At 36.0% G+C, this 69,049-nt stretch overlaps 8 protein-coding genes and 1 pseudogene across 33 annotated transcripts; 5 read left to right on the top strand and 4 right to left on the bottom strand.

Annotated features, from left to right (window-relative positions):
• The first annotated feature begins 415 nt into the window (after nt 1-415).
• On the top strand, nt 416-7,473 carry LOC121260600 (protein NRT1/ PTR FAMILY 5.10-like). The gene is given in 8 exon segments (XM_041162540.1): nt 416-938; nt 1,075-1,178; nt 1,181-1,657; nt 1,660-1,824; nt 3,909-4,034; nt 4,152-4,369; nt 5,657-6,201; nt 6,554-7,473. Coding segments are annotated over 8 exon segments (2,973 nt in total). The 5' UTR covers nt 416-417; the 3' UTR covers nt 7,371-7,473.
• A 1,250-nt stretch (nt 7,474-8,723) lies between these two features.
• On the top strand, nt 8,724-9,860 carry LOC121260599 (annotated as a pseudogene).
• Nucleotides 9,861-17,745: 7,885 nt separating this feature from the next.
• LOC121259700 (patellin-1-like) lies at nt 17,746-20,526 on the top strand. Its single transcript, XM_041161416.1, has 4 exons — nt 17,746-19,169; nt 19,281-19,405; nt 19,523-19,664; nt 19,760-20,526. The coding sequence occupies exons 1-4, from the start codon at nt 17,907-17,909 to the stop codon at nt 20,012-20,014; spliced, it is 1,785 nt and encodes a 594-aa protein (XP_041017350.1). The 5' UTR covers nt 17,746-17,906; the 3' UTR covers nt 20,015-20,526.
• A 10,615-nt stretch (nt 20,527-31,141) lies between these two features.
• Nucleotides 31,142-33,917, bottom strand: LOC121259598 (patellin-3-like). Its single transcript, XM_041161234.1, has 4 exons — nt 32,536-33,917; nt 32,284-32,408; nt 32,016-32,166; nt 31,142-31,826 (listed from the first exon to the last, which is right to left on the bottom strand). Exons 1-4 carry the CDS (start codon nt 33,754-33,756, stop codon nt 31,572-31,574), a joined length of 1,752 nt encoding a protein of 583 aa, XP_041017168.1. The 5' UTR covers nt 33,757-33,917; the 3' UTR covers nt 31,142-31,571.
• Nucleotides 33,918-34,643: 726 nt separating this feature from the next.
• On the top strand, nt 34,644-37,941 carry LOC121260695. Of its 2 annotated transcripts, none has more exons than XM_041162675.1 (3): nt 34,644-34,958; nt 36,858-37,048; nt 37,696-37,941. In XM_041162675.1, exons 1-3 carry the CDS (start codon nt 34,826-34,828, stop codon nt 37,714-37,716), a joined length of 345 nt encoding a protein of 114 aa, XP_041018609.1. In that variant the 5' UTR covers nt 34,644-34,825; the 3' UTR covers nt 37,717-37,941. The 2 variants fall into 2 exon arrangements, with proteins under 2 accessions (XP_041018609.1, XP_041018610.1); XM_041162676.1 differs by having other exon boundaries at nt 34,686-34,958; nt 36,885-37,048.
• Nucleotides 37,942-38,562: 621 nt separating this feature from the next.
• LOC121260690 (carboxymethylenebutenolidase homolog) lies at nt 38,563-40,841 on the bottom strand. 4 transcript variants are annotated; one of them, XM_041162654.1, is made up of 3 exons: nt 40,596-40,841; nt 39,245-39,600; nt 38,563-39,123 (listed from the first exon to the last, which is right to left on the bottom strand). In XM_041162654.1, exons 1-3 carry the CDS (start codon nt 40,734-40,736, stop codon nt 38,592-38,594), a joined length of 1,029 nt encoding a protein of 342 aa, XP_041018588.1. In that variant the 5' UTR covers nt 40,737-40,841; the 3' UTR covers nt 38,563-38,591. The 4 variants fall into 4 exon arrangements, with proteins under 4 accessions (XP_041018588.1, XP_041018589.1, XP_041018590.1 ...); XM_041162655.1 differs by having other exon boundaries at nt 39,245-39,570; nt 40,596-40,840; XM_041162656.1 differs by having other exon boundaries at nt 39,245-39,567; nt 40,596-40,840.
• Nucleotides 40,842-41,878: 1,037 nt separating this feature from the next.
• LOC121260691 lies at nt 41,879-45,184 on the bottom strand. 6 transcript variants are annotated; one of them, XM_041162658.1, is made up of 7 exons: nt 44,873-45,184; nt 44,655-44,723; nt 44,456-44,575; nt 44,301-44,375; nt 43,951-44,085; nt 42,772-42,916; nt 41,879-42,272 (listed from the first exon to the last, which is right to left on the bottom strand). In XM_041162658.1, the coding sequence occupies exons 1-7, from the start codon at nt 45,122-45,124 to the stop codon at nt 42,112-42,114; spliced, it is 957 nt and encodes a 318-aa protein (XP_041018592.1). In that variant the 5' UTR covers nt 45,125-45,184; the 3' UTR covers nt 41,879-42,111. The 6 variants fall into 6 exon arrangements, with proteins under 6 accessions (XP_041018592.1, XP_041018593.1, XP_041018594.1 ...); XM_041162659.1 differs by having other exon boundaries at nt 42,772-42,913; XM_041162660.1 differs by having other exon boundaries at nt 43,951-44,046.
• A 1,188-nt stretch (nt 45,185-46,372) lies between these two features.
• LOC121260693 (thymidylate kinase-like) lies at nt 46,373-50,798 on the bottom strand. Of its 10 annotated transcripts, none has more exons than XM_041162674.1 (7): nt 50,627-50,798; nt 49,766-49,827; nt 49,055-49,336; nt 47,926-48,037; nt 47,786-47,845; nt 46,873-47,028; nt 46,373-46,697 (listed from the first exon to the last, which is right to left on the bottom strand). In XM_041162674.1, the coding sequence occupies exons 3-7, from the start codon at nt 49,324-49,326 to the stop codon at nt 46,581-46,583; spliced, it is 717 nt and encodes a 238-aa protein (XP_041018608.1). In that variant the 5' UTR covers nt 49,327-49,336; nt 49,766-49,827; nt 50,627-50,798; the 3' UTR covers nt 46,373-46,580. The 10 variants fall into 10 exon arrangements, with proteins under 10 accessions (XP_041018608.1, XP_041018598.1, XP_041018599.1 ...); XM_041162664.1 differs by having other exon boundaries at nt 49,055-49,429; nt 49,770-49,827; XM_041162665.1 differs by having other exon boundaries at nt 49,055-49,408; nt 49,770-49,827.
• Nucleotides 50,799-53,533: 2,735 nt separating this feature from the next.
• Nucleotides 53,534-67,583, top strand: LOC121260688 (DNA mismatch repair protein MLH1-like). 8 transcript variants are annotated; one of them, XM_041162653.1, is made up of 18 exons: nt 53,538-53,733; nt 55,050-55,249; nt 55,418-55,519; nt 58,011-58,183; nt 58,464-58,536; nt 58,854-58,988; nt 59,564-59,774; nt 60,065-60,213; nt 61,916-62,014; nt 62,476-62,545; nt 62,688-62,823; nt 63,769-63,863; nt 63,957-64,065; nt 64,292-64,457; nt 65,242-65,403; nt 65,954-66,128; nt 66,627-66,790; nt 67,166-67,583. In XM_041162653.1, the coding sequence occupies exons 1-18, from the start codon at nt 53,643-53,645 to the stop codon at nt 67,208-67,210; spliced, it is 2,355 nt and encodes a 784-aa protein (XP_041018587.1). In that variant the 5' UTR covers nt 53,538-53,642; the 3' UTR covers nt 67,211-67,583. The 8 variants fall into 8 exon arrangements, with proteins under 8 accessions (XP_041018583.1, XP_041018587.1, XP_041018585.1 ...); XM_041162647.1 differs by lacking the exons at nt 53,538-53,733; nt 55,050-55,249; nt 55,418-55,519 and adding an exon at nt 56,442-57,311; XM_041162645.1 differs by lacking the exons at nt 53,538-53,733; nt 55,050-55,249; nt 55,418-55,519 and adding an exon at nt 56,442-57,311 and having other exon boundaries at nt 58,011-58,210.
• The last annotated feature ends 1,466 nt before the right edge of the window (nt 67,584-69,049 follow it).

The following is a 69,049-nucleotide window of genomic DNA, read 5'->3' as shown; positions in this document are numbered from 1 at the left end:
CCTTTTAGGACCCGGAGTCAATTTTGCCTTTATCTCTGACTAAATTCTTGGATTTCTCTCTGAGCTAGATTATTGAACTTATATCTTCCCTAACTATTAGCAAGAAATTTTCAATGTACTGAATCCAGTTAACTTTATCCATAACGTTTATGTTTCATGGTTCCTTCTGCTTTCGGCTCTGGTGATATATATTGTATGGTACCTAGGACTTCAAAAAAAAAAAAAGTGTTGAGAATGTTGTGGCCAGAAATGAAAAATTAGTTTCAAACTTGATTTGAAATGACCATGATGTATCGGTCGGGTTTCAAACTTCTGCTATGGTTTTTTTTTTTTTTTCTAAATGAATCGCAGGGCCTAGGCTTGTTGACTCTGTCAGCTGGGTTGGTTAGTACAGAAAGTCATGGAAGAGGCAGGTCTATGCTTCCTTCTCTCAGCAATTCAGATTACACAGACCCAACCAAAAGAATGTCATCTTCTTCTCAGTTTGTAGAGATCTTATTCTTGTTCTCTCTATATCTAGTAGCTGTTGGGCAAGGAGGACAGAAGCCCTGCGTTCAGGCATTTGGAGCTGATCAGTTCGATGGAGCAGATCCAAAGGAGTCCAAAGCCAAAAGCTCATTCTTTAATTGGTGGTTTTTCGCTGTATGTTCGGGTGCCGTTTTAACAGTTTTAGTCTCGAGTTACATACAAGACAACCCTAGCTGGAGTCTTGTATTCGGAGCCCTGTGCATTATCATGATCGTTGGACTATGCCTCTTCTTGTTTGGAACCAGGACTTATCGGTACAGTGTAAGAAGGGAAGAAAAAAGCCCATTTCTGAGAATTGGTGGGGTCTTTGTTACTGCACTTAGAAATTGGCGGAAGACCCCCCTGCCAATAGCTATTGATCAAGAGGAAGCTCACGGAACCTTGCAGCACCATAGCTCTAAAAACTTCAGGTAAGAGGAACCAACACGATTCACGCCACCATACTATGATTTACAACTGCCCCTTTAGGGACAAACGAACACGTCAAAAAAATTCCGATTACTTGGATCAAAACTTATGTAGTGATTGGTTCCTCTAACGTGGCAGGTTCCTCAACAAAGCCTTGCTGTTCCGAGTTGGTTCGGAAGGCGGTGGTGGCAAGGTTTATACCGTGCATGATGTTGAAGAAGCAAAGGCAGCTCTTAGTCTTGTTCTATATGGGGAACGAGCTTGGTGTATGCTATTGTATATGCGCAGTGCTCAACTTTCTTTACCAAGCAAGGGGCTACTATGGACAGAACAATATTTACTGGTTTTGAGATACCAGCGGCTTCACTACAATCCTTAATCGGCTTGGCCATTGTACTTACTATTCCCATATATGACCGCATTTTTGTTCCAATAGCAAGAGCTATAACCAGGAAACCCTCTGGCATAACGATGCTGCAGAGAATTGGAACTGGGATGCTTTTATCTGTCATTTGTATGGTAGTTGCTGCTCTGGTTGAAAAGAAAAGGCTTGAAACTGCTCAAGAGTATGGGCTGGTGGATATGCCAAACGTGACTATACCGATGGGTATATTGTGATTGGTTCCTCAGTATGTGTTGTCTGGAATTGCTGATGTATTCGCCTTGGTTGGTCTGCAAGAGTTCTTCTATGATCAGGTCCCAATTGAATTGAGGAGTGTCGGTGTGCCCTCTACCTCAGTATTCTTGGCGTGGGCAGCTTTTTAAGCAGCTTTCTTGTATCTGTCATTGAGGCAGCGACTGGCGGCATTGATGGCCAAGCTAGTTGGTTCGCTGATAATCTTAACAGGGCGCATCTCGATTACTTTTATTGGTTACTTGCTGGACTCAGTGCAGCTGCATTTACTGCCTTTTTGTTATTTTCAAAATCTTACATTTACAGTGGGTCGAGCAGCAGAATGTAAGTGCAATAATTATTATTATTATTATTATTATTTTGGGTGTAAGTGAGTAGGCAGACGGATATATAGGGTCGTAGAAGGAAAATAAATAAACAAATAAAAATGCAGTTTCTCTCCCATAAGACTGCAACACAAGACACTGAAACCGGTATGCAGAAGCTGCAACACATGGGAAATGAGGCTTAAGGGCAGGTTTTGGGGGGATGAGATGAGAATTTTATGTTTTGTTTGAGAATTTAAAATATTATGTTTTAATATTATTATTGTATTGGGATTTGAAAAAGGTGAATTGGGATTTGAAAAAGTTAAATTGTTTATTATATTTTATATGAGAATTTGAAAAATGTGTAATGATGAGATGAGATGAAATGAGAATTTTATATCTTATCCCATCTCCCAAACCTGCCCTAAGGTTGGCCAGTCTTTATGTTGATGATCTTTTTTTATTATTATTTAAAAAAATCTAAATTCTGAAAAATGTCACCTAGTGGGTAATATTGTGCATGCGTTAAAATAATTTGTGAAGTGATTGAATTCAGAAGAATTTCCTGTTAGGTTACGTTTATGGAAGGAATGGTAATTTGTCGAGATAAGAAATTATATTGTAATTTGTTATAGTAGTTACGTGTATTGTCTCCTAATCCTATTATAAGTGGAATGAAAGATAATTTACCAATTTAGAATCAATTTCACATATTTTCTTTCAAATAGTGCATAGTACTAGCAAATTAAGCCGAATCGGCCTCGTTTGGTTATACAGTTTAGATAAGATGTGATAAGATATTTTGTTAAAAGTTAAATAAAATATTGTTAAAATATAATTTTTTAATATAATTTTTATTTTGAGATTTGAAAATATTAAATTTTTTATTATATTTTATGTAAAAATTTAAAAAATTTATAATAATAAAATAAGAAGAGATAAAATGAGATGAGATGATTTTGTGCATTCATGTAAATCGCATCAAGCAAAAAAGAGGGAGGGCCAACTAATGGGCCTAGCTCAAATTTGGATCAACTTCATGGATCCCCGGTGTACGGATTGAGTCCAAACAGATTGGAGGAGTTGGTTAAAAAATTGTGGATTTGGATTGTAGAATACCAGCAATGCCGTATCACAAAAGAGGAAATACTTATATCAGTCGATGTAGCTGCAGCACACCAGGAAAAAAAAAAAAAAAAAGAAAACACTATATATAATATATGGAAAGTGATTGATGTATAGCCGTGTTCATCATAAAATGAGTTATAGATGGAGTTAGGACAAAAATGATATTATCTTTCAAATTAGATTATTATTTATTTATTAATTCCTGGTACGTACACAACGCGTGGCCAATATTCAATGAGCAGCACTGCACTTATCAAAAATATATTCCGAATATATGTTCCGAATGTATATTCCGAAAAGTATATTTTACTTTTTTATTTTTATTTTTTATGTATTTTTTTTATCATCATAAATATTTTTAAAAAAATAAAAAAATTTATAATATTATTAAAAAATAATTTCTTAATCACTAAATAAAAAAATAAAGTAATCTTTTTGGACACTTTTTGAATCTCGAATTTGAGACCCAAACATCTCTCACGTTCAATTATAACTGTAATTTGACTACTTGCATTGTCATTCGTGTGTGGTCACGTCTATAATAATTAATAAAAAAAAACGCCTGATTTTAATAGGAAAATATTACATTCTTATTTTATTTTATTTTATCTTACTATCTAAATGAATATTAAGTATATTTTATATTTAAAGATGTACTATTTATCTTTAAAAATAATATTTTATTCTAAAATATCATATCTAACTACTTTAATATTTTCCGCATTTTTCATATTTTTCACACTTTAATATTTTAGGATTTGAATGATTTTAAATTTATATGTACTTTTAACAAAATTTAAAAGATGATTTTATGAATGCAGGGCTAATGCTACGTTGGTAGCTGCGTTGCATGTGGACTATCGACTGTTGAGTATTGTTGGGGGATCCCGTTTGGTTTGTAGAAATGGCCATTTCTACAGTTGACACGCCACCGCTATTACACACCGTCGATGGTGCCGTTGACTTCAAAGGCCGTCCGGTCCTCCGATATGACTCCGGGCGCTGGAGAGCCGCATCTTTCATCATAGGTAAGTCTAGACTACTCTTATCCTCCGCGGAATCGACTTGACCAAATAAGAATTAGCTAGATCATGGATTTTAATAGATTTTTTTTTTTTTTTCCTGTCACCGTGGATTTGTCGTAGGTGTGGAGGTAGCGGAGAGGTTTGCATATTATGGGATAAGCTGCAACCTGATAACCTATTTGACGGGGCCGCTGGGGCAGTCCACGGCCACTGCCGCCGAGAACGTGAACGCCTGGTCCGGAACGTCGCAGCTGTTGCCTTTATTGGGCGCATTTGTGGCCGATTCTTTTCTGGGGCGCTACCGCACTATTGTCTTTGCTTCTCTCATCTACATCTTGGTATCTCTCTCTCTCCCCGGCTTGATTGCTTCGCAATTTCTTCGTAAAAAAATATAAATTCTGAAGTTTTTCTCGTTTAAAGCCAATGGGTTTTATTTGGGCTCAATGAACTTTAAGCTCATAATATCATGCCTATGGTTTTTCTTTTTAGCTTTTTCGCCCAAAACATGCACGTGTATCATCTCACAACTCCTGGGTGTATGCTAATCCACAGACCGCAATACACAACTTGAGGAAAAAAAGAAGCATCAAAAGGTGTACATTCAAATTTCTGTTCTTGTAAGAATATACACCCGTGCCTGTTTTGGATCGCCACCTGATCATGCATACACACACACACGAGCAACTACACCCCCCCCCCCCCCCCCCCCCCCCCCCCCCCCCCCCCCCCAAAAAAAAAAAAAAAAACTCGGATTTGCTCATCTTATTTACACCCTTAGTACACCTCAAACTATCAAAACCAATAACTCATCCCTCAAACTATTAATTTCTTTCCATTTGCACCCTCCATCTATTTGACCCGTCCACTCTGATGAAATATTAAAATTTTTGAGTGAATTTCCTAATATATCTTCTCTGATATTTAATTAAAAAAAAACAATAATGCCACCACGATAGATGGCCCTCGCTAACAACCCCTGGCTCCTTGATCGGTCACCCATGAGTGTTAAGGGATGGCCCTGATTTTTTTAATTATTATAATGGTTTTTTTAATTTTTATCTTAAATTAGGTCACTCAGGTAATATACAATTTATAATGAAATGATATTATGGTTCCGTTAAATTTAACCTTCAGATGGATGGTTGGAGTAAAAATTGGAAAAATAAAAATTATAGTTTGGAAAAACAAATTGTTGGTTTTGATAGTTTGGGGTGGAATTGAAAAAAATGTTATTGGAAGCGTAAAATGAAATTTCTCTTACAATAATAAGTCATTTTCTTGTTTATGGGAATTTCATTGCAGGTGAAACTCCAAAAGTTGCTTTTCTTATACTTGAAACTCAACACTTGCAAAGTATGTATTCTACTAACTGGTTCTAGTGAGATCATCTGTTGTTTCACATTTATGCACCGCCTTTAAGCCAACCATGGGTCATTGGCCGCATTGTTATGCGTGGAATCTGTTTTGCAAGCGGTTCACTTCAACATATAACACTATAAATGAATAACACACGAGCTCAAACTGGATATCTATCGAAGTTTTAGGAAGAATGTCTTGTTTCAGCATCCGTGTTTTGCATGTTTTTACTGCTTATCATCTTTGACATGGATTGAGATGAATAACAGGGACTAGGTTTGTTGTCTGTGTCGGCTATGCTTTCTTCTACAAGCACTTCTGACTATGTTCGCTTCAAAACTACATTAGATTCTTCGCATGAGCTCCAAACAATCCTTTTTTTCTTCTCTCTGTATCTAGTAGCAATTGGGCAAGGCGGGCACAAGCCTTGTGTTCAGGCTTTTGGAGCAGATCAGTTTGATGGACAAGAGCCAGAGGAGTGCAAAGCCAAAAGCTCATTCTTCAATTGGTGGTACTTTGGTGTATGTGGGGCTGCTGCTGTAACAGTTTTGGTCTTGAGCTATATACAAGACAATCTTAGTTGGAGCTTGGGTTTTGGAATCCCTTGTATTGTGATGGTGGTTGCACTGGGTATTTTCTTGATTGGTACCAGGACTTATCGGTATAGTGTTAAAGGGCATGGAAAAAGCCCATTTTTGAGGATTGGTCGTGTTTTTGTAAATGCAGTTAGAAATTGGCGGACTTCCCCTTCGGCAATAGCTATTGAAGAGGAAGCACTTGGAATTCTGCCTCATCATAGCTCTGGACAATGCAGGTAAGACCAATGCATTTCATCTTACGCTTGTATTTTATAAGGAATATCCAAAAGCTACAAGATAGCTCCAATGAAATAGTTACATACGTACAAGATCTCCAATAGTACTTTTATTTCAGTAGACTTGCCAGGTCCGTTACAGTTTCAAATTTTGAAAATAGTCTGTAAGTTATTTTCTTGTCCCATTAAAGCTGTTCCGTCTATTACGAACTTGTGTGTACTGAAAGATGTAACTTTTAGAAGCTGATCATCCCTCCCCAACCCCAACACCCCCCCCCCACCCCCCCCCCCCGCGGGGGGCGCTTATTTACAGTGCAAGTTACATAGCCATTTGGATCCTCCATTGTGGCAGGTTCCTCAACAAAGCCCTTCTGTCCCCACATGGTTCAAATGAAGAAGGCGAGGTTTGTACTTTCAGTGAGGTTGAAGAAGCAAAGGCAATTCTTAGGATCGCTCCAATATGGGTTACAAGCTTGGGATATGCCATTGTTTTTGCTCAGATCTCAACTTTCTTTACCAAGCAAGGGGCTACCATGGACAGAACAATTTTCCCTGGCTTTGAGATACCGGCTGCTTCACTACAGTGTTTTGTCGGGCTGTCCATTATTATTTTGATTCCCATATATGACCGCATCTTTGTTCCTATAGCAAGAGTGTTCACCAGGAAACCTGCCGGCATCACAATGTTACAGAGAATTGGAACTGGGATGATTTTCTCTATCATTTGCATGGTAGTTGCTGCTCTAGTTGAAAAGAAGAGGCTAAAAACTGCTCAAGAATACTGGCCGGTTAACATGCCTGATGCTACTGCTCTAATGAGTGTGTGGTGGTTGGTTCCTCAGTATGTATTGTCTGGAACAGCTGATGTTTTCACCATGGTAGGTCTGCAAGAGTTCTTCTACGACCAGGTCCCAATGGAATTAAGGAGTGTGGGTCTGGGCCTCTACCTCAGTATTTTCGGCGTGGGGAGCTTTTTGAGCAGCTTTCTTGTCTCTGTAATCGACGAAGCAACTGGTGGGGATGGCCAAGATAGTTGGTTCGCTGATAATCTTAATCGGGCACATCTTGATTACTTTTATTGGCTACTGGCAGGAATCAATGGAGCTGCACTGGCTGCCTTCTTGTATTTTGCAAGATCTTACATTTATAATAGGCGAGTAACGATTTAGATACCTTCATTATACTTTCATTTCAATTGGTTGCGAGTAGTAAGCAAATATGTAATGTAGGTGGGGGTAATATGCAGGGAAAAAAAATGCAGTGTTAGCGTATCATCTCATTATTGATGCAGCATATATATATATATATATATATATATATATGGGATGGGACAGGGAGACTTGTACTGAATCATTAGCCAAGTATGCGTATCTGTAAATGTAAATGAAGCCAACTGCATACTCATTATTCTTTTATATTAAAAATTGGGTAAAATATATATATATATATAAACTCACTCCTCTCAAATTACTATTCAAATATCTTCGATCCCCTAAAATATTACAGCCATCCGTTTATAACCATATAGATTAGTAGACTTTATTTCTAGTGAAATTTGTACAGCGATCGGAGGAGGGATTCAGTTGAGAATGTGTGTGCGCTGTAGGTGCGCAGACGCCCAATCTGTTAACGTATTTGACAGTGCCCCTGGGGCAGTCAACGGCCACTGAACGTCAACATCTGGTCGGGAATGGGGTGATCGTTGCTTCCGCTCTTGAGGTGCGTTTCTGGCGGGCCGACTCCTTTCTCTGTCTCTACCGCATCATTGTCTTTGCATCTCTCCTCTACATCCTGGTCCGTCTTTCTCTTTCACTCTCTTCTTCTTCTGCTCTTTTTATTTTTTATTTTTAATTAGCCATTGTCAGAAAATGAAGGAAAAAGTATTTTGAGCTAACTTACCATCAATTTGCAGAGAGTTAAAAGCCAAACTCTGATAAGATCCCAAATGGCAGCGTACGTAGATCAATAGATACGAGCTTGGTAGCATGCATGCTAGCTTGTCTAAAAGCTTTTGAGTTTATAACTTCGGAATTCGGATGCAATTATTTTATAGGAACCCTCGCCATTGCGATGACAATCTTCAGCCTTGCATTCAGGCATTTGGGGGCGATCAATTTGATGGACGAATTAAATCCCGATGGAAGAGCTCAAAGCCGAAAGGTCATTCTTGAATTGTTAGTATTTTGGTGGTTTATCTGTCAGCGGCTTGGTAACACTTGCCATCTTGAACTTTATACAAGACAGCCTTTAGTTGGGGTCTTGGTTTTGGAATCCCTTGTATCACGATGGTGGTTGCACTGGTTATTTTCTTGCTTGGAACTTGGACTTACCGGTACTGAATGACAAAAGCCCATTTCTGAGAGTTGGTCGGGTGTAACTGGGGAACCACCCCTACGGCAATAGCCATTCAAGTGGAAGCTTGCCGCACCAAAGTTCGGAAGAATTCAAGTAAGACAAATATGTTTCAGCAGATATTTATTGATTTGGGGGGGGGGGGGGGGGGGGGGGGGGGGGGGGGGGGGGGGGGGGGGTGAATATAAAAGCCTCAAGGAGCTTCAATTAGAATTTTGAAATATTTAACCGTGCAGGATTTTCTCTCGTAGGACTGGTGCACATTTGGATTACTCTTCTCGCTAGGAGGGCTTCATTTACCATTATAGAACAGAATTCTTGGTCGTGAAGCAGAGCAATCCATGCTCCATAAAGGAAGTCCAGTAAGATTACTTGCTAAAATAACTCAAGTCTCTGTCTCAACCCACCTTGCTAGATTCCCAAGTATTGGATAACTCTCTCTTCACGTGGCTAAAGGGACAAAATTAAATTAGTTGCTTGTCTAGTTCATCATAACAGTAACTCATCTCTAATAGCGACTTGTATTTCCTGATACGGTAGGTTCCTCAACAAACTTTTTCTTGCACCAGATGGTAATTCCAACGAAGGTGGGGAAGGTGTGTAGCGTCAGTGAGGTATGGATGACAAGCTTGGTGTATGCTATCGTGTTTGCACAGCACCCTACTTTCTTTACAAAGCAAGGAGCTACGATATTGGATAGAGCAATTGCGCCAGCCGCTTCTCTTCAATCCTTTAGCAGCCTTGCCCATTGTTCTCCTTGTCCCATATATGACTGCATTTTTGTGCGGCGCCTATAGCGAGAGCTTCCACCAGGAAACCCTGGCATCACAGCGCTTCAGAGAATTGGAACCGGGATGCTTTTATTTCGACGGCAATTGTAGCTCAAGTCGAGATGACAAGGGTAAAAACTACTCAAGAATATGGGGTGGTTGATTTTCCGGAGGTGACGGTCCCGATGATCAGCATATGGTGGCTGGTTCCTCAATATGTCTTGTTCGGGATTTCTGATGTTTACCCCGATGGTTGATCCGCAAGAATTTTCCATGATCAGGTCCCAAATGAATTGAGGAGTGTGGGGCATGACCTGTCCCCCAGTATCTTTGGGAGTGGGGGAGCTTTCTCATCGAAGCCACTGGTAGGAATAATTGAACCACGTAAACTTTGTTCTGCGATTGATTTCACTTTTAATTTTAATTTTTATCTTATCGTTCATAACACTCTCCGGAGTTAATGCAGTACAATTGACTCTCTTCCTATATTCTGTAAAATCATAAATTTAGCAAATGACTAATAAAACAAGTTTCGAAAGACTGAAAATGTCCAAGTTTGGAGCTGGCATCATGTATGTATATATACATCACACCTACGTACCTAATTAATTTAAATTCCAACCACTTTTTAAGGCCCCGACCCTGAGAACGGACTATGTACCTAGTAGTAGTTCTACTTGGATTAGTTGGATGTACATACAACGACTTGTGTACCCCCAAGCCCCCTTGATCAAAAGTTTCATGACATTACGTGCCTAGCTAGCTTGTTCCAACACTTTCAGCTGTAAGGCCCAGTCCAAGCCAAGCACGAGTTCTATAATTCTAATGACTTGGTATTTTGGGAGGTTGATTATATTGAGATGGTTGGTTTAAAACAATAATTTTTATATGACATTGAGAATTTGGAGTCTATATATGTACTTTGATATATGATTAAATGAAAGAAAGTAACTTTCCAATCCTTCCGAGACCAGAGCGTCATGCAGCCTCAGCAAAACAACTTTTTAAATATATTAAGATCATTGGTGCCAATGGTCTAGTCATTGCTAAAGCTAAAATTTGGCTAAAAGTAGAGATTTTGATTAAAGTCACTTTTATCGCAGAATTCCAATTTTTAATTTCATTATGAAATTCTCTCCTAGAGCTGCGGAACTAACGATTCCATTAGAAAGTAGAATTACTAACTTTTACATGAATTTGAAAGTGGATGAGATCGGTCGAGTGGTCTCAGTTGGAGATGGGATTGCACGTGTTTATGGATTGAACGAGATTCAAGCTGGGGAAATGGTTGAATTTGCCAGCAGTGTGAAAGGAATAGCCTTGAATCTTGAGAATGAGAATGTAGGGATTGTTGTCTTTGGTAGTGAAACCGCTATTAAAGAATGAGATCTTGTCAAGCACACTAGATCTATTGTGGATGTTCCAATGGAGAGAGAGAAGGTTGCAGAAGTGCTTCAAAGTAATAGCCTTATGTTAGGGCCGCCCCCCGACTTACGTCCTTTACGCTACTACTACTATGATGTGAGCGGTTCAAATTGGTTGGATCTTTCCCAATTATCCTGGCCGGAACTTGTACGCAGCACTTGTACGGAGGTGCACGCATAAAGGTTTGGAATTGTAAAACGAAGAGAAACTGAAAAGTAGTGAAGGGATGCAGTTGGTGAAACAAATTTTTCAGAATTAAATATATATTTTGGAGATGATAAGTACGAAGCCATATTTAGAGAAAACTACGCGGTCCAAATCTTACCACTCGGTTTAACCGCTCGGTATTTTTTTTTTTTTTTTTTACTGAATGATGAAGAAAATGATTTTAAATATATTGATGTATTTTTTTATTTTTTAAAAATATTAAAAAATATTAAAAAAATGTGAATAGAAAAATAAAATAAAAAATAAAAAACTAGTTTTACAACTAGCGGTAACACCGAGCGGTGCTACTCGGGCGGCAGAGTAGCACCACTCTTAGAGAAAGGGATGGGTTACTGTAGCAAAAAGATGGAGCTAAAGTTATTTGACTACTCTAATGCAGACCATTTTTAGAGCAGTTAGGCAAACTTTAGTTAAATACATTTGGCTAGGACAATGTCAGTGCTCTAAGAGCAGTAGTGAGCTAGATATAGATAAATTTTAGTTAAAGGCAAGCTAGCTCAAAACACACCCCATAGCAAATTAACTAGGTAAATGAACAGTAAATTTACCCATTATTATTTCGTCTGGCCAAACCTTCATTAGCTTTTTCTCCAATATTCTTTTAATATTATTTTTGTTTTGAAATTTGAAAAAGTTGAATTATTTATTTTATTTTGTGTGTAAATTTGAAAAAATTATAATGATTAGATAAGATGAGTGAAGAGTAGTTATGAAAATGAGGCCCAAAGTTTGTTATTTGATGTCTATAAAAAGTGACTAGTTAAAGTAAAAAAAGTGAATTTTCAAATCAAATTTCAACTAAAGATCAGTAGCTATTTCACTTTCACTTCTAATGCTCTAAGATTCTTAACTATGAGTATGAATGACGGTGAGTATGACGAAATGCATGCACGAAATCGGAAAGCCAAAATGTACGTGGTGTCTCCTGCATGCCCTTTTAAGATTCTTTACTACTGCTAGCTTGATCTACAGCAACTTTCCAAAATATTAATTTCAAACGTTGCTATACATATATATATATATATATATATATATATATATATGGGAGCTGCTTATTCCACAGATGACTTCCACCGAAAAGAGTAATTTTTTTTATTTTTTATTTTTTGCATTTTTTTCATACATTTTTTTTATATCTTTAAATATTTTTTAAAAAAATAAAACTCACAACATCATTTAAAAAACATTTCTTTAATCACTAAGCAAAAAAAAAAAAAAAAAGATAAAGAAATAAAAAAGAATCGGTGGCGGGTTTCGGTAAGAAATGTGATCTGTGGGCATAGCATTTACTTATATATATATATATATATATATATATGAATTTCGCCTAAAAGTAACTAGTACTTCATTCTCATTGATCTGCTTCTGCTCCAATATCTGCGCGCATGATCGTACCTGGCCTCATGATCAGCCAGATGATCAGCTCTCAACTGATATTCGACTGAGTCATTGCATGCTCTAACAGATTTCAGTGCCTTCTGGCACTAATAATGAGGAATTTTATTTTATTTATGTAGGGAATTAAATTAAATAATCGAAAAGCGGTCAAATTAATGACCAATATTTATGATATATGTATGGTGAGTTAATGTTGACAATTGATGCGTATATGTATGTATATAGAATTAGGATCGAGGGTGCGTGCATGAATTAGCAAGCATATATATATATATATATATATATATATGAAATCATAATTCATTCCAGCTGGATCCTACGTACTGATCATGTTGATTTTATACAAAACGTACGGTTGCAAATGAAGTACTAGTCCATCTTCTCTAATCTTATTTATATGTGTATTATAGGTAGGGCATGCTTGCTTTGCTTGCACAAATGGCGCCGGTTCCAGTTGCTCATGTTGTTGTTGTTGGTATTTTAATTTTAAACGTTGGATCGATTGCAATGATTTTAAGTATGACATGAGGTGTAATTAGTTGGACCTTACCTGTCAACCAAGCTAGACACCTGTTGCTAATTCGGGCATTACTGCTTGCTGCTTAATCATTGCCCATTAATCCCAATAACCATGCATTTCGCTCATAAAAATTAAAAGTATAATATATAATAATGTAGTAATTGCTATATCTTTACCGAATACATGATAAATTTTTGTTCGATCTTTCATCATGTTATCTGCATATATTCTCGATCCATAATTCATTGAAGTATATTATAAGTTGTGCATGCATGCATTACTTGTAATAAGTGCAACGACCTGTCGCTGCAATTGATGTTTCAATGGGAGATCACCGGCCACCACATTATTGTAGGGTTCTTTCTAACGTTATTGGTCAACTATATGTTGTTTTCTGATCATGTATTCATGCTGTATTCTGATCATGATCATAAATTATCGAATTAATATATATTCTTCTGATACTTTTGCCTTTAAGATCAAATTCTCTCTCTCTCTCTCTCTCTCTCTCTCTCTCTCTCTCTCTCTCTATATATATATATATATATATATATGTGTGTGTGTGTGTGTGTGTGTGTGTGTGTGTGTGTGTGTGTCTTTCTTTGTAAATAGTTATATAGTAGTCAGTTTGTAAATAGTTACTTCAGTTGTAAATTTAGTTTATTGCACGTGTGTTGCAGATGCACTCTTCTCTTGTGTGTGTGTATATGAACCACTCTGTAGTACTTTATTTTCACTTTTGATAATACAGAAGATCATTCAGTTTCTTCTCCATACAAGTTCTTGGACTTTCTTGAATTTTCTTGCACATTTCGGGTGATTGGATCATCCTAGATCAGTTTTTCTACAATGTATTTATGTAGATGATATTGATCTTGACATTCAACAAATTAGTCGAAGATAATTTTTACTATATATTATGATATTAATATTAATGGTAGTACATGATCTAGATTATATATATAATTAAGGTTAGATATTATTTATATATTAAACCAAGATTAACATGATACAGTCACTTTCAATCACAATCCACTAGATACTGCTTCACAATGGGGTGGGGTGGGGTGGCCTTAGGCCTATGACTGCGGATCATCCTACAAGCTGCTGGGCCACTCACGAAGGCCCTTAATTGATTGTCTTTTTAATTGTCCTTTACTTATTTATTATTATCTTGTATTCTGCTGTAAGAGATCAATATTCTAATTTTAGACTAATTTCGATATTTCATAAATTTTTTAAGATTTTGCAAGAGAATTAAAATGGAAGGAAATTGAGATTTTGGGGTCTTAAATGAACGATTTTATAGTTTCGGGTGTTATTGAATAATGAGATGTAATTCGGGGGTGGGAATTTGAATAATGAGATGTAATGTTACATTTAGAAAAGGTCAACAGAATTTGGCAGGCAGGCAGGCCCCTTGGATTCCAAGTCAGGCCGACGAAACCAGCAGGCAGCAAACCCAAACATCCACTTGCTGATAGGGATCCCATCCATAAATATGGATTCCGACTTTCTATATCCTCATTCATGAACAGTGAGAATATAACCAAATATTCAAATTAAGTCGGGCAAAATATACCGATACGCCATCAATTGAGTTATTTTCACTTTGGAAAAACGATATATGCATTAATAATATATTAGGTAGGTAACGTCGAAATTAAGCAAAATAGAAGACCGCCAAACAATTATTAGTTGGCGTATCATACATTATTCTTTCATAAATATTTCTTATTATTTATATATTATTATATAATATTGTCACTTTCTTAATTACGTCATCGTCAGTTTCGTATTTGGTCTTTATATAGTTTTATGAATCGATCGGTACTCGCGGTACGTAACACATACTTTTTATGATTATGACTAGTTCCTTCAAATTTTGTTGCTACAATTCTTATTATTATTTTTTTATTTTTTTTAAAAAAAAAAAGTAGATATTACTCTTACCATTTTTATAAACTTTTCCTTTATATAACATATATATATTATGATTATGTTTTGAGAGAGGAATGGGATGCATAATATTGTTGATGTAACAAAATCATATGTAATAAATTAAATATCCAACACAAATAGATCATAGATGGAGGGTTTTAATATGGTTTTATTCTTTCTATAGATCATCAAGTGTTTATCAGGGTACGTATCATGAGGGTATACGAGACGCATCCGTCCATAACATCATCCGGCCTTGTGAGTGAGGATGATCATCAAGATATAAAAATATCATTAAATCGCGCCCATGCAACAACATTAGCAAATTAATACGATATTTATTTTATACCTATATATAATGTAAATCTTCATCATGTATATATATAATATTATCTTATTATTGCCCTTATATATATATATATATGCGTGTGTGTGTGTGAAGAATGACCAATTAAGAGATTCTAAATTATTGCCCTCATCATCGGCTGTCCGTTTGTATGCATTTAAGTACTTTAAATGCTAAAATAGTAGGAAAATGATAGTATGAGTATTAAATATGCCTACCAAATATGATCACTCATATATTTTTAATTTTTTTTTTAATGATTAAAAATGTTTAAAAAATACTTTAAAAAAATAAAATAAAATAACTCATTTGTACCACATTTGATTGGCACATTTGATAGGCACAATCCAAAATGGTATTATAGATCATATATATATATAATTTGAAAAACGGAAGGAAAGTTCTGGATTGCTTTCCAGGACAAGGAAGAAGGCAGAGCATGCGGCCGTAGTTCTAATTTCTTATTCTTTAATCGAAATTGAGATTAAAATAATAATAATAATAATAATAAAAATAAAAGTGGAAAGAAGGACGATACATTTGGATTGCTTTCCAGGACAAGGAAGAAGGCTGAAAGACAAAATGGGTTCCCTTCCTGAGACATCTGATATAAGTGCGTCTGTCGGCTGTCCCGGCCGGCCCGCCCGTGTTTTTTGTTTTTTTTTTTTTTTGGTAGTTCGGCGGACGATGAGTTCAAGGTTTCGGTGTCTTGACACGTGTGACAGGAAGGAAGAGACCATATGTAATGTAGCCGTGGATTTTTGTTCCATGGGATGGATAAGATTTGTGGAATAAAATGGGATTTGAATGATTTTCGTCTCGAAGGGTATTGGGTGGTGGTTGTGTCGTCTATTGCGTAGCAGAAATGCCTCTACCGCCCATTGTTTTACCTTTTCAAGGATTAATTTATTTAAAAAAAGAAATAAATTAATTAAAAGGCATTAATTGTTAAGAGGAGGATTTTGTCTAGCAGGTTGTACGTGGATCACAATTGGACTGACTGACGTTCTCCCCACCACTCTTTTGCAGCTGGTTGGTTCTTTTATTTTATTTTTCAACACTATTTAGTAATAATAGAGTGGTGTGCCATTTAATTATAATAATAAATAAATAAAGTCGTATGCTGATGAGTTCACACTTTAAATAAGCTTTTATTTCTGACTATTCATTTAGGCATAATGCTGTTAACATACTCTAAACAAACTTGATACATAATGCATACAACACTTGTATATCTCTTTTTTACAATTCGTGTTCAATCACTTTTATTATTTTCCTTTTGTATAGCTTTGACAATAAAATCTTGTTTTCCCACAACCTTTGATGTGTAGTGTAATGGAGGCCATGTTCTCGTACGCACTCCTGCGAAGCTCGTGATCGACAAATTAAAATGTGAAACAAAAGCTCAAAATTCTATATATATATAGCGTTTAAGAATCCGAATTTGAGCAAGATAACTAAATGGGCTCTTATTCTTATCCTCTACTTATTACATATTACATATTATTGGGCAATTGAAAACCATATGAATAATGCTTGAAATAAGCTCTAAGTGAACGAACTCGCGTGAGTCTTTTATACAAACAAATTGACCTCATCATAAAAAAAGTCTTTTTCTTTCTTTTTTTTTTTTTTTTAAAAAAAAAAAGAGTGAGCAAAATTTGTACATTTAAATTTTTGTGTACGTCATTATTCAAACTAAATATGTCACGTTAGCACAACTATTACTCACATCATAACCTAATTTATACTACTCATAAAACATCAATGTCTGGGGGTTTGATATGCAAGTCGTGGTATTGATTTTCGTACATTAAAACGGGGTGTTTGGAGTATAATTCATATGTTAGTAAACGCAAAAGGACAAAGGAAACTGCTGTCCTGACTACCTAATTGCGTATATATTCTAACCTCTTAAGGAATCTCATGATTACATTAATATATTTAACCTAGAGGGAAAGTCGTCATGTCCACAGCTAACTTTTACAATCAACTCACCTAAATAGCTCTTTTTATTTTGTGTTGTTTATTCGGAATCGCATCGCTATGTGATAAATTGGATAAGGAAACTAAATACAACACTTTGATTTTAATCTACAACACCAATATTTATTATTATATATTTTCCAGCGAATTAAACTCATTCAGATTTCAAAATATGGAAGAAAAAAAAAAAGGCAAATTATTATTAGATTTGGAAAGGAAAGGTTGAGTGCACAGCCAAATAATTTTTGGAATGGAAAGTAATTAACTCCCCGCCGATGTTGGCGAGATTCCGCACTAGTTTCACGTTTTAACTAAGAGAGTCACCATATTCAGGAATTGGATAGCAAAGTTGAAAGAAACTCTTTTATTAAGAAAAGAAAAAAAAAAAAAAAATCAGTTGAGGGGAGGGGAAGGACGGGGAAGAAGTATCAGTTGATTCGGTTTTACATATTTTTTTACCAAATATGGATGTGGGAGCTTCATAGTCATAGAGGGGGGCGTTGGAATGGGTCCCATTAACGAAGTGGCGTACTAGGCTACTAGCTGGCATTGCTGGTCTGACAGACTGGTTCTCTCTCTCTCTCTCTCTCTCTCGCAATCCCTTGTTTTAAGCCCTTCCACCGTCCCCCAACAACCTCTGTTCCTTTATACGCATCCACGCTCCAACACACACACTGTCTTGCTCCTCCCCCTCCCTTTCCAACATTCACTACAACCCCAGCGGATTGTTTTTTTCTCCATGGCTGAGGAGCACCAAAATCCCGGCCCTGAAGCCTCCCCATCCACCGAGGATGTCGTCGTCGAGAAACCCATCGCTGACAAAGTGCCTCCGGCCCCCGTACCGGAAGTCGAGGTAACGGAACAGTTGACTCCGGTTGCGGGAGAGGTGGAAGCGGCCCAGAAGCCCAAGACCGAGGACGAGGAAGTGAAGATTGCTCAATCGGTCTCTTTCAAGGAAGAGACCTACGTAGTCGCAGAGCTACCGGAGCCGCAGAAGAAGGCACTTGAGGAGCTGAAGCTACTCATCCAGGAGGCCCTCAACAAGCACGAATTCACTGCTCCGCCGCCTCCTCCACCCGCTAAAGAAGAAGATAAGAAGGAGGAGGAGAAGGATAAGGACACCGGTCCTTCTGCTGAAGTACCCCCCAAAACAGAAGAACCTCCCAAAGTGGAATCGGACGAATCTGTAACTGCACCACCACCGGTGGAAAAGAAAGAAGAGGTTGTTACTGAGGTGGTGGCCGCGGTGGAAACTGTGACTGAGACAACTCCACCGGTAGAAACGAAAGAAGAAGAGAAGGCTCCACCGGCACCAATCACGGAGGTTGTCGCTGAGGAGGTGGTGGAAAAAGTGACGGCTGCCGATGAGGACGGCGCGAAGACTGTGGAGGCGATCAAAGAGACCATAATAGTCGAGGTCTCGGCTCCTCCAACAACAACTGAACCAGCGGAGCCAGCTTCTGAGGCTGCCCCTCCTCCGCCTCCGCCTCCGCCTGAGGAGGTCTCCATCTGGGGTATCCCGCTGCTTGAGGACGAGAGAAGCGATGTGATCCTCTTGAAATTCCTAAGAGCCAGGGATTTCAAGGTCAAGGACGCTTTTACTATGATCAAGAACACTGTTCGCTGGCGCAAGGAGTTCGGAATCGATGCTCTTCTCGAGGAAGACCATGGAAATGACTGGGAAAAGGTGGTGTTCACCCATGGGTATGACAAAGAAGGCCATCCAGTTTGCTACAACGTCTTCAGGGAGTTTCAGGACAAAGAATTGTATCAGAACACCTTTGCCACTGAGGAAAAGCGCCACAAGTTCCTCAAGTGGAGAATTCAGTTCTTAGAAAAGAGCATCAGGAACCTTGATTTCAGTCCTACTGGCATCTCCAGCATTGTTCAGGTCAACGATTTCAAGAATTCCTTTGGAATCCGCAAGTGGGAGCTCTGGCAGGCCATCAAGCAGGCCGTTCAACTGTTCCAGGATAACTACCCCGAGTTCCTGGCCAAGCAGGTACTTTATAACTGAAGTCCCAATGATTTTTAGATAACTGTTTATTTTTATGTTTGTAATTTATTTTGCGTTTTCATCGCAATTGAATGTGGGATTTTGGGGCTGTTGAAGGTGTTTATCAACGTTCCATGGTGGTATATAGCCTATAATAGGATGATCAGTCCTTTCCTGACGCAGAGGACCAAGAGCAAATTTGTCTTTGCTGGCCCATCAAAGTCTGCCGAAACTCTTTTCAAGTGAGTCTAATAAATTCGTTCATTTCTTTTTGTCTTTTTTATTTGGCTTGTGCTTGTGGAAGAAAATGGAATCACTAATATGAAATATTCTAACCCTAGTCTCACTTGATTAAACAGATATATAGCTCCTGAACAAGTACCAGCGCAGTACGGTGGGCTGAAGAGGGAGGAGGAAGAGGAATTCACAACTGCTGATCCTGTTACGGAGGTTACAATTAAACCGGCATCCAAACACACCATTGAATTTCCAGTTTCTGAGGTGGGCAGGCAACAAACAAATTTCATTAATTAAGATTGATGTTACGTTTGTACTTTGTATAATGTAATAGGATGTGACATTTGATGAATTTGCAGACCGGTCTGCTGGCTTGGGAAGTCAGAGTGGTGGGTTGGGATGTGAGTCACGGAGCTGAATTTGTGCCGACTGCCGAGGGCGGGTACACCGTGATCGTACAGAAGACAAGGAAGATTGCCGCTGCTGATGAAACTGTGATCTCCAACAGCTTCAAAGTTGGGGAGCAAGGGAAGGTGGTGCTTACTTTTGATAACCAAACCTCTAAGAAGAAGAAGCTGCTGTACAGGTCCAAGATCAAACCCTCTTCTGACTAAGCTCAAAATTATCGACGACTTTTATGGCCTGTGGGCGGCGTAACTTTCCAGCCAATTCAATTGGGAGACATTGGAATTACAGAGCAGGGTTCTTAAATTTGTTTTTAGTGCAAGGTTTTCTTTCTTTCTTTCTTTCTTTCGTTCCGTTGGTTGAAAGTTAATTTGTTTGGAAATTTATAAAATGGGGGATTGGGGATTTATTTGTATTTCTTTTCCAAGTTTTGTTGGTTATTATTATTGTTATATCCTTTTTTTTTTTTTTTTTTTTTTTTTTTTGGGGGTCTACTTGGTTTTGGATTGCAAACAATTACTGGTGAAACAACAGCATGAGATGCACGAGATGGGGACACATTTGAGGTACACAGGTTTGGGGAATGGGCATGCGTGTGAACGGTGGACAGAAACTGTTACTATTCTTGATTCCCTCCCCCTCTCTCTGCCTGTAAAATTCGTGTAAATTTGTTGTATTTATATATTCCTTGTTCTATCTATTTTAGCTGATCATTTGTTATCTATTTGGTATAATGTTGCATATATTTATAGTTTCTGACATGTTGAGGGTGGAATTAAATAACTGGCTATTTCCTTCAAAGTGTGATTGGTAATCAGTTTCTCATCAACTTAATTTGGTTTGGACTTAGAGATGAGTTGAAATTAAATAAAATATTATTAGAATATTATTTTTAATATTATTATTATTTTAGAATTTAAAAAAGTTAAATTATTTATTAAATTTTGTGTTAAAATTTGAAAAAATTATAATGATAAATTAAGATGAGTTGAGTTAAGCTGAGTCTCGAATTCAATCAGAGCCAAGTGTGTGATTGAATTGAGTTGAGATATTGAATTGAGTTGAGATAATAAAATATTATTAGAATATTATTTTTTAATATTATTATTATTTTAGAATATAAGAAAGTTAAATTATTTATTATATTTTATATTAAAATTTAAAAAATTTATAATAATAAATTGAGATGAGGTGAGATATATTTAAGAATCAAACCAAGATTAAGCTCAATCAACTAGCAGAGTCGTAATTGATTATCGGTTATAAGAAAAGGTTTAATCGATGATGAGGGGGTCCCCCCTCCAATAATGTGAGTTATTATACATATATATATCAAGTGAGTCTGATTATTTCATTTCGGTGGATGTCTTTCCCATCAAAAGAACTTCCTATCGTGTGTGTGTGTGTTTTTTTGTTTTATTCAATGTCTAATCTAGCGGCCTCCCTTCTCATCAATTACGTTTTTACCTGTTGTTGTCGTTTTCGTATTTATCATGCAAGATCCTCTGCTCGATATCAAAGGTTATATATATGTTAATGTGCCGTTTTTCTGTCCCATGATTTTCCCATTGGTTCCCCCCTTCCCCGCGGCCACAAAATGAGTAAACAAAAATTACTTGCCTGGTATTAAATTAACCAGTTCTTTTACGTACCACCAGCACGAGTAACCGTTGGGGAACCAGCTAATATTATATTATTAAAAAAATAAGAAAAAAAAAAGAAAAAAACAAAAATAATGAAGAAAAATACAAAACAAGGAAATCGAAAATCAAGAGAGTGTTGTCGTCATGGTGAGTCTGTACCAGTGGTCGTTATCGTGGGTAGCCGATCGTGAGTAGCCGAATCTGCATTGGTGGTCGTCGTCGTGGGTAGCTGAAGCTGCTAAAAGTGGTCGTTGTGGGTAGCTTGTAACGGTGGTCGTTATTTGCAACTGCAACCCCCCTCTCTCTCTCTCTCTCTCTCTCTCTCTAAAATACGCTATTCTCTGCAAGTCGAACAACTGATTGTCGCTGTTTACAGAACAAAAAAATTGTCGCTCTCCACTGGGCAACACCTCATCAGAGTAAGGTTCAATTCCAAACTTTCTTCCGTCAAACACTGTCTACACAGTATACCCACTCTCAAACTTCATCATCGGATGACCAGAAATTGTTGCACACACAAATCCCATGGTCACCCACCATTTCACCACTATTTCAGATAATATATCCTGATCTCCATAAACCTCTTCATCAAAAACAAAAATCAGAACAAAAAGTAAAGAAAATGTTATACTTCCAGATACCTATTTTGGTTGTTTAGGAAAAGAATATGAAAAGAAAAACAGAAGAATATAAAGAGGAAGGAAAAAGCATGTTAAGTTGGTTTTGAGGAAGAAAAAATTATTTGCAGTCCAGATACTATTTTCATAGTTCTCTCAAATTATAATGTTTTTTCTATACTTCAACTCGACTCTATTCTTGCAGAGATCTATTCCAGATGCAGACGTAGATGATGCAAGGAAAAAAGATAGTTTTAATAGCGAAAAGATAAAAAGACGAGAAAAAAACGTCTAAAACAATGATGAAGACAGGTTTTTAATTCAATCGGAAACTTTAAATGCAATAGATAAAATGTAAAGAAAAGTCAACTGGCCACGTGGGACGCGGTGCCCCCGCAGTTCCCTTGGCCGGTTGTAAATAGACATTTTCTAAATTAACTATATATGTTTTCTATAAATAGTATATTCATAAAATGAATAGCATTGGTTAGTTGGCACTCAATAATGTTCAAATTAGCAATGCTCATCAAGTTTTAGCAAATTAATTAATTCGTGTTGTATTTAAACCATCATATTTATGGGGTCCAATCACAAAAAACGCACGAGTAAATCAAGTATTTTACTTTTACTTTTCACGAAAAATGTTTAGGGTTAAAAGCAACTATACATATCTATTATCTATTATATAAGAGGCTATCAAACGGATATCAAACAAAAATTATTGTTTTCCGTTAACTTGGCGTTAAAGAATGCAGCTTTGGTCTCAGTCGAAAATTCACTCTCTAGAAACCATACCATCTCTCTCTAGAAACTCGCTTGTCCGAATCTAGTTGGGGGAAGGGGAGCGTCAGCTCCTTCTTCCTCTTCCTCTCCTCCCTCTCCTCACCGACCCTTTGTCTCCAGTGGTTTCGTTTAGTTTTTTTTTGGTATTTTCAGGTTTTCAGTTGAATAAAGGGGTAGTCATTTCGAGCTTCTTCGATGACCATCGTCCGACACGCGCACCACCGGGAGAAGCCTCACCCGCCGATCTTGCGGTCGACCGGATTGGGAGCCAATCGGAGAGGCGCATTGCGCCAACGCGCAGTTTAAAGGAAATGCATAGGGTTTTCAAACCACCACGATTCATCAGCGACTCCGATAACTTCTTGACCGGCCGAACGGCTCCTTTCCAGTGTGATGAACTGTCGATTTCCATCTCGACTAGCCCCATCACAGCCCAATTCAAACTGTTGTCGCATCATCGTTCTGACTTCAATCAGCCCACACTTACGGTAATCTTTCCAATCCCCTGTGATTGATTTCTTGTAGATGAGTGTTTTGATATGAGCTTGCTTAAGAAAAGAAAATTTCTGATGGGAAATGATTTCTCTATTTGTTGGAATGAAATTTTGCTTAAAATATGTATTCACATTCATTGCCAAGTGAAAATGTTTACCTTAATAACTTTTAACGTTTGAAAATTGTCGACTTTGAAGATAATTACAATTGATAAATGTGCTTTGTTTGTTTGGAAATCATATCGAGTTGTCGGTTTTTTTGGAAAATTTGAATTGTTTGTAAGTCACGGAAAAAATATAAATTCTGAGAGTGAAATATACGTTGGAAATGTTTGCATGTCACTGCAAATGCATGTTTCTCCCACTTTGAGCCAGTTGTTTCATTTTTTTTATCTTTGGTAAATTATACCACAAAGTGAGAGAGAAGAGATAGAGAAGGAGAAGACAGAGAGTGCCTGGGAGAGAAGATGAAAAGGCTATTATTTGTGAATAAAATTAAAAAAGTCATGGGACTTTTAAGGATTTAATTAAAGAACGGAAGAAGATTGTGCGTGACAACCATGAACATTTTCAAGAACAAAATCTCAACACAAGTTTCAACTGTAAATCATGCTGCTCTAATTTTTTATGTTCTTTTCCTTTCTATTTTCTTAATTTTCTCTGGGGTGTTTGGTTCTAAGAAACTAAAATGTAATTGGGTTTTGTTCTTAAACACATTTGTAGCTTAATTTTCTTGTATTGAAAACCGTAATTGGTAACGCAAATGTCATCATAAAATGGCTATTTGTTTTAACAGGTTGCTCAGGCTGTTGCTACCAAGAGGTATATGTATGTATACTTTTTCTTGCCATTGAGTACTTTTCTTTCTAATCTTGTATTATATACTGCATTTTTCATTACTTATATGCATTTTTTTTTCAACACTCATACTGTGTTGAGATACCTGATGTTATTGACCTTCGAAAGCAGCAAAGAAAGGAACCTAAGAGGTGACCTACATCCTGTTGAAAGTTATGCTTATAGTGTTTTAGCATTGGACAATAAAGTGAATATGTGAGGGCCTTGTAAAGGTAAGAGTAACTTATATTTTCACTTTGATCTTTTATATCTTTTCTTTTTCCCACTTTTCACATGCCATTATTGTGAGAATCATATTTTCTACGGCATAATTTTAATTCCATCTACTCTTTTCATGTTGAAACATATACTCTGAAAAATTTTAAGAATTATTATATTTTGTAACTATTCTTGTTTTAATATGTAGTAAATAAATGGCATGGAGAAACCAAGATAAAACAACTATTTATCTTATGATTCTCATCTACTTAATTATCTACTTAAGGAAAAAAATGAAAGCGTGTAATTATTTATCATCTATTTAATTATGATTAACTGTCAAATTTTTTTATGTTAGAAATTATATTTTTTTTTCAAAAAGCATTACATTATTAATCAAAATTTTTTTCTTAATAAAAATAATATTAATTCTTAAAAATAATTATATAATTAAATTAGATAAACGTGTTTTAGGCGTAATTTTCACCTAATATGTATGTATGTATGTATAGGTACAACACTTATATGTATGGGAGTTTAAACAGCACTTGTCTCGATTAGAAAATATAATAACAATCATTAAAAACTATGTCCTGCAGGTATAGAAGGCTGTTCTTTCTAATTTGTAATTTCCTTTTCTTTTCTTTCTTTAAGAAAAAACATGTCTTGTCAGTTAAGGACAAGCAGTTAGCAGTAAATGCGATGGAGTACAATATCCGCAAACATCTGTACACGACAGTGACTGTGAAAGGAATTTCAACTTTTGGCATTTACATGTGTACGGCCTCGCCCACACTGGACTTTATTTCTTTCTTTCTTTCTCTCCTCTTTTGGTTATTGTATACTTGGAAAACACTATTATGTCCATTTACACCTCCAATTCACCGCTATTTGATCGAAAGTGATTTTAAATATATTAGTCTATTTTTTTATTTTTTAAATATATTTAAATATATTAAAAAATATAAAAAAAAAGAAAAAAAAAACTTTTTTACATTAAGGTGGGGCGGCATCTGAGTAACACCGCTAAGTGTACCATTAGTTTTTTTTTTAATTTTTTTAATATATTTAAATATTTTTAAAAAATAAAAAAATATGTCAATATATTTAAAATTACTTTCTTAATTCTTAAATAAAATAAAATATTTTTTTTTTTTAAAATGGCAAGCAATACACTTGAGCAGTAGACTTCAGACGACAAAGTAGTATTTCTCATACATATAATATGCAGTATCACATGTCTAGCTTTCATTCACTTGAAACTTTGTAAAAACCTTAATTTCACTTATTTTTATAATTTATCTCAACTCATTTCATTTTCTTTTATTGAATTATTATAATTTTTTTAAATTTTTACACAAAATAAAATAAATAATTCAATATTTTTAAATCTCAAAATAAAATGGTATTAAAAAATATTTTATAATAATATTTTATTTAATTTTTAATTTTAATCTCAATTTATCCCATAGATAAAAATAAATAAACTTAATGCACTCCATTTTAAGCTGAGGATGTAAAAATAGAGAGTAATCATCAAATGGGGAACATCTTGTCTATCCTATGTACAAGGTGATCATGGCAGCTAAGGGTTAACTAAGGAGAGGATCGAACACCAGTATATGTTGACTTAGGTTGGGTTTGAGTAGTAAAGTATTTTTAGAATATTTTGTGAATAATAATAAAAAATAATAATAAAATAATGATAAAATATTAAATAATAATAAAAAATAATGATAAAATAATAAATAACAGTGATGTATTATGAGAATATACCTAAACTAGGTCTTAACCAATTATACAATAGTCAATGAAAACAAACAATAGACTTTTTCAATAAAGAAGAATGAATGAAATGAAAGGTAATGACTTCCTAAATGAGTGTAAAGAACCCCCTTATCATTTTATGAAATTTCGTTTGTCTTTCAGTCTTCTTAAAAATAAAAAATCAGAATTATTTGGTTGGATTAAATATTTTATATTTTAGAAATATAGTGAGGTTTGGATATTGAGTTAAGTTGAGATGAAAGTTGAATAAAATATTGTTAAAATATTATTATTATTTTAAGATTTGAAAGAGTTGAATTGTGTATTATATTTTATGTAAAAATTTAATAAATTTATAATAATCAGATTAAATTAGATTAAATGAAATGAGGAATCTAAACGGTTATAATGTGAAAATTATGTTTATTTGGTCAGTCATTTCGTCTCTAGGCCATTTATCAGCGTGACTCATGTTCCGTGTCCTTATTCCCGAAAGAGAGATGCATTAAATTGCAGCTACCAGCGGATTTTATTTTCTCAAATTGGAAACAGTTGAGTATAGAGGCAGAAGGCTCCTAGCACCATTTTGAGAATTTATTATTTCAAATTAATTATTTTGGGGTGCACTGGTCATCTATCTATATAAATTATATTATAGAAGAATTATAAACACACATAATTTTTCATAACATATTATACAATTATGTTTTAAAATGAAAGATAATTTAGTAAAATATTTTATAAAAGTAATATTATTTTATAAAAATATTCTTATTTTAAAAGATGTGTTATGAAATGTGTTGTGATCGGCATAAGTGCTCTATATTATATATAAGGTGGCGGTGGTGGGAAAAAAAGAAAAGAAAGAATAAATCGATCAGGACATGCGTCTGCTTCACTCTATATGTGTGAATGGAAAGTTGAGTTGAGAAGATGAGAATGACAGGTGTTTGGAGAGGATGAGGAGGCCATGCGCATAGCCCTCAATATCTGACTAGGACTACCTACATTCATTTCTACAAACAATTATATCTCTGATTGAAAGAAGTCATTGCATTGCATTACATGAACATGATGATGCATGTGCTGTGCTTGGCTTTTGTTGATGTCATGTTTCACAGTCTGAACAGTTCCACAAATCTCAAGCTCATTGGTGCTTGCAACTAAGAAGAAAGAGAGGCTCTCGTGGCCTCCGAGGTCACTCTGATGCCTAAGTCAGTGGATAGTTATCTGGTGACGAAGAAGGAAATACAAAGCAAAGTAAAACAGTTATGTAGGTTGAATTGAGAGTCTCCTGCAGGAGGGTTATCCCTTATTTATACATGATTTAGTCCTTCCGTTAAGGGAGATCATGGCGTGTCAGACGTTAAACCTACCACCACTCATTTTCTGTCGCCTTAGTGGGTGTCAGTTTGCGGCCTAGCAGGAAATCGCGCAGTCCCTGTCGTCCTACGTCTATTTGGCCGCCACTTCTCTGTTATGCAAGGAGGTGTCAGATCACGGGCGAGCCGTCCTTGGCTCGTGGGACGCTCCGTCGCGCGCTAGATTCCTTGACACTGACCTAGGTTGGCTCGTGCCTTAGATCCGTGACTCTGGGACTGGGTGCATGCTGATGGTGTGCTTATCCGACTTGGTGATTAGACTTGCTAATTTGCAGACCCCCGAAGCGTTCCTCTTGATCCTCCCAGGCCTTGAGTCGACAGACCAATCTTGACCAGGCCTGCGCTTACTTCCCGATCCTCTCGCCCCAGGTTCCCAATTCCCTCTGAGGTATAATTTCATATATTGGGCCCTCCTGCACGGTGTTGTGCACTCGGTCTTCGATCCTGTGGCCCTGGGTTTTTAGCTCCCTTACTCTGACCCAGGCTTCATGGTTGGGCTTTCCTAGGCTCGGATCCCCTCACAACTTTGTCTGTTCCTTCTCTTTCTGTGTATTATATGTGATTCATGTCATCTGCCCTTGCTTATAATTCAATAATGTCTCAGACTAAATGTGTTGCGAGTCTTCAACAATGAAAATAAGTGGCGAAAGTTGAGAGAGAGAGAGAGAGTACTACATATTATTAAACGATTAAATTCTCATCGCTAACTCCTTTGTTTACGTTTAAACAGTTGCCAATGCGTATGCATATCTCTACCTTTTGCTAATCCTAATTCCTCCCTCCCCTAAACAAAAAAGTGAAAAAAAAAAAAATAGAGACTATGATAATGAGATCCTTGTCAGACTCAGTTAAATGATACGATTCGAAGAGAAGTAGGAAATTGTCCCCTTCCTGCTCCGCCTAATTTGACATAAAAAAATGACAACATACCCGACCAACCTTAGCCTTGTTGATTCCACAGTGCACTCGACCAAACCGCATCCTGTCTTGCTGATCTCTTAATACATACATCACCACTAGAACTGCTCCTTCTTCCGCACATACTCCAATCCATATATATTGCGTGTAACATAAGCTTAATTTGATATTCATCTAAATCTTATACTTTTGAATATCATTGGATCATACACGAATCCACCTAATTAATACCACTCATATAATTCAAAACATCTTAACACATTAATAATGCGTCGACTTCATATCAAGTTTATGGATAATTTCTCTCTCTCTTAATATACAGAGAGTCACGTTAAAAGGCTTCGAGAGTAGAGCTCCAAATTAATTAGAAATCTTTGAACTACACATATTCTTAAATTTTTTGTTTTTGTTTGTTTCATGGGACAGTAGTTGTGGACCTACCCTGCATATATATGAAATAATAAAAAAAAACGTTTTTATTTTTAATTTTAATTTGTTGTCTATAAATTTATAATTCGTAAAGCAGATGCCGACAGAGGAGATCATGGATTCTATATCAATAGCTGCGTTATATAATTTCGTAGATCCTCTAATCCCTGCGACAATATACATTATTGGCCTGCTGAACCACAGTCTGCACCAGCGCAAGCAAGATGCAGTAGAACTACGGCCGATCCACCACGTTTTACGCACAATATCATCTAAATGGCTATGCATGTAGATCTTTGTTTGCAAGATTAGGCCTAATCCATAGGCAAGGCCCGATCTCAGGTTTACTAGTGGGCCCGCAATGCCAATACTCCCAGCCTAACAAAGAAAATGCCATCCACAAACAGCTAGCTTTCCAAGTACGACAAATAATAATTGATAAACGGCCTCGCATGAAACAGTATGTCAATGATTATAGACCACTTCAAAAAAAAAAAACCCAGGAAGATTCCTCAGCAATAGTAATGGTTTATGATGTCTTTAAGCAAACAGGTTAGATGATAAGGAAAGTTTGAATTTAGTTAAGAGGTGCAGAGCAATATTTCAAATGCTGTAACGAGAAATTAGTTGATAGGACGGTGTAGTGTTATTTTTGAAAAAGTGGTGCAAAGAAAAGAAAATGATGATTGTGGAAAAGGAAAAAGAGGGGAGGGGAGGGGGGTTGGAGTAGACAAAAAGGCAAATGATGAAATTTAAAAAGGGTAAAGTCACCAACCAATGACATATGAATTGAAGTTTCAACAAATTTCATTGAATAGTGGGTGGGATATACAAGGGCAGGTGGTTCCAACTCCAAGCCTAAGCATTGCAACATTTCAAGATGATCAGATCAGATAATAACGAGTAAGAATTACCGGCTGGTTTTCAATTTCAGACAGCCGGGGCTTTCCAATAACATTTCTTTTGTTTATTTATTAATTAGCATAAACTTCCAAAAACACATTCAAATCTAACATACACGGAAATCATCTTCTTCTAACCAAAAAATTATAGCTTGTAACCTAATTGATGTGCCCTAAATATATTTTTGAGGAAATAGATAATTCAGAGAGATGGAGATTATCGCAAATTTCTCTCTTTTTTTTTTTTTTTTACTAAGGGTTAATTTTCATTCAGTTCTTTCTTTCCTAACCTGGATCTGCGAACAGTGCACCATCTCATGATCTGATGCAAGCCACAAGTCCTTGATAACTGCTCACTGCGCCGTCAGCTAAGATCTCAAACACCAGCAAGCGCAAGCATGCACCACCTCCTGCAGTCGATCCTAAAAAAATACATCTTCTCTCTCTCTCACTCCCTCCCTCTCCCAAAAGGTACAAATTAAATATGCATATGACACGAGATTATTGCATAAAGAATTAAGCTCTTGACAAAAAGTAATAATTTTGATGATGATAGTGGCCATCCTCCCCACCCTTTTAAGAATATGATGTAACAAAGCCCCCATCCTCCATTTCAAATATACTGATTTAACAGAGCCAAAACATAATAACCTACAAAGAATCCTTCTCACATTCATATACCAACTCTCTCTATTTTAAGCTTATCCCAGATTTAAGATTTAAGATTACATTGCTACCTACCATTCTAATTCACATCGCTAATAACAACCACTTACTGATTTTTATTCAGTAATATATTTGAACCTAAGAACCACCACCTCAACAGAACTTCATCCCATACCGCTTGGACAATTTCTCATTTTGTACAATCTATAACTCTAGTTTCATCTTTTAATGCTTTTTCCCATCAAACATACCTTAATTGGTACTAGTAGAAGTATATATTTTCACCCAATCCAGGTCTTCCTACTTTTTTTTTAACTCGCTTTAGACATGGTAATTCCTTTTCAAATTCCAATGTTTGTTTTGCTCTCTCCCTCTCCCTTTTCTATTCTCACTTTGCACGTTTCCTCATATACGCTAATATACACGAGTTTCAACCAACACAAACAAATTCATTGAATTGAGAAGAACAAAGAGAAACACCAAGCATTCAATAACATGTTACATTTGGAGCACACCTCAAAGACAGACTCTTATGTTCAGAACCAATACAAGCAACATTAACAATGCTCGCAAATTACGACAGGTGGGTGTCAGATTGAATGAGAAATGCTATGAAAGAAATGAAGATTTACACGTGCCAACTTGGTCATAACTGTACTTCCAATATACTACATATCAATTTGGTCATAACAGTTTCAGACGTCATCCATAAAACAAAACAGAGTGTCACACCTGAACACCAAATTTTACAAACATAATCACACCAACTGCCCTCAAATTTCTCCTTGTTTGCCAAACTGAAGTTATAGCGCTGGTATTACAAACCAGCGCCAGATGCTAAACAGACTGACTCCAACATCTTACTCCCCAGGAACAAAAAACCCATATGAGAACAGACTCACCCAAATACTAAAAGGGGAAATAATTATATATCCATGTTTAAATACTAAATTCCAAGCCTCAAGTAAACACCAATTTACAGCACAATGATCGAGCAGAAATCTTCAATCAGTATAAGGATCATCAATTAATGAAAACCGAAACTTCTCACTCTCAATTCATCCCGAGCACAGGAAATGTTTCGTGTGCTTTGAGTTGATTTGGTATCATCAATCTAAGAAGGATTTGATATTGAACCTGTAAAGGAGCTTCTTCTTTTTTGAGGTTGGGTTATCAACCGTGAGCAGTAGTTTGCCTAGTTCACTAACTTTAAAGCTGTTGGACACCACTGGTTCATCAGTAGGGGCCTTCTTTGCAGATTTATGTATAACAACGGTATATCCATCTTCGGCGTTGGGTACAAATTCAGCACCATAGGTCACCTCCCAGCCAACCACTCGTAGCTCCCAAACAATGATGCATTTCTACAGTTTACCCAATGTCCAATTAGTAAAAGTATGGCTCTTTCATTCATCATCAATGATAAATATCAAACACTACTAAATAGCAATTTTATATTAGAATTAGCAAAAACAAAAAAAAGGAAAAAAAATACAAAACAAAATAGAGAGAAAAGAAAAACCTATAAACCAAGCTTAAAAATGCAATTAGACCTCGTAAATTATGATTTCCACAGTTTGCTTAGTAGCTGGCTTAACCGTAACCTCCGTGACTGGATCAGAAATGCTGAATTCTGGGTTGCAATCGCAATAATCGACACTCAATCCACCATATTGAACTGGCACTTGCTCAGGAGATATGTATCTGATTTACCAAGAGCAATTTAACGTTAAAATCAGCAACAAAAAAAGAAGCAAAGTTGATAAAGCAAAGAAATAAGTTCAAAATTCAGCATTCAAAATATACAATGTATCTACTAACTTGAAAAGGGTTTCAGCAGTCTTAGATGGCCCCGTAAAGACAAACTTGCTCTTGGTCCTCTGGGTCAAGAATGGACTGAGTATCGTATAGAACGCAAGATACCACCAAGGAACATTGATAAACACCTTAAGAGATCAATACCCAAGCGAAGCAATCAAATTCATCCATTTTGATGGATCTAAAACATATTTGGCATAAAACAGAAACATCAAATACCAAAAAAGAAAAAAAAAAAAGAAGGGATTATCATACCTGTTTGGCTACAAACTCGGGATAATTGTCCTGAAGCAACTGAAGAGCCTGCTTTGTGGCCAGCCTAAGCTCGCGCTTCGCGGGTCCTGGAGAATTCTTTAGGTCATTGACCTGAAAGATGGTGCAAACGCCACCAGGACTAAAATCAAGCTTCCTGATACTCCTCTCCAAGAACTGTATCCTCCACCTCAAGAACGTGGCTCTCTTCTCCTCATCTGAAAATGCTTTTGCATAAACCTCCTTGTTCTGAAACTCCCCATATACATTGTAACACACGGGATGCTCCTCTCTGTCATATCCATGCATAAAGACCACCTTTTCCCACTCGTCCCCGAGATCCTGGTCGATAAGCGCATCGATCCCGAACTCCTTCCTCCATTTGATTGTGTTCCTGATCATGACGAAAGCGTCTTTGACTTTGAAATCCCTGGCTCGTAAAAACTTGAGCAGAATCACATCGGTCCTGTCGTCCTTAAGAAGAGGAACCCCCCAAATGGACACCTCCTCCACTTCTTTCGATACTTCTTGGGCTTCCTTTTCTGGGTTTTCTTCGATTCTCGGTGTGGATTCGGAGGGCATAGCTGGGGTATCTTCTTGCTTTGTCTGTGCTTCTCCAGTTGAACTCTGTTTCTCTGCGTCTTTAGGAGGTGGTACGAAAGTAAGTCGGCTACCGTTGAGAGCTTCTTGGACGAGCTGCTTGAGTTCTTGCAGAGCCTTCCGCTCGGAATCTGAGAGATCAGCCACTAAATTGCTCTCCTCCTTGAACGAGACCAGAGACTGAGGAATCATTTTCTTCTCAGTCGGCTTCTGTTTCTCTTCCTCAAACACACTAACCCCGTCTTGGGTAGCTGAAGTTTTCACCTCCACAACTGCAGCCACAGATGACGGCGGAAGCTCTTCTTTCTCCTCCAGCACGACCAGTGAATCTGACTCGGCCGCTGGAAGTGGGGTAGTCGGTTGCTCCTTATTTTCAGCCACAGTGAGGGCTTCAGACTCCGTCACCACCACGGACACTGGGGATGGTGAATCCTCCATATAAGTTGGTTGGTCGGAGGATGGTGCTGGAGGTGGGGTAGGCGGTTCCTCTTCTTTCTCAGTCATAGCGAGTGATTCAGACTCCGTCACCACCACCGACACAGGGGCTGGCGACTCTGATTCGTCCTTATTAGTTGGTTGGTCGGAGGATGGTGCAGGAGGTGGCCTTGGAGTTTCATCGGCCATTTTGTTATGAACGTAGAGAGAGAGAGACCGATGTGCTGGGTGAAGAGGAAGAGGGGGTTGGGAGAACAGAAGAAAGGGTTGAGATTGTGAGGATGGGCGAAGTAAAGGGCGGAAGTAGTAAGTACTACAACTCCACGATAGTATTCCTTTGTGTACCGTATTTGTGTATTTATACAGACAGTCGTGGTAGGCTCCCAACAGCGACACGCGGCTGTGAACTGAGGGTTGTGGGTGAACACCGACACGGACGGGAATCCTAGGCATTGCAGTCCAAAACTTTGACCTCTGTATCATTCGAGGTGTAGTAATAATATAGGGGAGCTTCAAGAAGAGAATATCTATCTATCTATGATTGTCGAAGTGTTCCAACTATCCTAGATGGAAATTACAAACTCTAAAGTTCATATTTTTTTTTTTTAATTTTATTCTCTTTGACAGAAATAAATAAATATTTCCCTATAGGAACACAGTCTTTATCACTTCTCCACGCGATTAAATAATCCATTTCACTAAAAATGTCCTTAAAAAACATTTTTTAGAAAAATAAAACTTAAAAACAAACTGATTTGAGAAAATGACCATGCAAGCCTACTTATCTCAAAATTAAAGGGGGAAAAAAAAAACGAAATGAAAAAAGTTCATGGGCCTAAACAAAATTTTGGAGAAGGCATAGGGCCTGTTGGGGTTCGTGCAAAATGAAATGAAAAAAAGCCCATGTGTCTAATAAAATCTTGGAGAACGAATAGGGCCTAATGGGGTTCGTGCAACCTTAATAAGCCCAAAGTGGCACCTACTCGCACTCGTACGGACGCAAGCCCACTATTCATTCAGTATTCCTTACCCTAAATTCTAAAATTGGTGAGCGAATCCAAGCCATTAGCATCAGCACTGCAACGAAACAGAAACCCTCACTGATCGTCTAATACCCAAGCCAGCCTCGAGCGCAAGGCAAGTCAAGACCTCCCCCATTATTTCGTATCCAGATACATAGCAAATCGATCGGAAATCACAGTGCTAATAGTCTAATAAAAACCTAGAAGAAGTACAAGAAGAAGAAGAAGAAAGAGGAATGGCCGAGAAGAAAGAGATTGTGCCTCCCAAATACGACTTGGACGCCAAATGGGACGCCTGTCTCGACCTGACCGTTCGCCGCTTCGTCTACTCCTCCTTGGCCGGCACCTTTGGTGGCCTCCTCCTCTTCAGTCCGTTCTCTTCACCCTCTCTTTCTCTCCTTTCCTTATCTTAATTTCCCCCCTTGGCTGCTTCGAAAACTTTACTTCAAACATAAATGAAAGCTTACTATATAAATTTTTTTTTTTCCTTTTTTGTTGTTTTCTTGCCCCATCACTTGTTCTTTACTGAAGATAATACATTTTCTCCCTGACCCGCAATTATATTGGGAGTAGAGCTTCTCGATTTCCGTGCTTTTACTGAGATTTCGGAGTATTTGAATGTGTGATTGCTCTGCTGTTTGATTTCCTTATTGGCTCTGAATTTTGAGTTAGACAAGAAATTAACTATGAATTGGTTTTTATTGGCCAACTTTTTTAATCCTAAATACTTCAATATTTCTCGCAAACACAACGCCAATTGTTTTAATAGAAGTCTAGAATGCCTTTGGAATCTATTTTGGTGACACCCGAGAGGTTCGGGGTTGGAAAAATTATGATCATTTGTCATGTTAAAAAATCTATTAGAGGCCACGTGTCCCTAATAATGCAGGCAGGCTGGCTCACTTATTTTGAGCAGCAAAGTGCCGGTGCTGAAAGCCCATGGCCACATAGCGGAGTGGAATCTACCGATTTATTGGATGAAATTTAAGAGGTGTTGATGACAATCTGATTTTACAATGCAACTGTATATGCATTTATTTCGATCTATGTGTGTCTCATTTGATTCTAATATTACTTCCAATTACTAGAATGACATCTCTTGATTTGAGATAAGGAGTTGATACAAGGCACACCAATAAACGCTTCATTGGTACCTGCAAAAGAACGGCCGTCTCTGTAGGTGCAAGGAAGAGAGATGGCACAGATTAAGTGGATTTAACCGAGTAGGATAAGACCTCCTGAAAGTCAATTTTTAATTAAAACTGTGCTACTGATTGATGGTTGAGTTAGTCAGACTGATGGGATTTAGCTCCACTATAAGCCCTTACCTAGATGACCATTCATTGTTTTTGCTTGCTGTTGTTTTTCTTCTTGTAACCTGAGCTCCCCTTTTCCCAGAGCCTTTATCCCAGACTTGCTACTAAGTTTTGTTACTTTATGCTTGCTACAAGTTGCAAGTAAGGATATAGGAAGCAACTATATGATGAGGCTGTCAATCCTCTTATAATCTGCATTTGATGTTTGTGTTGTGAGTGCATTTTCTATTTCATGTTTTGTTGAACACTTAAAACAAACCTATTTTACATCTTCAAGACTGTCATTCTGTTGGAATATCTTTTACGTGCTATTACTGAGTGCGGGGATGCATACTATTTAGATCTTTTGCATAAAAAACTTCTTTTTAATAACTCTTGAAATTACTATAATATTTTCTATACCTGTGTTCTGCATTTTTTGTACTTTTTTTTAGGTTCGTAAAAGAAAATGCTAGGGGTATTGGATTTAGTATTATATGATATATCTTCAGGTCGCAGTCTCACTCTTTTAGGAGTACTGCTGGCATTATGCCATTAGCCCAATCCAATCACCTCATAAAGAGATTCTTAGTATTAGATGTAGGTAGGTTGGACTGTTGGGGTGGCCATGTTGATCAGGTTGGTGCAACACAATTCCTTTTCTGTCACTTCCACCAATCAAGTAGAGTTTATAGCATATCGAGAAAGAATCTTGTAGTCAGAGAGTCATGTGGTAGGTATAGCTAGTTATTTATAAGCATTTGAAGGCAGGACCCTTTGTTTGGTGATTATGACTCTTCTCATTTGCACTGTAAGTGATTTGAATTATGCACAATAAATTTCTGCTCTATGTTCATTTACGAATGCATATTTTTATGATGTTGCTAAAGGCTTCTATCCCTGGCAAAATGATACCCATTTTCTTAATTTAAAGCTTTCTCCTTGGTCCATGTATTCTGATATATCAACCCAGGGACTCCTGTTACTCGCTGGGCATCGGTGGCTTTTGGTGCTGGGGTGGGCATTGGATCTGCTTACACAGACTGTTCTCGTTTATTTGATGGAACTCCAGCAAAGGTGACAACTCCTAAGAATGCAGAGACGCCTGCTCCTGGGAGCACAGAGAGTCCCGGTCCTAAGATCACCGAGACTCCTGCAGTTCAGGTAGACACTTCTTTTGAAATAATGACTGGGTTAAGTTATATGAGAATGCAACACCACAACTTAGGTTTGATCAAGGCATTTTGTTGGCGTTTATGATGTTTTCCAATGGGATCTGATTTTGAAGCATGGGCATTTACATTGGCACAAAGTCATCTTCTAAATAAAAAGAGCAAAATAGGAGTTACTTTGAATAAGTTTTAGTAGTCCGGTATAAGTTCAAATCAAGGAATTGTTCCTGGCCGGTCCTGCTCTATGCCACACTTTCAATAGAGGGTATCAAGACTATGAAAATGACAGTTGCATGTTAGTCAGTTAATTTATGACCCCCAAAGGCTATGATCTTAGGAAAATGCTTGGGCCACCGAGAATGATGCCCCCAAAAGTGACCGATCTTTTTTTCTTTTTTCTTTTTTTACTGGTTAAGGAAGTATTTTTTAATGAGTTTGCAAATTTTTTTTTAAAAATGTTTAAAGGAGTTTAAAAAATGTTTGAAAAAAAAAATACAATTTGCACTATCAGTACAATGCAGGGGTCACCTTGCTTGGTGGCCCTAACATTGTCCATAATCTTATTATTGTTTGCATACAATTAATGCATTTTAAAGAAGAAACTTGTGTGCTTATTATGAATTCCTTTTCTCCTTTCAGGAGGCCGGGACTGAGAATTGATTTTCTTGAAGTTAATCATAAGTTGGCTGGAGAATTGGATCGAGATTGATTGTGAATTTTCTCACCGTGGATGTTTTTTTGAATAGTTAGGTACAAAACATTGTTTTTGATGGATAAATGAGTAAACCTGGTGTACGTCGAATCCCAGTATCTCTGGTTCTGTAATCCTACTATATTGGGTGGAGTGTACTTAGGGGGGAGGAAAAGGAAGAAATAATTTATTTTCTTGCAGGGCTTGCAAGAAAGTGGTGTGACTTTTGCGGAAACGGAACTGCTGTCCCGACCAACATGTTTCGTTTGCATCTGTTGGTAATTTGGCATAGACATGTTTTAACGCTTTTAACTTTTTTCAAGGGACAATAGCCTTGTTAAGAAAAAAGAAAGTATATTTCTCGTCTAAACTAAGGCAATGAGTTACGATTAGATGTTGAGATAAATTGAGTTGAATTGTAAATAATAACATTTTATAGGTCTTATTGGAATGAATTTAATTGTTTAGATTGAAATGTATGAAAGAAGTTGAAATGAATTTATTTATTTTTTTTAAGGAAAGTTAAAAAACATAACAAATCTTATCAATAATTAGTTTGAAATGAATCGTGTTTGCTCCCATCAAACACAATCTATGTACTAAGAATGACAACCATCTATCTTTACCATCGGCTGCAGCGCTAGCACATATGACAACTGGATCAGAAATCTACCATATCCGATCCATTGCCATCTCTTCGACCATACATACGAAAGAAATACATCGATAAAGAATGAGAATAGCATTACCCTCGGCTGCAGGAAGCACTAGCATTAGCTTCAGCTCTAAAGATAAAAAAAAATTACACAGGTGACTTGACATGATTATAAAATTACCAAGCCGTTTAGTTGTTGTTTACAACCAAGCCATCGTACAGAAAGTTTCTCATCATCGTGAAAGCCTGTTCTGCATCTCCATCTTCTTCAGGAGATGCAGGCCTGTGGGCAAACCCATGTCCTCTTTCCCCGAAAAGCACTACCTTGGCTCCGCTACCTATGCTCTTCTCCATATCCCTCAAGACATTGACAGGACAAAGTGGATCATCGTCCCCAGAAATAAACAGTACAGGAACACTTATCTTAGAAGCTATAGATGGGTCCATCCTGGTACCATAAAAAGAGACCCCAATGCCAAAACATGCGCCCCCGTCTCTGGCCAGCACCTCTATCACCCGCCCTCCTCCAAAGCAAAAACCAATTATGCCAAGCTTCTTTGAGATTCCTGCAGCAACAAATTCATCCACCATCCATTTTGTTGATGATTCAATGTCTTTGGCCACCCTCTGGGGATCTTGTCTACCAATCCATTCTTCAAACATAGCCTTTGGCCTGTCTCTTCCCCATGGATCTCCACGAAATAAGTCTGGAACTAGAACACTGCAGTAAAGGAAAATTATATATAGCAGTTTAAAGTCTGTCAAAGAACATTAGTCCGTCACATGACAGAATGATATAAAGTTTAACGGAAATAATGATGCTTCAAGGCTAAGCAACATACTTGTAACCATTACAAGCAATACGATATGCAAACTCTCTTGTAGAAGAATCTTCAAACCCAAAAACATCAGACAAGAGCAGTATGCCAGTTCCATTATTATTTTTAACTGCCTTGAAGAGATACGCTTGGATGTTATCAGCACCCTCCCCAAGTGAAAGTTCCACTCCACTGACTAACTCGCATGCCTCATCGTTTATGCCATCTTCAACTTTCAATAGGCTACATGATACCTTTCTTACTCTATTCTCTGTAACTGATCTTCTAAAATTTAGAGTGCATCTTCTCTGAACATAAACTGAAGCTTTACAGTCAAGAGTTGCAGACTTCTTCCAATATGCACAAGATAAACAGTTGCACTATGCAAAAATCAAGATGACCACAGTTTGATATGCACAAGTAGTAGATCATATGGATTGCTTTACCAAAAACATAAAGAATATCTTTTAGGATTAACTTTTGGTTTTTGCTTATCATATCAACAAGATTCAAAATTCACATTTCTAGTTTCAGTTCAAACAGATTGCGTTTCATTCAGGTTTAACAATCTTGGAACAAACCTCAAAAGAACAAATTACCAAACGTGTGTTTGAGGCATCTAAGGATCAGCATTCTTGGAGGGAGCGGAAATTAGACTTTAAGACTATTGCTAAAAGAAATGGGTCATGCTTAAAGAGTTAGCTAGCTACGGCAGGGGAAGAAATATTGCCCAAATGGATTGCGAATGAGCTCTCTTTCTCACTGAAGATTTATCCTTGCAGGACGAATTGATACTCTTGCTGCAGCAGCACAAGCAAAAATTCCATCATATCAATCCGGACATACCCATTAAAATTTAACTGGTGTTAAAATATTAAATATATATGAATACGAATAAATGGCAAGATTTGGTCAATAGAGTTCGATACACCAATCGGGTTAGAGATCAGGAAATCTATTAACTATATCTTCAATAATTACGTGGCTCCATTTTAGTAACAATCAGAATCCACAAGCATGCCAAATTGCCCAATTGCAAACACACCCTTTCTATGGTTCGTAAAAAAAGTAAGCAAATAAACTTGGGTCTAAAATTTCATTTTCACGGACACACACACAAATATACATAAAGGAAAATGCTAAATATACTTGAAAACTTACAAAAAAAACTTACTTATCTACGTATCAGTTATAAGTAAAAGTGTAAGTAGACATACATAAATCATAGAAAGTTTATTAAGAAAGATTGCAAGTGATATAGCACAAGATGCATATACATACACATATTGCACCACTCTGGCCATCAACCCAAAATATAAGCATTCAAAAGATTGTATAAACAAAGAAAATTAAAGAGGAATGGGAGTGAACGAACAGAGAGGAGAGCAGAGGATAAGCAGACGTTGAGAGAGGGTGATATTGGTACTGAGAGTGGGCTTCTAGGAGACAAAAGGCTGAAGGTGCTGGAGCTCATTGAAGCACGAAACCAAGGGGCTCCCGTTGAAGCTAAACCCATATCCCTCTTCACTCGTTAACTCCGTATCTCAGTCACCAACACAGGCTGTCAGATATTTATTTTCTTCCAACGGACGCGAGCCCCTTATTACGATTTGGTGGATATACGGATCCACAATTTTTCAGTGTTTTTATCCTCGAAAGGATTTGGCTGGCGTCTGCAATATGTAAATCCAAAATACGATACCAAAATCAGTAAATTTGGGTTTTGACATAAATAGTTGGATTTAAAATGGATTCACATGTTAAGATACTATTAATAAAGGTTAATCCGTTTAATTCGAAATCAATTCATAATAATTTTTTTAGATTTTATTTTAAATTATAATTTTATTATTATTGAATTGTAATATCGATATTTTTTAATATGCTAATGTTTTTATTGTTAAAAATTTAAAAGTATAATTCTGGACCTATATTCATATTTTTTATTATAAAATTTGTAATATTGGTTTTATTATAAGTTAAGATTTAAAAAATATTGATATTTTTTGTTACTAGCTAGTATTATTATTATTTTTAGATATTATGACTACTAATAAATATAAGTTTTAACTTTTAAATAAAATTATATTAATCATGTCAAATAGGTTATGAGTGTTAGTTCAATACATTTACATGAAACAAATTGAAATTAATCATGTCGTGTTGACCTGTTTATAGTTCACTATTAAACGGATCAAAATTGGTGACACAATCCGTTATTTAAATATATCGGATTATGATTTGAAAGTTTGTCATGTTTAACTTAATAGGTCGAGTCTATGTTGATCCATATAGTCAAATATCCATAACTTGATAGAACACGAACACGACCTAAAAATATGAACTATCACCCCTAATTTTGGTGGACATAGAAGAGATACAGCCCCCTTTATACAAATTGAAGCCATAGTTTTCTATTAGTCAACTAAAACTTGGTAAGTGACAAAAAATAATAGTTTGTGCTTTAAAAAAAAAAAAATTCTATACACTATATTACCATTTCACTTTTATCGTATATAATTTGTAATAAACGAATCTCAGGATAAAAGTAGATAAAAATAACCTCTATGTTCCTTACCTAGCAGCGGAAACTACGAATATGGGGGGAAATGACGATTAGGATAGTTAACAAGGCATGCGTTAGCCAAAAGGCACATCTATGACCAACCAAATACGTAGACTTCCCAAGCAATGCATTTAGGTAATCTTACAAGAAAAGGATATATTGGCGGCCAGAATCCGCCAAATCAATCACAGTACTCTCTCACTCTCTCTCTCTCTCTCGTCTGTACGTAACTATTACAGTTAAAATTTGACAGCCAAAATCAAAATAATCAGTGTTTCCCCTCGCTTTGGGAGGCAGCAGAAGCTGTAATATGAAGTTACATAGTCTATTGTATCTCCAATGATTGTATAGCGAGCTTGGCTGCAACCATGGAAATCTTCTCTTTAACTATTTCTAGGGAATCTTCTAACCTTTGATACGTGTCTTTAAGATCCATGGCCTCTAGCTTCAGTCGTTGTAACTTCAGCAGTTCTGCTTCAGTTGATCCTGTCAAAGTAGCAAATCCATATAATTCATCATGCCAAGCTAAGATTATTTTGGATAGAAGGCTCCATAAGATTCCAAGAACATCAATATAACACGAGTAATTATTTTAGTTAGTGCTAAGGCCTTCTAACAGCCCCGAAGAGCATAATATGGGCTATCTCTATTTCAGATATGAACACAACACGAACTGAGAGAGAAAGGAGAGGACACAGGAGATCAAGCCAATCATTTATCCTCAAGTTAGTATAATGAACAATTAGTAATGGAGTGAACACCCAAAGGCTAATGTAGATAAGTTGGCATGTAGTGACTGATAAAATAAGAAGAAGAAGAAGAAGAAGAAGAAGATAAGTTAGCGTGTAGTGATCATGCATATTGTTCTGAATTTGACATGGGAGTTTTATGAGCTTGCAGAATAATCAGTCGCAAGTTAAGAGAAATGACTATTTAGCGAGTGAAAAGCTAAAGAGTGTTGAATAATGGATTGAGAGACATTTGCCTGTAATAGGCTGGAGTGCTGCAAAGGATACACGCTCTGCCAGGGACGGAATGAAATCTTCATCACACTCGAAGGATGGCTCCTTTTCAGCCCACAACAAAGAGTTTGTGATGTGAGTCTGCAACGATGCTTCATTTGGGGTCTGCTGTCACAAGATAGTATACAGACAACTCTTACACATCGAAAAATGCAACCGATTTTTTTTTTTTATTATTATTAAAAGAAGAATGATGTCTTTTTATGCACAATAGCACTACAAAGAGTCTATCAATGACATATAATCTACAACAATGAGCAACTCAGGAATCGTACTATCATCAATAAAATGCTAATTCACACAAATGATTGATTTTCCATCTCGGAGATTTTTTACCAGAAAGTTCACCTCTCGGAATGTCTACCATGTGACAAACAAATCATCTAACCAACAGTCATTATCAGAAAGGTGGTATTGTGAAAGAGTCATTATGTTTTAGAATAAATTTGAAGTAACAAGGAAATAAGAGCTGCACTCTGATGTGATATATGCAGGACACAGCATCTGTGATCAGTTAGTCAGTATCCTGATCCAAACAATCATAACATACAAATGCTAGTTACGATGCCAGAGGTCTATGTCAGACACCATCATGACTCCCTCTTTGTTCATTTTTGAGGCATCATCTCCATCAAATACACTCACTAATGAATTTCTAATTTCTAGATGAAAAGCTTGACCTCCAAACTCCTGTGAAATAAGAACCTGATTTTCCCTTTGGAATCATAGGTACCAGAGAAGCAAGTAATATTCTCAGAAATACCATTGCTATTGGTTGGATGACAATAACCAAAGCACATGCTTCGGCTATCCCTGGCAATTGCACTCATGCTCAACATTTTTACTTCTGATAGAAGTTAGCAAATTGATAGAAAAGATGCTAGAGGATGCATCTGTTATGAATACTTTATTCTCAAAAATATCATTCTTTACAAAGTGGAAAAAGAAAAAGAAAACAAAAAATATTTAATATACAGAGCTTCTTTTTCCACTTTCTGAAGCTTCATTTTGGAGTAAGGATAGTGGTTTAAGCATTTCCTCATGCCGAGGAGTATCTCCATTTCTTTGTGAACAAATGCATGTGTTCACATTTTCACGAGTGTGCATTTGCACGCAACACATGCACACAAACACAGTGATACCTTCAGTTTGATCTCCAAACTATTCAAATTGTAGATAGCTTCCCTTACTTCCACAACTTTTGAGCTCACTTTACTTGAACTTTCAGGAATCTCATCCTGCATTGGTATGATTACACCTAATAAGTAAGGATCTGCCTGCACATTACAATTGCAAGCATGGAAATAAGAGAACGTTAATTAAAGAGCAACTAAGCTGAAAGATTGAAACTTGTTAAATGCAATAAAAAACCCCTCACGCACACACATTGGACGATGAAATTGAAAGGCGTTTGAGAGATCTAACGACATGAAATATTAACAGAAAGTTTATCAACGGGAATTTAAACGTTTGAGGTTCAGTGTTCACTCACCTTAACAAAATTCAGAATCTTGGTTCGACCAATGCCCCTTATAGTGACCAATGCTCCAACATCTAAGCGTTCAACCTACACAGAGCTGAGTCTTAAATTGGGTCATAACCTAATATTTTTATTAAGTGAAAATCCTGGAAAATTCAGAAGCTTACGTTTTCTATAAGAATCAAACAGCCATATCTAGCAGCAAATGATGCTTCACCGGTTGAATCACTAATTGAAATTGGGTCCAACACAAAATGCACAAAAAGGTTCTTCTTTCTTAATAACGACTGCAACCAAAATAATTAAGAGATGCATTACGACGTATAATCAAAATCGATAAGAAAAGTAAAGATAGATATTCAGTACCTCATCCAGCAGGGATAAATATCTTGCTTCATATAAATGTAGCGTCTTACGCTCGGTTGGAACAAGAACCTGGTATTCAAAAAAAAAAAAAAAAACGAAAAGAAACAAATTCAATAGTAGGCGTAAATAAGTTGAACCACAAAACATAGAACTTGTGAAACGTAAATTTTATCAAACTCAATAATCTGGTCAAAACAAAGAGGCGATTACAATTATACCTCGTTGATGTTAAAGGGAAGAAGCGGAAGCTGAAGAGAGCTGGCAATAGGGAGCAGACGGCGTCGTTTGATAAGAGGAAGTCCGGAATTCTGAAAAATGTTGGTGGCTCTGGCAGAAGAAGAATGGAAAGGAAGGAAATGAGAGAAGTGGGGGCTGAGCGTGTTTCGGGCAGGGAGGTGGTGGCGAAGTCGAGTTGTACTACTGGTAGTGGTGGCAATAGAGTTGAGGATAAGAGTACTCGTACAAGTCATGGAAGCTCTCACTCGAGGTACCACTACCACCAAATACCAGCTTTGCTTTACTTCTTATTTTAGGCTATCCAAACGTGGATAGTGAGAATACTTAAAAAGAAGAGTTGAGAATATTTATGAATAATAGTGGAAAAGTAATAAAAAAATAATAAATAATAAATAATAAATAGTAAAAAAAATAAATAAAAAATAATAATAAAATAAAAAATAATAATGAGAATACTTAAGATCCTCTTACTCGCCAAGCATAGCCTGAAGTCCTCCCTCGTTGCAGTCTCCCTGCTCCTAACCACTGGAATGGCCGGATAAAAATGCCCCTTTGCCTTTCATCTTATTTTTAGTATCATCCTTTTATCGTTCTTCGATAATTCACAAGTAAAAATTAATAATTTAATTTTTTATTTATTTGATATCACATAAATTAAAAAATAAATAAAAATATGAACTGAGTGATTTGAATTTAGAGATAAGTTAAGATGAATTATAAATAAGAGAATAAAAATTGAATTATTTATTATATTTTATGTAAAAACTTGAAAAAATAATTTTAGAATTTGAAAAAGTTGAATTATTTATTATATTTTGTATGAAAATTTGAGAAAGTTATAATGATAAGATAAGATGAGTTGAAATGAATTGAAATGAATTTTAAATGCAAACAGGGTTAAGAGTTTTGGATGAATAAAATTTGTACACTGGTGCTTTTTTTTTTTTTTTTTTTTTTACTACACTTAAACCTGTTTACAAACTTGTATTTTGTTGCATATGTACTAAATTTTTAAAATAATGAATTTTATACGAAATCATTATTTTTTTAATTGTTTGTCAGATACGATACTTAATTTAACATATATGTTAATCTAGCAATGCAACATGAATATAAGCCTTGAAGATCTTGCTCCTACATAATCGTTTGTGTTATGAACTGTAATACCAAATTCCAAGAGGATGATTCACGAGAGTAGCATTCATTTAGCATTAAATATGAGATGTTTTGATCATCATGTTGTTAACAAAGATTAAATTGATCAACGAAAATACCAATAAATGAATACTATTTATTACATAATATTTCTGTCCTGTAATTCTACATAAATGTCATGGCATTACAAATTATCATAACACGTTCTAAATGTCATGTTAAAATTAATCAAGTGTCAGTGCTAATTATGGTAAGATTCTTTTTTGTTTCAAATTAAATTATCGTCTAAAATAACCCTGGAAGATAGTTGCCAAACTAACTGGTCATAAGGGAAATCCCGGATAATTAAACTAACAAACCCCAGTTTGTCATAAGGCCTGGAACTGAATTAAAACAAAAACAAAAATTTTAAAACCACGCCACAATGCTCAGAAAGACCAAAAGGTAGTAGCAGAGATATCAGATACGTATGCAGAATCCCTTTCCACGGAGAGAAAAAGAAGAGAAAATTAAGAAACAGAATGGGGCGGAGGATTAACTTGACCAGAGGTTGGAAAGGGGCTTGCCTTTCTGGCATATCGTGACACAATCCAACACAATCCCTTGGAGCTGTTTCTCGATGTCTTCCATTGGTTGGCAGGCATCGATTATCTGCAGTCAATCAGTAATAAAATTCAATCCAAACATGGATGGTTAGAGAGGAAATCAATCAACAACAATATTCTAGTTAAGCCGTGTTACCATCGTTGGGTACAAGTGCATTATCTTTTAACTACAAGTTAAAGAAAAACTGAATGGTAATATCTGTTGATGAATGGCTTTATACCAAGCAGTGGCAGGCTCCAAGGTAGAAGACCCACAACCAGCATAAAATTACCTTCCAGGAAGCATCACAAAGGACATCATAGCATCGGGCAACTTTCCTCTGAAACTCAAGTTGTTCATATCTCTCACCTCCATATCCTGCTCTCTCTGCAGCTTTCTGAAGATTTTGAAAAGACTTCTCAGTCCTGGAAATATGCAAGTCTGCATGTATGAATGTATTTGTGCACGTGTTGTGTGTGCACACCATAGAAGGGTGTGAATTTGTGTGAGTATATTTGAGGAACCCGTAAGTCTGTCTATGTGTGCATCAGGTTCATCTTCCACCAGTATTATACTTTCATTAACAGAAGCACCATGCTATCTCTACAATTGCTAAGGCACATCAAGTGCTATTCCAATAGAAATCTATCATTCATTACATTCATTTTCATCATCAAGAATATTTTATAAATGCAAAACCTGTCTTTAATAATTTATCACAGTGGCACAATGGACAGTTGTCCAATTTCACAACAATTTTTTTTAAGAGCCAATTTTGCAGAAACATCAAAGTCAGTTGATTTGGGTTATGAGTTCCCCTGCATAGAAGCGCATATAATCCATCTTGCTTCCCCCCTCCCCCTCTTTTCTTCTTTAACATTGTTTTAGACGGCTCAAGTGGTCTTGACAGCTAGAATCTGTCAGCATGCATGTATGAAGCACATTACTGCAAGTGGGGTATGCGTGTCTCAAAATACAGGTTAGAGTTCAGACAAAAATAACACATTGAAATATTTCAATGCAAACTAAACTAGCTCTCAGGCAAGACAGTTTCATGCGCCAGAAAACATTTGAAGCAGGACACTATAAGGCTGAAGCCTTTCATGCTTAATTTCATTGATATAACAGTCTACACAGTGGTGCCTACAACTTACCTCTGGCTGTATGTCAAGGTACAGCACCAGATCTGGAGCCAGCAACCCAACTTCTGGTGCCTTCAAAAGAAGACCTCATTTGTAACAAGAATAAAAGAAACATAAACTTCATTATAGAAAAGTCTGAACCATGTCTTCACCTTACACCATTCAATGCCAAGTCCCTTGGCAGACGAGAAAGCCACCCCAGAAAAAGAATAACGGTCAACAATGAGGGTGGTTCCAGATTTCAGTTTAGTTTCCATCAATGATCTGCGTATGCATTACAAGTGACTGAGTACAAGTCCAACCATTGTCAAAATTCTGCTTGTGCACAGCCACTGAGTTCTGTGTCTCAAGAGATAATGTTTCAAAATAAAAAATAAAACCAAGTTGTCTTCTTTCCAGAAGGTGCACTGAAAGCCATCCTATCAACAAAATGGTTTGAATTTTCCCAAATGGGAAGTATTGATCAATCTTACAAGATACTCGTGGAAGAATTATAGAATTGCATCTATTACTATTTCATCAGCACAGTGGAGGCTACTTTCAAGTATCAAGAGCTTCTCTAACCAATAAGTGCCCAAATCCCCCAGAATTCACACATTGTGGTCCACGGCTCAAGCCACTAATTAGGATCCTGTTATCACCTAAGTCACCATAAGCAGCTAAGAAAACCTATCTACCCCACACTCCCTGCTTCAAACGGAAATATATCTATTATTTAAGTGCTGCATTGCAGATGGCCCGAAGAGTGAAGACCAAGTGCCATTCCACCCAGCAATGCTTGGGGGCTTGAAGAATTTGGAAAATTTTATCACAAAAGAAATATAATAAATTGAAAAGTTCACAAACTATTAGAGATACTTTGATTTCATACTGCTATGGTCTCCTAATACTACAATTTTATTCATTGAGCTGTAATTACAAATAATACGCTATGATCCATTCAAGCTAAAGAAAAAACTATCAAAATTTAAATGAAACTAGGCTATGTCAAATGATACTCCAACAAATCAGTTTAATATGCAGATTGATAACAAAGAAACTGCAACCAGGAAAAATATTTCAGGCATTGAATTTTTTATTCTCAAATGCGAAGATTTATCATTTTCCTCCCCTTTCTATATATGCATAAGAAATAGAATAAGCAAGAAACTACTATAGAACAAACAGGGTATTTCATCTTATATAAAAAAATCCTGCAAAGAAAACGAAAAAAAGAATATAAATTGAAAATCCCACAGACCAGAACACAGTAAGTTGAACAAAAACAACAACATAACAAACCTTTTCTCCCAACGATTTGCACTAAAGAGTATATGGACTGTATGATCATCCAATTGCGATTTGTTGGTAAGATATGATGATATCATTTGCCCAACATCTGTACTTCTGTCAGGAAACCGCCATAATTCAGCTGAATGTCCCAGTCCTTCCAAGTATTTGAGTAGGTTACTAGACTGTGATGTCTTCCCACTACGATCCAAGCCTTCTAGAACAATCAAGGCACCTCTCGACTCACTGTTGCTTTCACTTAGGATAGAATTGTGAGCAGCCATTCGAATCTGCCTAATTGGACACTTGCAAGGAAAGTTCAATTGAGATTTCAGTAACTTCCCTAGTGCTGATCCTCCGAGATTCCTAGAGACCCAAAAATATTCCCTATAAAAGAGGCTTTAGATAATAGAAAAATAATAGTGCAAAAAACTAAGAAATAAATTGTAAGTTTTTCATTATAGTATGCTTGGAAAAATAACAATCCCCACTCGACCAAGCCTAACACACCTACTGTCCAAGTTGCGTTTCTCATTCTTCAGAAAAAATAAATAAATAAAATTAAAAAACAAAAACCCACTATTCAAAGTGGCGTTTTCTTCTCTTTTCCACCACTCTCCCATCAATTAAATAGAGATTTGGAATTTACGACTATAGCCAAAAAACTTCACTCAAAAATTAAATACGAAAGAAAAAATGAAGGCACAAGTAATCTATTCTTACTTACAAGGCCCCGGAGAGTGTGAGATAACAGACACGGGTCATGTCCCTCCCAAATCTAGAAACTGCAATCAGGAGTGTAAGAATCAAACAACTTCAGATCCAGCTCACTGAAACACACTAAGAATAAAGCACCTATTAAAGCTGTCTGGAAGATGATCCTTATATGCATTATGTGGTGTTTATCGCAGGAGCGTAATGAAAGAACATTTGAGGATAAGGAGAGATCGCAGGAGGAGCTGAAAGGTTTATTCTTTAGAACACTCTGTACTTGGGCCATTGCTGTTGACTTCAATGGTATCGACCTTCATGATTTTAGTGAAGGGCATGCTCTTGTTTGTATATGGCTATGCCTATTCTTTGATCAATAAAATTTGTTTACTTACTAAAAAAAATAATAATAATAATATCAATGTCATCGCTTGTAATAGTTGGGAGTAAACTATTTCTAACTAAATTCTCAACACTTATCAGCCATAGCTCCTACGTAAAAGAATTAGCCCCGAATACAACAAAAAACGTGACTGATTCTAAAATAAATAAAGAAAAAAAAAACAGTATGCTTACGTTTAACAAAAAAAAAAAAAAAAAGGAATAGAAAATCTGTTTTCAGGAGGAGAATAAAAAAGTTATTTTCTCTTGTTTTTCAGTAAAATTCGTCCTCATAAAGCTGCAATTCAGAGAACTCTTTTCGGTGACAGAAATCGGAAAAGCCATTGGACTGCATTCTACTAATTGGAACCCAGAATCAGAGTGACGAAATATAAAAAGGACATTCTACAAAATCCGTTCAGTTAATAAACAAAGAATGATGAAAAATTAAAACAAAAATAAGAAGAAAAATCGATGAGATAGGCCGATTACCGCATCATTTTTCTTTTTCTTTGAAATTCCTTCGATTTCTGATGTTGGAGCACACAGTCCTTTGCTTTCGGTGTCCTTTTTCTTCTTTCCTTTTCGTTTCTGAGTTTCGGGGAAGCCCTACAGGCTATAAATCGTTCAGACTTCGATTCTTTCTCAAAAGCGGGAGGGCGCGGCAATTTAACATATTGATACGACTATTCTATTCTTAAGCTCCAAATGGAATACATACAAAATTTTTAATTTTTAAAATTTATTTTTAAAATTAGATTATAACATTTAAATACTTTATTTTGTGTGTTTTATACATAAGCTTGATAATTAAACTTTTTTATTTGGTATTAGGTATGTGATTTACTATATATCTTTTAATAGTTATACTATTTTCAAAACAGTATGTATAAAACATTATTCACATAACTTTAATAATAATATTTGATAAATAATATTATTTAAAAATCTTTATAAGTTTCAAATTTTAAAATTTGTCTTTCAAGTTAAATTATATTGAGTAATGCTACATACAGTCGTGGAGTGCGCAAGTACAATGCAGTCACTTTGAAAAATAGTGATGTCTACTATTAAAAAATTAATTTTTTTATATGAGTCTCGTATTTATTTTTTTATTTTTAAGTGATTGGACGACATTTATACACTCCCGACTGTAACTATCATTTTTCAATTAAATTATATAAATATTTTACTAAATATGCTTGCACATTGATTTGATAATAAAATAACTCGTATTTTAAATATTTTAAAATATTTTATCATGTATATGCTATAAAGATAATAAATATATAATTATTTTAGTTTATATGGATTTTCGTGAGCTGAACCATGCTCAAATTTGATTGAGTAGATCTCTATTGACCTGACGTGTAATATTATTTATTGAGCAATACTGTAAATATAAAGATATTTTATAAAAATAAATTCAAAAAATAATGTAATTTTATATAATATATTAAATCTATTTTATAATAAAATAACTTTACAATATGCATATCACGTTAAAATAAGTCATATGTAAATTTATGATTATAAAATATATTTGTGGCTAAAATACTTATTTTATTTATTTGTAATATAAATAATAATTATTGTATAATAGTATTCCTAAGAAATGTGAGGAATGAATATTCTCCAAGAAAAAACGAGAGAAATAACTTTTTTTGAAGTGCATGATTGTAAAATTATTCAAACATTGTCATACATTTTTAAAGTGGGTGGCCAACCATATAGAAAATTTGATAGGTTGGTTTGACCGCCCTTTCGTCCTTGGTCTCAGCTTCGGATTCGTGAGATTTCTCGTTTGATTACAGAGATAATATGAAAAGTTTATAAATAACAGTAAAATAATTATAAATAGTAATAAAATAATATGAATTAATATATTTTATGTGATTTTATGAAACGAGAGATAAAAAGAATTGAATAAAATTTTTATAAATTTAAAATATTATTTGTTAATATTATTTTTGTTTTATAATTTGAAAAAAAAATAAATTATGTTTTTTTTTTAAGTTTGAGGAAATTGTAATAATTAGGTAATGATTAGATAAAAAAATTAAAAATTTGAAATTTGAAATTAAAAAAAAATTTATTTAGATGTTGAGACGAAATAAGTTAAGACCACCTATAAAACCAAATAGGGCCTTAGATATTTTAAAATGTTCACCCTAATTTCAATCATATGTTTATCTACTCTGACTTATTGTTCATCCAGCTATTTTTTTTTAATAGTCCAATCCGGAATCTGGATAATCGAATTATGAATGAGATTATAAATTTAGATTTTAACTAGACCGATAAGCAGATTATCCATCCATTCATATATTGGAGCGAGTATGGAGGTATATGAGGCGGGTACCGGGATTAAAATCCGGTACTCGCAATCCAAGTTTATTTACTAACAAAATAAATTATGCCTAACACAGATGTTCGGATTATTTTAAATTTTTTGATTTTTACAATATTTGGCATAATTCGGGTTAACCCGGGCAAGAACCCGAGCAATATTACACATCTTAGTCTAGATCCGTATATAGCTGGATAGCCAAATTCACATCTAAGTGAAGAGTCTTAATTTTATCCTAAGTGAAAAAATACAATTAGCATCCTTATTTATGCGTGAATGAGAACATGGATTCATATTTCTTAAAAGAATGAAAATAATCATCATGTGAAACATAACGAATCAAACGCAACCTAATAGCACTCTCAATGGCTTATTTATTTTGCATATTGATGTAAAATGACTAACAATATGTCAAGATAAAGCTTCAATCGGATTAGGTAAAACAAATGTAAAATACATACGAGCTAAAGTGTTTTTCTACATTTACTATTCATCTATATAATTTTGTTGTTATTGTTTATTTCTTTTTCCTAATCGTACTTTATATTTCTAACATTTACACTTTATTTATATAACATGAAAAAGTTACAATATTATTATAATATTTTATTTTAATAAAAAGAAAAATACTCATGTTAAAAATTTTGCAAAACATGATAAAATGTTCACAAAAAAGGATGAATGAGTTTTTCCATCTTTATTTAATTTTTAATTTTTATTGGGTTATATTGATGTCATTTTGACATTAGAGATATTGTATTTGTATTAATAAATGAAAAATATTAAAAGATGTGAAAATATTATAAATTTGACGATAATTAAAAAAATATTTAAATTTGATAAAAAAAGAATAGATAACTTAATATATGGTGTATTGCAAAAATCATTAACTAAAATAAAATAAAAAAAGAGTAAATTTTGACGATGCATAAGAAAATATAGAAAAACAATTAGAGTGCTCTTAGTAATTCACATACACGACTGTAGTTTTTTTTTTTTTTTTTATATATATATATATTTCGGCGTAGTTTTATTTGATATTAACAATTTAATATGCGCAATATTTTAGAGGGAAGAGCTTGCTTCCAGTTCCATATATCCAGATCTACCTCGGTGGCCCACTTGGTACAGGGCCCAGATTCACAACGTGCCTGAGAGATGGACGGTCCTCCGGCGAACGATTTCTGTTCGGTGTGCCGTAGCAGCTTCAACATCCCATGTCAAGCCAACTGCTCCCACTGGTTCTGCGGTGCCCTTCCTTCTTCTTTTTCTTCTCCTCTGTTTGATTTCTGGGAAAATATTGGAGATTCAATTTGCCTTTTTCGTTGCCTACCGTTGCCAATTCTAGAAAACTATAATGCCCTCTGATAAAACAACTGTTGGGAGTCTTAATCACAAAAAGCCTCCGTATTCTCATTCTTTTCCTCCATTTATCGGCTGCCAAACATAGCGCTTGCCATTAACTGGCTTACATAGGATTCGAGTGTCATTTTATTAGATTATTTCAGATGACATCCCGCGACGTGATGCCGATTTCATTTCCTGAATGAAGTTGGTAATAATTTCCCTAGATACAGTTGAACAATAAAAAAAGGGGTTCGTATGGTTGTCTCAGGGTCTAATATTCAAGGCTGTGCTAGAGTTGAGTTTTATTTTTAAGATAAATATCACTTGCTATGTGAAACATCTTTAGGCCACATAAGATTTCTCTTCACTATTTTGATTGTAGGCAAAACTCTCCATTTGCATATGATGATTTCTGTCTTCGGTTGAGGATCATGCAAATGTTTTATTTTTTTCATTCTGAATGAAGTTGCTTATATGTTTACTCGAGTGATCCATCTACAAATATTGTATCGCGAATATTAATCTTTGATTTCTTACCATACAAATAGCTTAGTTGAACGACTTATTTTATGTTATTCACTTTAACTACACTCATGTCTAATCATATTAGTATAGGAATATATTTATTTATTTATTTTTGAAAAACATAAATAAATAAATGTAATGACTTGGGCTAAGGCTATTGTATTAGAGGGGGTTCTTTTAAAACATATTTGTATAAAAGGTTGTAAAATGGGTTGTATATCTATCAATTTCCTAATTTTAATGACTTGTATGCTTCTTTTTTATCGTAGGCTGTAATTAGGTATTTCTCTCTTGTGTACTACCTGTATACTTGAGTTATGCCTAATTACGAGGGTCATTAAATTTTCTTATAAAAATAATTATTTATTTTTGAAAAACAGTTTCCCTATGAAATTATAAAACTTATTCCAAAATATTTCTACTGTACATACCTATAAAAGCATGTCTTCTTTCTAAGTAATTACAAGTTACTTACTTGAAATGATTGAACACACTAGCTGCATACTCACAGTACATCATCACATTTCTCTTGTATTTATTAGCCTTTGAATTCTTATTGTAAATATGTATGCTCTCCATTATGAATTATGTAATAAGGAAAAGAATTTTACTTGAAGGGTCATTGATAATAATGCATTTTTCTAAAAATATTAGGATAATCATGTGGTTAATTTGTTGTCTCTTCACGTTCAGGCAATTGCATTATGCTTGTTTGGCATCATGGATCAGCACTCCAGCCGTGTAGATGTCCTCTATGTCGCCGTCAAATTACCTTGTTGATTCCTGGAGAATCTTCATTAAGGCAGCGACATGACCCTGAGGCTGCTGAGATTCTAGAAAAGGTTGAAACATACAATCGGCTTTTTGGTGGGGGTACCAATGGTCTTGTTCAGGTAATATATTTGTGGCCATAATATATTTAAAAAAAAAAATATGCTATCAACATTTCTTGCATATTTTCTTATTTACAATTGCATTCATATCTAGGGACCTGGCAGTGCGTCACTTTGAATTGACATCTGAAAGATGTTTTAATTTAATTTTTTATTTTTTTGCAACAGAGAATGCGGGATCTTCCGTTTCTCCTCCGAAGGTTGTTACGAGAACTGCTTGATCCTCGGAGATCCCTTCCTCTTGTTATCAGAGCCCGTGTCTACATAGCAGTTAAGTGAACAATACAGATAGGCAGACAAGTATGTTAGCATCTATCATTTATGTTAGATTCGTGCTTACTTCTGCTATCATCATCATCAGCATCTGATTTATCTGTCTATTGGGATACCAGTTTGTTTTTTTAATCAAATAAAGGCATATATCTTTTCAGCCTTAGCTGCATGGTTTGTTACAATAGGCTATGGTGGCATTTTTTGTTTCATGGCATCAATCTGGATCTTTGAAGTCCTAGAGCCCTTTACAAACTATCCAACGTTTTTTGTGATTCGTACTATCAAAGTTGTTATGGAAAAACTCCATCAATTTGAGTAACTTGTACTTGTTGAAATATGTGACGTAGCTTAAGACCCGTACCTGTATAATGGTTAAGGAGGTTGCCTTGGTCATGCTGGATGTCTAGATGACAGTCCCTCTTTTGTTTTCCATTTTGCATGCTGCCCAAAAATTATATGAATAAATTTATCCTTAGTGATATTTGAGGGACAAGTTCTTATTCTGTTTCTTCGTACAGATGTTTCTAAGTGCTGTCTATATAGTCAGCCCCGTTGACATCATTCCAGAAGGTATCTTGCTGCTTGTACACCAAATTTTTTTATATTGTTGTGGTGGGTGGACTTGTTTTGGTAACTGAAGATGATATAATCTTATCTACAATACTGCAGGAATATTGGGAATAGTTGGCCTCTTGGATGATCTTCTTATAGTGCTCATCTGCTTCCTCCATGTTGCTGCCATTTACCGATCTGTACTTTATTTCCGTCATGGAGGTTCATAAGCCCTCCCGCTGACATATTTGAAACCCAAGAGAGGAGAGAGCAGAGACGAAGGAAAAGAGAAAACTACATGTATTCTCAAGAGTGTATGCTGGTTTTCTTCTCTTTTCTCTTATCCATTTCGTTGGTGGTCGAGGCAGAACTTGGATACACATGATTTGTATATAAGCTAAAAGCTTTGCCCCTTCATCCCTAGTTTCTCTGCTCGTTTTTCTTCCCCCTTCCCCCTCCCTCACCCTTCTCCAACCAAACCGGTACTTTCGTAAGGAGACGTGGATATATGGGTGTTGTGGGGAATTTAATTATTTTGTCGTTAATAATGTCGTGTTCATAATGGCAGCAAATGAAGAAGACATTATTACTTCAACACCACAGCAATCTAATAACAACATTTAAACGGTGGTAGAGTAGAGTTACATGAACACTTGGTTTTGATTCTCCACGTTTTCGTTCTGGCTACTGATTCTCGCTTTACCCAAAAACTTAATTCCACCGTTGGCAACCGCAAGGCTAGGCGGCCTTGTTTTCGTCCATTTTAACGACTAACTGCAGTCGGCTGCTATTAAGATCTGCGTTTTGGGTTGGGCCGAATTGTCTTTGGTGGGCTACACCTAGGATGTCATGTGCATTTTGTTCACATCCACATTATTATTACACGAAAAGGAATCGAAGAGCGCTCTTTGTGCTCCCTCCCCCCCTCTCTCTCTAGTCTGAACTCTCTCTAGTCTGAACTTCACTCATGGAAACCCAACCCGGCGATTGCGACGCTGGGCCTCTTCCGATGGAAATGGACGAAGCGACGCAACCAAAAGATCCTCCCAAAATTTCCCGCCTCGATGACTCCGTGGTCAACCGAATCGCGGCAGGAGAGGTGATCCAACGGCCGGTATCCGCCGTTAAAGAGCTGGTGGAGAACAGCCTCGACGCCCACTCCACCTCCATAAGCGTAGTTGTCAAGGACGGCGGCCTCAAACTCATCCAAGTCTCCGACGACGGTCACGGAATCCGAGTTTGTTACTTCGCCCTTTGTCTTCAATCTCTTACCTTCTATGTCCCCGTTTTCTTTGTCTGGAAAATAAGAGAAAGGAAGCAAAATCGAAATGATAATGCTCTGTTTGGAGGCGGAGATACTGCAGGAAAATAAATTGAAAGGAAAATAGCCTGCCTTGTTGTTTCACATGATATTGTTTATTTTCTTCTTCTATTCAACTCGCAGTTTTAGTTGGTTGTATTTTCTTTGAGCCTTTCTATTTCTTTTCCTCCGCGTATCTGCAATTTCCTTGGCAACCAAACAGAAACTTTGGTAGAACTCCACGTTAATGCTTGACATGCAGTTTCCTTTGTTCGTTTTATAATAAAGTTTTTGAGAAATTCGCTTCCCTTTCGTCCTAAATTTTCTTTCTCGAAAACCGAACAGAAACAGAGTCACTTATCTTTTGCTTCCGCTTTATTTGCCTTCTCCTTAATTATCTTGGCAACCTGGCTGAGCCTTAAGATGGCAGCGGTTAATGCTTTTAGAATATAAGTTTTTTCAAAAAAAAAAAAAAAAAAAAATCTTCAATTTCATAAATTTTTGAGCATTTTGGTTTGGTTTTCGCTTAAGTTTCTTGACAACCAAACAGAAAGGGATTTTGTCAATGATTCATTTCATTCTTTCTTTCTTCATTTGATAATAATGTGGCCATTGTCTTTGGTGCTGGCACTATAGTACGACGACTTGCCGATATTATGCGAGAGGCACACAACGTCAAAGCTTTCTACGTTTGAAGATTTACAAACGATAAAGTCAATGGGGTTCCGAGGAGAAGCTCTGGCAAGCATGACTTATGTCGGTCATGTTACTGTCACCACCATTACCAAAGGGCAGCTGCATGGTTACAGGTGGCTATGCGGAGCTAGTTGTTTTGAGTAAATGCATCTTACAAAGCTTTAATTTTTTTTTTTTTTTTTTTTTTTAACTTTTTGGCCAAGACATTTTATTTAAAGGAAACGGAAAGGAAATAAGACTTTCGAATCTTATGTTTCATGTAAAGTGAGAAATTGGGGTGCTGAATAGCGAGATAATTGAGATTAAAGAATAAGCTCATTTTCTTTGAATGCTTGTTTGCTAGTGACGGAGTGTGAATTAATTTTAATTTGATATTTTGAGCTTATTGTTCAGAGTATCTTATAGAGATGGTGTCATGGAGCATGAGCCGAAGGCATGCGCTGCTGTAAAAGGAACTCAGATAATGGTATGAAGCAGACATTTGATCGGAATGTGAAAGCTTTGAGTATTTTAGGAATCATTTGCAAAAGCTTTGTGTTCCAACTTCCACGGACTATTACCCATGATTTGGGTATTTTCTATCATGAACATTTAAAGATATTTATTATATTTTGTTAACTATTAAAAACATAATATGAAATTGAACTTCACTTGCTAATGGAAAATCCAGGATTTGCTGATATTTTCAGTTTTATGCACGAACATGTAGGATGTGCTCATGCAGAAAACTAGATTTCCATTTTCTTTCTTGAAGGTTTTGAATTTTGCTTCCTGTGCCATCAGGTTGAGAATCTATTCTATAACATGATTGCCCGGAGGAAGACTCTACAAAATTCTGCCGATGATTATTCGAAGATTGTAGACTTGCTAAGCCGGTTTGCCATTCATCACATACATGTTGGATTCTCATGCCGAAAGGTTGGTTGCTTCAAAAACGGGACTTGTCTTTTTATGTGGTCTTGAAATCTAGGGCTGACCTAGTGATGTAGGTTTGTGATAAAGAACATACCAATCATTAAGAGACTGCTGAAATCCAAGTATGTATGCACATAAATAGGGCAACTGTATATAAGTTAAGACTAACAATTTAAGCAAATATCATGACATTCCGGCAGGAGGTTTCCAAAGATGGTGGATCAATCTTCCCTTTAAAACTAGCAAACACTGTACCCACGGTGTTGAAGACTCAAAAAGCTTGAGCTTCTGCACAATCATGGATGAACAAATACAGCATTCAACAAACAATATAAAAGCGACTATGATTATCAATAACAAAATAAAAATAAAAATGAATTATACTATTATGTATCCCAGAAGATACATGTACATGACTTCAATTCTTCAGCCAACCAAAGTTTGCGAGTTTTAGTTTTCTCATAAAATTTCTTAATTCTTCAACCAACCAAAGTGAATGGAGATTTTAAGTTTATTGTTGCATGATTGGAACTTGCTTTTGCACCATAGTAAAGCTTTTTCTACCTTGGTTTAATCAGCATGGAGCTGGCAGAGCAGATGTTCATACAGTTGCTGCATCATCTAGGCTTGATGCTATTCGATCAGTTTATGGGGTGTCAGTTGCTCGATCGCTTATCAAAATTGAAACTTCCGATCACAATCCATCTAGTTCAGTTTTCAAGATGGATGGGTTCATCTCGAATTCAAATTATGTTGCGAAAAAGATAATTATGGTACTTTATATCAATGGTATGTGCAGATAAAATATGTTTTTATGAATGCCAAATTTTGTTTATCTAGATGCTCTCCCTTAATAAGCACATTGTGCGTGAGAAAAATGAGTAGGGACACCTAATTATAAAAATAAAAAAAAAAGATTGAGTAGGGACACCTAATTTTGTATTTGTTCAATATTCTACTGAAAGTCCCGAAACTCTTTTATTTTTATTTTTTTATAGTTTTTACGTACTTGCATTGGTAGAGTATAAAATGGTATGCACAGTCTCACTTATCTCTCACTCCTTCCCCTCCTTATTCAGATAGATTGGTGGAATGCACTGCATTGAAGAGAGCTGTTGAAATTGTTTATGCTGCAACCTTGCCCAAAGCATCTAAACCCTTCATATACATGTCAATCGTATTGCCACCTGAACATGTTGATGTGAATGTGCACCCAACAAAGAGAGAGGTACATGATTCCAAGAGTATTTAATATTTGTTTGTTTCTCACGGAGCCCAACCTAGAAATGAAAAAGATCACGAGACTACCTAAGAGGAGAAGAAAGAAAAAAATGAAAAAAAAAACACAAACAATGTTTCTCAAGGTACATGCTTAAAGTTTTATGATGGAATTGTACCCACCAGAATGCCATAGCCAACTTCAAACCTTAGAGGTACAGAAAAAACCCAGTGAATCTCATCAGTACCCTTGGCATTCTGAGATTTTATTCCATCTTGTCTTACATCCTTATGATTGCTTATCTTATGCCTGATTCATAATTGAGCTTCTACAACATGTCAGTATTTTACTTTTTAAGGTGGGTTGTATTTGCTTTCCTTTCAAGAAATACTAGTCGAACACCATAGGTAAATATATTTCAATCCTTTTTTTTTTTTTTTGTCTACATATGATGTTGTGTAATTTAAAGCAATGAATCAAACAATTGATAAATAAGTTGTATCAGGGCGAGTAACTTGATTCAGCCTAGGTCAGCTTTGCGGATTAGCTTGGGATTTGTCATTGCTAATTTTTGTGTAATAATGGCTTTGTCGTTGCTATTTAGAAGAGAACATTCATTTGAAAAAATAGGAGGATTCTGGTTGCCTGGAGAGTAGTTATTTACTTTTCACCCTTAATAATAGGTTCTTTACATTTTGCACCCAAAACAACCAACATTGACACATTACAGTCTCAAACTACCCAAAAGTTGCAATATGCATTCTCTATTAAGATCTGATGATCGAGATTGTGCAACACTACCAATATCACATCTTTTTCATTTGTCTTTTTTTAATTTTTAATTTTTATATAAGTAAATTTTTTTTATTCATCTTAATGATCAGGACTCATAATTGGATGACCATGCTATTTTTCATTTATTTTTTTCGTAGTTGGAGGGTGTAATGTATGGTGTTGGTAGTTTGGGGTGTAAAGTGTAAAATGCAGCCTGTTATTTGGAGGTGAAAGGTGTATTTTCCCCTTATTTATTGTTTAATGCAGTGTTGGATAACAACAGGCTGCAGTTGTACAATTTGATTTTTTCTTAGTCCATTACATGTCATACTAAGAACGATTTCCTATTTTCTATCATGGTATATCTGGGAACAGAAAACTTTGTTTTAAAACAGGGATGAAATATGTAGCTGCAAGATTTGGAGATTCAATGCAAGAGTAACGGAATTTGGGATGCCCCATTCTGTATTCTTTGTACTTCATCGGTCATGTAAACATGCAGACGTTCAACAATATGTGTCCATATCTTGAGTTTACTATTTATGCCTTGTTTATCTGATGTTTTGAAATAGTCAAGAGTCCCTTTTGACTTATAAAGTGAAAAAGCCGAAACATCTTGAGTTGTTCTAGCTTCTTTGATTGTTTCTTATCAATACGATTGGAGCAAAGAGTGGTATGCTCCCTCTAGGTGACTAGGTCCAAGGTTTGAACCCTTGGGTGTAAACAATTTTTAGTAGCCACGTCCCATTGATGAAAAGTCAATGATTTACTGAATCCATGTGATTGGGATGCATTCCATGGGTCTGAGGTTTACCGGGTAAAAGGCATGTTGCGTTTGCAGAGTCTCTGGGTTTCCTTGTCCTTAAAAAAAAAACCCTTGTTAGAACACTATATTGGTAGGTTTTAATAAAAAAAGACACTGTTTGTTGATATGCAGGTAAGTCTTTTAAATCAAGAAGTTATTATTGAGAAGATACAGTCAGTGGTTGAATCAAAATTGAGGAACTCGAATGAGTCACGGACATTTCGGGAGCAGGTATTTCCTGACAACTTGGTCACTAAACTGCAAACCAGATGTCTTCCGGTGTTTGATAAGAAAAATATATGCTTCTTTGAACCATGTATATATTTGGACTGTTCTACGGCCAGTTCAAAAAGAATTGAACACAAATTTTAGTGAGCTTATTCTTCATAACATTTAAAAATCATCAAAATTTTGTTACTGTGGGCACTGGGATTTGAACCATGGACAAAGGATATGCAGTCCCCCACCTCAGGGCTTGGCCATGCTACCAAAATGATGCGTATGAAACTTTAACTTCGTTTCTTTTATGAGGGTTATAGTTTCTGTATTTGATCAGTATTCTAAAGTTCATCTAGTCTGACCAGCATGTGGAGCTTTCAATATTTACCATTTTTATGTCTCGATAATTCTGATTGATGTTGTTGTCTAACTTGTAAAATTTTTTTGGCTTCTTTTGTTGCATGGTGTGGTAGATAGTTGAACAATCTCCATCGGGTAATATTGCTATGGACAAGGACCCTAATTTCAGCCCCTCGCCATCTGGTATGCAAAAAATTTTCCCTTTAATTGTTTTGCATGTCCTTGTTTGGCCAAATGTTTTGTAGTATATTCTATTGATCGTACTTGCTCACAATTTGGGAGTTCCCCCAGTATTTAACTGCCTCATACTCTTATAAATTGATAGGATCAAAATCACAAAAAGTTCCAGTGCATAAAATGGTCAGAACAGATTCATTAGATCCTGCTGGAAGGTTGCATGCTTACTTGCAAGTTAAGCCTTGTGGACCACTTGAAAATAATCCGAGTTTGACTACTGTGAGGTAGACCCATTTTTGGTTTATATGCCTTTGCTTTACGTGGATAACTTTAACAAGGATACTTTGGAGAGATGGATTTCTGCATTGTTTCTTATGAGTGTGAAAAGTGCATGGTAACTCTGTTAGAACAAGATGATCTATCTTCAGATTTTCATAGCCTTTTGTTTTGTTGCTATTTTGTTACGCTTTTATATATATAAGCAGATGAAATTTCATTCAAACTCAACAAATGACAATCCAAGTATACAGGGAGTATATAAGAGATACACCTAAGCGTTAACTATTTTGATATACTGTTATCGTTGGCCTTGTTATGCTATTATCATGTTAATATTTTTTTTGCTTTTACTTATCATTCTTTTTATTTTTATTTTTATTTTTATTTTTTGCTTTCTGTGGGAATTTTTGTCATTATGATTATCAGGGACCAGTTATGATAGGACACAGCTTCATCGAGATTAATAGGACCTTCTAGTTTTATGTATAATGGTGAATATATATCACAGTTTCGGTCATTTGGTAGGTTAATGGTTTCTTATAGGATTGATAATAGAGCAAAAACTAGCAATTAGGTGCTTCTTTTTGTTAGAATACGAAATATTTTTTTATTCCTTAAATGCAATGTGATTCTCCATAAAAAGGGGTTTGAGAGGGATCGCATATGACTGGGTTTAGGCAAGTCTGTTGGTTAGGAATTTCATTGTTCTGAAGGTACAAGTGACTTTCTTTATTAAATGCAAAGGGTAGGCTCCTCAATTTCTCTTCCTGTTGGTGGAATCCCTCTGACATGGATTGAAGAGTAATTCCGGAAACACAGGGGAGATCCATGTGCTTTCACTCAGGGGAGGTTGGAGTATTTTCTTTTTGTTTGAAATAGAATTAACGTGCTCTGTATGCATAGCTGGTAACCTGTATTCTATTTAAAGAAAATATAATTTTCACTTGTAGATCTTCTGTTAGACAAAGAAGAAACCCAAAGGAGGGGGCAGATCTGACTAGCATTCAGGAGCTCATTGATGAAATTGACTGTAATTGTCATTCTGGTGAGGTTTTTGCATGCTCATTTGAATGTTAAGCAGAGGTGCTTTCATTGAGTTTAGCAGAGCAGCTGTTCATACAGAAATATGTTTTCACAGGTCTGCTGGAAGTTGTAAGACACTGTACATATGTTGGAATGGCAGACGACATCTTTGCAGTGCTTCAGCACGACACACATCTCTATCTTGCAAATGTGGTGAACTTGAGGTACTAATTATGTTGTAGTTTTCTTGAAATTCCATATAATCAAATGACTATCTATAGAACTGTAGAAAAATTGGCAAGATATAAAATGAAATTGTGACGAAGATCCAACACTAAATAATTGGCCTCGAAAGAAGTAGGTGCTGGATATTTAATTCTCATACCTCCCTGAATTTTTGACTTGTTATACGACTTGATTGTTTCTTTTTCTGTTTTGATGCAATTACAGCAAAGAGCTCATGTATCAGCAAGTTCTGCGCCGGTTTGCCCATTTTAATGCTATGCAATTAAGTGACCCGGCTCCAATTTTTGAGTTGATTATGATGGCGTTGAAAGAAGACAATTCAGATCCGGGATGCCATGAGAATGATGGCCTAATAGAGAAAATTGCAGAAGTAACTTTGGCTTCCTTGGAGTGATCTCCTTTCTTATATTTGCTATGTCTCTCTTCTAAGTTAGGCTGTAGTTACTTGCTTTTAGCAATATTCTTCTCTTTTGTAGATTCTATTGCTTTGTGTAAGTTGTAATTTTTAGGTGAACCTTTTCTATACTGCCTGTGTACACAAGCATCATAAGAATTTTCTTTTTCCGTTGGCTTTTGCTGTTTATTTAAGATGTGTGGTGGGAACATGGAATGGCTGGAACCGGGCATGTGAAGGTCAATGCATGTTCACATGCCCAAGTAGCAGAAAAACTTAGTATTGATAACTAAGGTCTATGTAATATGTATTTAAGGTCTACATGTGCTCATCTACTGATACACTCCTTATACAGTAGCAGAAAACTTAATATGGATAACTTTTGGTAATATGTAAATAATGTCTACGGTGACTATAGAGATTACCCAATCATGATGCAAGAATATTGATGGATCTGAGCTCTCTTCCAGGTTGATGAAAACACAAGCAAAAGGGATATGGAACCATTTCAATTTACTAGAATTTTATTTTTTATTCTTAACTATCTGAATTCTCTTCTCATTGTACCTCAATAATCAATTTGAAACTGTTTATGTTAAGTTCTCTAGATATCTATTCTGTTTTGAAATCCTTTGATAAGTTATCATAATAGAGTTGAGGTTATATGTCAGAAAATTGCCCGCACCTATGCACCTTTTTAATTTCATTAGCCACATTTGATTGATTCTTTAACTAACATCATATCTTGATGTTTCTCCAGATGAATACCGAATTGCTCAAGCAAAAGGCTGGACTGTTAGAGGATTATTTCTGCATTCATATTGATATACGTGGAAATTTGTCTAGACTTCCAGTCATACTTGAGCAGTACACACCTGACATGGATCGTGTCCCTGAATTTGTACTTTGTTTGGGCAATGATGTACGCATTCAAGTTTATATAACTTATTCCTTTATGCTTTTGTTTTCCCCTTCAATATAATATCAAGTTTTTGGTTTATGATTATTGGCATCGTCAGTTTCTGCTCTGGAATGATTGTCTCCTTATTACTCACACTTGAAAAGATATATTAACACGCATGTACATTCAAACACATACAGCCACGTCTATGCTACTATTTTACTTGATCAATGTCTAAGACCTTCTTCTTGTGTTGTATATTGGTATTTATTTGGGACTAGAATGCAAATGGGCGAGAGAAATTATAATACTGTGCTATAAACAACTGGTTTCAACTTCCACTCCATCTGAGAGTCTGATGTTAAGTATGAGAGATGCATGTCCCTTTTGTGCTGATACACCTGCATAAAGAACACGTGAAAATTGAAAGTAATTTCAGCTATTAGGATTTAATCAAGTAGGAAACTTATGGGTGAAACATGAGGAGTCTGGTATCAGCGCTCACATTCTTTTTCCTTGGCTGAGATGTGTACTTTATTTTCTGTGAACTTTGATTTGGTCTTTGTCATAGGTTGACTGGGAGGATGAGAAAAATTGCTTCCAATCAATTTCAGCTGCTCTTGGAAACTTTTATGCAATGCATCCTCCCATGTTACCCAACCCATCAGGTGATGGTTTGCAGTTCTACAAAAAGAGAAAACCTCTCAGGAATCCTGAAGATGAAGAAGATACTCCTGAGAATATAGGTATGGTGTTGTAGCTTGTGCTTTCATTCTGTCCATAATATTTGTTTGCTAAATTACCTAAAGTTTCATGTCTCTATGCTCTTTCTTTTTCAATGAACTTACTTTAAAAGCCAAAAAATGGTATACATTTGATTTCATCACTTTCCTCGACCTTTGAGTGCACATTTAGACAGTATGAGAATTCAAGTTTTAAAAGCGTTGCACCTAAAACTCCGGGTGGTTAAAATGTTTTTATGTTTGCAAGTCAGGCATTTTTGTATTCACATGTTAACTCTAGCATAATTTCCCAGAAGGGAAAGGAGGGTAGGGATGCAATATTTGATGCGCTGTTAAACTGTATAAGCAACTGGCTTTCTTGTTGCAATTAAAATTTAGAACCTTTTGTTGTCATCAATCCAATCATAATCAAAAAGCTACATCCTCAACCCCTTATGGGGGAACATTGCACTTCTTTTTTTGGTCGGGTTTCAACCTCAGAGTGCTATTTAGTGTTTCCAGGGGATGATACAACAGAAGAGAATGAAATTGAGCATGAACTACTTTCGGAGGCAGAGACTGTGTGGGCCCAGCGTGAATGGTCAATCCAACATGTCTTGTTTCCATCCATGAGACTCTTTTTCAAGCCACCTACTTCTATGGCTACTAATGGAACCTTTGTCCGGGTAAGTCTTAGTTCATTGAGGCTCTAATGAAATCTCCGTCTATAAGCAGAAAAAATAATAACATACTGAGCAATGACCTAGGCTGGAAATTATTTTGTCACATGCATCTTGTGTAGGAAGCTTCACACTCTGACAACGCTATCAGTTGACCAGCATTAAGAAAGAAGTCCCATAATTAGGTGTTTTCTTAGTGCTTGATCGTTTAGATATAAGGACTCTTCTCTCTTTCCCTCACTCACTCACTCACTCACTTTGTGTTCTTTAGTTTATTTATTTCTTCTTTTTCAATTTTGGGATGGTCCAAAGGGGGGAAGGGCGTTATATGCCCTTTACATTTTAGGATTGGGAACTTACTTGGGTTGCCGCTTTCTACAGGTCGCTTCACTGGAGAAGCTTTACAAGATCTTTGAAAGATGTTGACATAGTTGTTCTGTTCAGATCTAGTGACAGGAGAATGGGGCTATTGTCTGATGCAACTGTGTTCATTGATAGTGTAATTCAGTTTATTAACTTTTTGGCTTTGCTTTGTAAAGGGATCTGGGTTCAGTGTCAATGGATTATGGGTTTTGTGGGTTTCGGTTGCCATAGTCCACTATTGGGAACCTCAATAATCCCCTGTTAGTTCATACCCCATACAAAATTAAACACCTCAATGGTACACCTGGATTTGGGGCTAACTTGATTATTCGATCTGCTACTTGAATGGGAACTGAGGATGACGACAAGGTGGCTTGGACAGTATGGTTAACATAATTTTTTATATTAGGAAAGATGAATTGAGAGATTATAACTGGAGTTAAATGGTAACTTTTTTTTTTTTTTTTCCTTTTTGCATGAATTCGGGAAAATGATTTGAGTTGCTCGTTTCTAATGTCTTGAAGGTGATTGTTGTATAATATTTATTACAATTTGAGGAGAAATAGGTGTCTGAATAGAATAAAATAAAAGGAACGCAATATCTATCTCTATTATATAAGTGCCTAAGTAACTGTTATAGTGTATTTTCTTGTTCTCCCATTAAATTTTCTTGTTTCCGTTAACTCCATTAACTTCTTGCACATCTTCCGACCTCATTTTCATCGCCAAATACTTCTACAGTCCTGCAAGTTGTTGCTTTCTCTGCTCTTGCAATACTGATCTCAATCTCTCATTCTGCTTCCAGACGAAGAAATAAACCAATTAGAAATTAAGATCTGCTAAACATTTGACAAAAGAAGAAGAAATCCAACGATCCAATTCCAACAATAATGTGGGAAAACAATAGAATTCTGGCCTTGGTAATCTGAAAATAATATGAAGGTGTTTTGTCTAACCTGTGCTCTGATATATTGATCTATCTCTTGCCTCTGTCCCTCAAAGTGAGAAGCTATGCTTTGAGAATACAGCATTGGTAGATGACTATTGTTGCCGATGGTATTGGTGTTGTCTTTCAAGGTAGAAGTTAGAGAACTGTTCTCAAAAAACAGGTTCTGATTCCTCTGTTGCTGATTTTGTAGCTGTTGCATGTGTTGTCGTTGTAATTGTTGTTTCTGTTGGGGATTGCACGGGTTGGAAACTGAGGAAATCGAGAAGAGGAAGAAGGAAGGCAACGGAGCGCAAGAGAAGAAGAAAATCCTAAGGGCAGGCCAAAACGGTGCCGTTTGAGGAAGAAAGGGTTAGGCTGAAAACAAGCTTACGGGCTAGGCTTCACAAAGCCAAACGGGCTAGGCCCAAAACAGAGAAAATCCACTAAAAAAAGCCCTATCCGAAAAATATAGGCCCAATAAAAAAAAAAGACTCAAAAAATTGAGAAAAGGCAAAGAAAAACACTACAACTAAAAATTAATAAAATAAAACAATAAAGCCGAACAATGAAATAAATTAAAATAGAGAGCAATTTAAATACTAAATAATAATTAATATCAAGAAACCACGTTAAAATAAATTTCACAATTTAGTTATCACAAAATAATACAACGAAAATCACGTTAAATTTAAAATAAGAGAACCAATATTACTAATAAATAAAATAATTATTTAATTAAAACACACAAAAATACTGAGTATCACAAAAAAATCAATTATGTTGGGGCAGCAAGGAAGCACTAGCCCAACCTGTTGATACAGTTTTCCTTGGATCATACTATGTTGGGGCAGGAATGGGCAACAAACAAATTCTTGCTGCACTTGTGTTAACAAAAATTAAAGTACGGATTATAATAGTTAATTTATTTGTTAAAGTTCTTTTGTAATATTCTATTAATTATATTATTTATATAA

Source organism: Juglans microcarpa x Juglans regia, chromosome 4D (assembly GCF_004785595.1).
Source record: "Juglans microcarpa x Juglans regia isolate MS1-56 chromosome 4D, Jm3101_v1.0, whole genome shotgun sequence".
NCBI classification, from domain to species: Eukaryota; Viridiplantae; Streptophyta; class Magnoliopsida; order Fagales; family Juglandaceae; genus Juglans; species Juglans microcarpa x Juglans regia.
The sequence above is the reverse complement of the archived record's forward strand: the minus strand, read 5'-3'. Positions and strand labels throughout refer to the sequence as shown.

Coding starts and splice junctions, on each gene's coding strand:
- LOC121260690 (XM_041162654.1), bottom strand. CDS start 40,736: ATGGGTTTAGCTTCAACGGGAGCCCCTTGGTTTCGTGCTTCAATGAGC. Junction 39,601..40,595: donor TATCCTCTGCTCTCCTCTCT/GTTCGTTCACTC, acceptor ATTTTTGCATAG/TGCAACTGTTTATCTTGTGC. Junction 39,124..39,244: donor ATTGCTTGTAATGGTTACAA/GTATGTTGCTTA, acceptor CCTTTACTGCAG/TGTTCTAGTTCCAGACTTAT.
- LOC121260688 (XM_041162653.1), top strand. CDS start 53,643: ATGGACGGTCCTCCGGCGAACGATTTCTGTTCGGTGTGCCGTAGCAGC. Junction 58,184..58,463: donor GGGCAGCTGCATGGTTACAG/GTGGCTATGCGG, acceptor CTTATTGTTCAG/AGTATCTTATAGAGATGGTG. Junction 62,015..62,475: donor CACGGACATTTCGGGAGCAG/GTATTTCCTGAC, acceptor ATGGTGTGGTAG/ATAGTTGAACAATCTCCATC.
- LOC121260691 (XM_041162658.1), bottom strand. CDS start 45,124: ATGACTTGTACGAGTACTCTTATCCTCAACTCTATTGCCACCACTACC. Junction 44,724..44,872: donor TTCCCTTTAACATCAACGAG/GTATAATTGTAA, acceptor TTTGAATACCAG/GTTCTTGTTCCAACCGAGCG. Junction 44,086..44,300: donor AGATTCTGAATTTTGTTAAG/GTGAGTGAACAC, acceptor TGTAATGTGCAG/GCAGATCCTTACTTATTAGG.
- LOC121260693 (XM_041162664.1), bottom strand. CDS start 49,807: ATGACCCGTGTCTGTTATCTCACACTCTCCGGGGCCTT. Junction 49,430..49,769: donor CTCACACTCTCCGGGGCCTT/GTAAGTAAGAAT, acceptor CCTCTTTTATAG/GGAATATTTTTGGGTCTCTA. Junction 47,846..47,925: donor TTGGCATTGAATGGTGTAAG/GTGAAGACATGG, acceptor CTTCTTTTGAAG/GCACCAGAAGTTGGGTTGCT.
- LOC121260695 (XM_041162675.1), top strand. CDS start 34,826: ATGGCCGAGAAGAAAGAGATTGTGCCTCCCAAATACGACTTGGACGCC. Junction 34,959..36,857: donor TGGTGGCCTCCTCCTCTTCA/GTCCGTTCTCTT, acceptor ATATCAACCCAG/GGACTCCTGTTACTCGCTGG. Junction 37,049..37,695: donor CCGAGACTCCTGCAGTTCAG/GTAGACACTTCT, acceptor TTCTCCTTTCAG/GAGGCCGGGACTGAGAATTG.
- LOC121259700 (XM_041161416.1), top strand. CDS start 17,907: ATGGCTGAGGAGCACCAAAATCCCGGCCCTGAAGCCTCCCCATCCACC. Junction 19,170..19,280: donor CCGAGTTCCTGGCCAAGCAG/GTACTTTATAAC, acceptor GGGCTGTTGAAG/GTGTTTATCAACGTTCCATG. Junction 19,406..19,522: donor TCTGCCGAAACTCTTTTCAA/GTGAGTCTAATA, acceptor TTGATTAAACAG/ATATATAGCTCCTGAACAAG.
- LOC121259598 (XM_041161234.1), bottom strand. CDS start 33,756: ATGGCCGATGAAACTCCAAGGCCACCTCCTGCACCATCCTCCGACCAA. Junction 32,409..32,535: donor CCGAGTTTGTAGCCAAACAG/GTATGATAATCC, acceptor TGATCTCTTAAG/GTGTTTATCAATGTTCCTTG. Junction 31,827..32,015: donor TGGAAATCATAATTTACGAG/GTCTAATTGCAT, acceptor GGTAAACTGTAG/AAATGCATCATTGTTTGGGA.